General features: G+C 46.3%; 2 protein-coding genes across 5 annotated transcripts; both read right to left on the reverse strand.

The window, feature by feature from the left end:
* Window positions 1-14,669: 14,669 nt before the first annotated feature.
* On the reverse strand, window positions 14,670-17,077 carry LOC149334601 (uncharacterized). The gene is made up of 2 exons (XM_089557960.1): window positions 16,285-17,077; window positions 14,670-15,067 (listed from the first exon to the last, which is right to left on the reverse strand). The coding sequence occupies exons 1-2, from the start codon at window positions 17,075-17,077 to the stop codon at window positions 14,670-14,672; spliced, it is 1,191 nt and encodes a 396-aa protein (XP_089414086.1).
* Window positions 17,078-31,676: 14,599 nt separating this feature from the next.
* Window positions 31,677-59,183, reverse strand: LOC149334602 (uncharacterized). Of its 4 annotated transcripts, XM_089555246.1 has the most exons (10): window positions 58,977-59,182; window positions 57,916-58,164; window positions 55,079-55,115; window positions 53,740-53,787; window positions 53,304-53,348; window positions 49,996-50,274; window positions 48,342-48,399; window positions 41,280-41,321; window positions 41,118-41,159; window positions 31,677-31,824 (listed from the first exon to the last, which is right to left on the reverse strand). In XM_089555246.1, exons 2-9 carry the CDS (start codon window positions 58,160-58,162, stop codon window positions 41,133-41,135), a joined length of 783 nt encoding a protein of 260 aa, XP_089411372.1. In that variant the 5' UTR covers window positions 58,163-58,164; window positions 58,977-59,182; the 3' UTR covers window positions 31,677-31,824; window positions 41,118-41,132. The 4 variants fall into 4 exon arrangements, with proteins under 4 accessions (XP_089411372.1, XP_089411371.1, XP_089411373.1 ...); XM_089555245.1 differs by lacking the exon at window positions 48,342-48,399 and having other exon boundaries at window positions 58,977-59,181; XM_089555247.1 differs by lacking the exons at window positions 41,280-41,321; window positions 48,342-48,399.
* Window positions 59,184-71,724: the final 12,541 nt, after the last annotated feature.

Genomic DNA, 71,724 nt, shown 5'->3' on the forward strand with positions numbered 1-71,724 from the left:
AAGTGGTGTAACCTTACGTTTCGAGGCTGCGATGAATCTTCCACAGCATCTGCAGATCTTTGGAAGTCTTCTTAAACGTCAGAGTGTTGTCGCAGTATACAGTCGATGGCAGTCCCCGGTGCGCCTCAAAGCGTCGTAGAGCCAGTAAAAAACATTCGGTTGTTAAATTCGAGACTAGCTCCAGGTGAATTCCTCTTGTTGTTGCGCAGGTTAATAGGGCAATGTAACTTTTGGAGCTGTCATCCTTCCTTCTTGTGTACAGTGAGCCGGCAAAATCAATTGCCACAACTTCAAAGAGTTGAGTGCCGCTCGCTCGGTCGCTAGGAAGTGGTGCCGGGGATGCTGTTGCCGCCTTAAGTCATTGTCGGTAGCACACAGGGCAGGACGCTATAACCTTCTTTAGTTGTTGCCGGGCGCTATAGAATCCAGAAAGACTCGCCAAGTTCGGTCATAGTTGACAGCACCCCCCCCCCCCCTGTAGGGTGCGGCGGTGCGCTGTATTCATCACAAGGTTTGTGACCGCGTCACCCTTCGGGAGGAGAATAAGGTACTTCCCTTGTTCTGGCAGCGTTGATAATTGCTGTCGACCCGCCCTCCCTCAACCTCCCTCTCAGGATCTAGATAGAGGTGAAGCTGAGAAGCTTTGGAGCTATGTAGCTTTTGTAGGTACGAAATACGCCCAAAAGACACACACAGGAAAAAACACGAAGGAGACTGAAAGAGCTCAAACTATCAACTGGTGTTTATTCGATTCAGTGCCGCTTTATAGGCAGTGCGCACACGTGCCTACAAAGAGGGGAAGGAGAGGATAAGGAGGCAAATCAAACCCTGCGCGACTATCCATCAAAAACGCTCCAAAAATTATTTTCCGCGCTGTACAATGAAACAGAGGTGTCACTCACACAGTTATCACCTCTTGCCTTGATGGGGTATGCCTCTAGAAGTTCACGGGAAACTTTGTCCTTGCTCCTTCCCAGAATTCTGATATTTTTTAGCAGTGGCTCACAACCGGTGCATGCAATGTAATGAGCAGGCAAATTTGCTCCTTCTCTGTTCCTAAATGAACGCTGATGCTCCCCTGCATGTTCATTCACGCAGCGTCCGTTCTGGCCCACATGCACTTGACCACACTTGAGCGGAATCAGATATACCACGCCCGTGGCGCATTTGACAAATTGTGCCGCATGCTTTATCCCGCATGCTCTTCGTCGAGCGCCTTCCGCGCTGATCCTTGGGCACAACCCGGCGAGCTTGCGTGGCGCCGAAAACACCACAGGAACGCCATGCCTATTTGCCACTTTCTTTTATGTTGTGGGCCACCTTGTGTATATACGGGACGACCGCGTAGTCTTTCTTCGCGTTTTCACCGGAACAGCGCGCACTAAGACACGGACAAGAAGGGAGACACGACACACCCGGCATCTCGGGATTCATTGTAGAGACTGTGAAAACAAAACTTGCCACCCTGACTTCACTAGCACACGAATTTTAAGTAAACACAGTGACCAATTAACACGCGAAATAATCGAAGCAGCGCACATCGCCTGGTCTAAAGACGCATGCGTCAGTAGCCCCTCTTTATCGATCAGTTCAAAAGAATTGGCATTTTTAGTGAAGGGAAAATGATAATGTTGTTATCGTTCTTGTTCAGTGTGACATGCTTGATTTGACTATGAATCTATGAATGGATGGTTGTTTTCCTTGTGTTGTTGGAACTGTGTATATATGCCTCGTTCCAAACAATAAACACCAGTTGAAAGTCAGCGCTCGTGTGTGTCGTTGTCCGTGTCTTAGTGCGCGCTGTTCCGGTGAAAATGAGTTACCAACTTGCCCAAGCATCTGTTTTAACGACTTTCTTCGCGGCAATCGCTCCTCGTTGTTCACGCGGTTTCCTTTTTTTACTTTCCGAAGTAGGTTCTAGGCCACAGCTGAGATTACGTCGCAGAGGAAGCCGGCTGAAAGCAACCTGTTTATCTGATTATGAAAGCTGGTGTGCATTGCATACGGGCATGACTTCGTCAGAAAAGATTCCAGGCACGAGCTAACTATGGCCCTCTTAACTATCTTCGAATGTGCAGAATCATAGGGAAGAAGCCCTTTCTTCGCTCATGGTGCGTAGTGCCAGCCGATGTAATGCAAACCAAACTCAAAGTTTAGATCTAAAACTTGCAGCGATTCGTGGGTCGGAAGTTCGCGCGTAAAATTCAAACCCTTCCCATAACGTTTAAAAGAGTTAAAATGCTATCCACTGAATGAGTGGGGGTCAAGGTTTTTTGTTTAGATAAAACAATTAGAAAATAATCAACGTATCTAAATGCCTTAAGTACACCCCGGTTACTAAAACACATGATTCAGGGATCGGTCAATAGCGGCTAAAAATATATTGCAAAGGGTCGGTGCGACGAGGTAGATACCTCGGCTTTCACATTACTTTTAATTTTAAGTGGTCTCTTCACACCGAGAACATAATTAGACTCTAATCGCGATGCTAGGCTACTTACGTCGCAACATTTTTAATGCTCCTTCTAATTTGAAACTGTTTCGACATAAAGCTTTAATACGATCCAAACTCGAGTGTGCAACACCTGCATGGGGCCCTACTCATGACAACTTATTAAACATCTTCAGATGGTGAAAAATAACTCTGTACGTTTCATCATTGCTAACTAGAACCGCACAGCGAGTACAACTACTATGAAGTGTAATCTTTACCTGCCATCGCTGACATCACGTAGAAAAGTGTTCCGTATCGCCTTGTTCCACAAGTTGTATCATCGTCCCACTGTATGTACTCTCCTCATGCCCCAAGCCAATGTGCGTCTCTTGCTGCATTGATCATAATCACAACGTCGGAATTTCGTATTGCAACACGAAATGCTTGTCGGAGTCATTCCTTCAGCAAACCTCACGTGACAGGAACCACCTTCCCACAGAAGTTGCTGGCATTGAAAATGATGAGCAGTTCCGTGTTGCACTAGCTGATATTGTATATTCAGGGGGTGTAGGAAGTAACGACCCCGGAAAAGATGTCCCCAGAACATATACCCTCGGAAAAAAAGGTCTCTGGAAAAAGGGTTCCCATAGGAAGCACCGTCTAGGAAAAAATGTCCCGAAGTGAAGAAATAAATTCCTTCCTGAGCCCACTTTCCAGAAAATTGTCCTCTTTATTAGACTCCTTGGATTTGAGAATAGATGTAAGCCTGAAGTATTTTGTAATGCCAGACCGTGCCATGGTCATGCAGTCCAGGTCATGCAAAGGATAGGCACTTCTGCACGTGACTTCGCAGAAGCGCCGAACAATCCACAGACGCACTTGCTCTGGACCACTTCCCCTTCACCACCATCATTGGTATTCATGGTCGCGCCGTATCTACTCGTTGTTTAGTTGCTTCCGTGCCGACTTCTGTAATCGTTGTAGCTTGCAATGTAATAGCTTGCTCAGAAGAAACGCAGTCCAAGTCTTCATATCACGGTGGAGAAGTGCATCTGGAAGCAAAGAAATGCACCAAAAACCAAGACAACTTGACGCTGGGCTATCTTCATGGTCACGGTGGCTTTTTGTGAGCGCAAGGCGTCAATGTTCTCCCACACGGTTGGGTGGCTGTGCCCCAGAATGCTTCGCAGCCTTCTATTACAAGCTTCTGCATGGTTGTTCGTCCTGTGTCCTCCACCAAGAGTTGCTGCGTGGACACTCAGCATTGAAGGACGATGGGTTGCAGATGTTCGCCGCAAGTTTACGGTGTTGTTAGCTCAGTTTGTCCTCTTGTGCTTACCGGAAACATATATGGTATCAAAGTGGTCTACTATTTCTGGGGCAACTTCAGGCATTTGGCCTTTCAATGCTGTCATTTCCTTTTCTACGTCATTAAGCTGCAAGAAAGGAAGAGCGTCCAGCGTTCCCATGAATGTACCGAATCGTTCGTCTTGCCTGTAAAAGTTTGCCAAACAGAGCTCTTGAATTTTTCGCCAGGTGCTTTGGCACACATCGAAGAAACACGCCTTTATGGTAAGTCCTTCTCCAAACATTGCCTTCACAGCATTCATGGTAACCCTTTCAAAGTGCCGCCGCGGTGGCTCAGTGGCTATGGTGCTCGGCTGCTGGCCCGAAAGACGCGGGTTCAATCCCGGCCGCGGCGGCTGCATTTCTTTGGAGGAGAAATTCGAGGCCCGTGTACTGTGCGATGTCAGTGCACGTTAAAGAACCCCAGGTGGTCGAAATTTCCGGAGCCCTCCACTACGGCGTCTCTCATAGCCTTAGTCGCTTTGGGACGTTAAACCTCATAAACCAAACCAAACCAAACCAAACCTTTCAAAGTCGCACATAACGAGGTCCAGGTACAGAACCAATTCAAGGACTTCGCTCTGGTCACTAAGTGGCCTGAAGAGCACTTCGTAGGCTTCCTGATTTTTCCTTATCATGATGACGTAAGCAACTGATAAAACGGCCTCGGCATGTGGTACAAGAATAAATATAGCTGCAGGAATCTCTTGGCTGCGAGATCGAAGTTCCCATCCATGAACAATGTGCGGCTCTCGGCTAGCAACTTCTAGCAAGTTGTGCTGGCAAATACAAGTAGCCGGTTTTCAGACTCTGTACCATTATCGTAGCAGAGGAAGGGTTCTCGCTTGCTACCGGAAGTCGTAGTCCACGGTGGCTGAACAACAAGGTCCCTGAGGCTGCCAGGATTCGGCGGGTAGATTTTGCTCCTTAGTTTGGGGACATTTTCTCCTACTTCGCAAATCGGGACGTTTTTTCCGGGGACGTATATTCCAGGGATGTTTTTTCCGGGGACGCATCTTCCGGGGACGTTTGTTCTAAGGACATTTCTTCCGGCTCCCATGTTCAGTTACTACTCAACATTCGTGCACCCAACCGTATTTTCTATCTGTTTTTGTGTATCTACCACTTCCCTTCTGTAATACCACTGGCCCAGAGGGGCAATGTAGATAAAAATATGAATAAATAAATACATAAGCATGGATGCCTGAAGGCATTTCTAAGATTCAACTAAGTAGTCTTGCTCAGCAGCATGAGCTGGTTTAATCTGCAAATATGCACTTCAGGGTAAAATTACCTTATGTCGCTCATGTGTGCGCATTTTACAAAGCCACTATAATTTCGTCTATACAAGTATACGCCACTGGAAAATGTGAATGAATCTAAAGAAAAGAGCCGTGAAGGATGGAATATTTAGAAGTATTTAATATGACCCTTTTGATTTATGTTGTTAATATTTTTAATACTTCGGGTGAGTTGATAAATGAACCATGCAACAACGCCTTCAGTCTAAGATAATAAATTGTAATTGTACTTTGGCATGGCTGAGAGAACCATTTGAGGCTTTTTACAGAGCATCCAAATAAAAACACGTTTCTTTCTTATGTATATATGATATATCAGCTGTCTTTGGAACCTTTTTATGAAAGCTGAAGCATTTCCTCTAATTCGGAGCAGCGTTGCGTCGAATCACCAACTTAACGACCATCCTTCAACTGAAAAGCAAATAACGAGGAAGAAGAAATATCTTACGCTCCTTTTCTTGTATGGTCAAATTACATACTAGACCAGAATAAAGCTCTGTAGGTTGCTGCATTATACGCGTTGTTTTTAGTGGTGCATTTTTTGTAGGTAGGCAATAAATTCTGGTGAGGTTCTTGTGAAATTCCCAAAAAGCACAAATAGTTAAATGAGAGGAACATCATTCCACTTATTCAAAATACAGTGAAATCTGCCTGTTATAAGCAAGTGCCTAATGATCTTAAAAAGTGATAGCACATCATGCAACAATGATCAAGCATTGTAACGAAATTTCGATTCAGTTAAAAAGGCGCGCCATCCACACTGCGAACATATTACCACTAAAGTGAACCGCAAACCTCTATTTGCAGCCTCTATATCAGCGAAATGAGCAGTACCAGCCAAGATTTTTTTAAATTGTGCATTTTTGCTGCTGTCTTATACAGCTCCAGCTCAAACGTTGATGCTCTGCTGCCATTGGCTCAGCTAACGTGCCAGCCTCACGACATTACAAAGAAGGCACAGGCGTGATCGAAAAACATAGGCACAACTGATGCCACAGAAATGCGAAACCTTCCTGCAGTCTTATCTTGTTACCGGCGAGTTCGCAAACGCATCGCCGAGTGTTATCATCCGTTCGCAGGTTCCTCGTTGCAATCTTTTAATTACTAGGCTATGTCGGTGGGGTCGTGTCCGCAATGCATGTCATCAAAGCGTGTCGACTCACGGCATTACAATGAAGGTACAGGCGTGATCAAAAAAGATTAGCACAACTGATGCCACAGGAATGCGAAACCTTCCTGCAGTCTTATCTTGTTACCGGCGCGTTCGCAAAAGCAGCGCCGAGTGTTATCATCCGTTCGCAAGTTCCATGTCGCAATCTTGTAATTACTAGGCTACCTCGGTGGGGTCGTGTCCGCAATGCAGGTCATCAAAACATGTCGACTCGCGGCATTACAATGAAGGTACACGTGTGACCAAAAATACTAGTACGACTGATGCCTCAGGTGTGCGAAATCGTCCTACAGTCCTGTTATCTTGTTACCGGCGTGTTCGAAACCACATCACCGAATGTTATCATCCGGTCGCAGGTTCCTCGTTGCAATCTTTTAATTACTAGGCTACATCTGTGGGGTCGTGTCCACAATGCACGTCATCAAAACGAGTCGCCTCGCGGCATTACAATGAAGGTACAGGCGTGATCAAAAAAGATTAGCACGACCGATGCCACCGCAACGCGTAATCGCCCTACAGTCTTGTTATTCAATAAAACTTTTTGCTGGGCGAGTTGGTTCATTTTGCTTGAGGGTATGTTTGTAGCGCGACAAAAACTGACAAGGGACAGAAGACGAACGGGACAAGCTCTACTCTCAACTGGTTTATTGAAGATTCGATCGCACACATTTGTTCATTTCCCTTCTCTTTCAAGGACATGATCACGAGAACACTCATGCGAATGACACGAAAAAAATCCACACGCTTGCATCAGATCAGGCTATCTAAAAAGTTATACTCGTTAGAGTACATCTTCACCGAAGGGCTGCTGACGCAGTCCGGCCCTTTCTTTTTGATATGGAACGCCTCTATCAGTTCTCGCGTTGGCGCGTCTTTGCTTCGGCCAATGACCTCTGTCTTGTTTAAAATTGGTGAGCATTTGCATGATTTGCAGTGAACTACCATATTTGTTCCGCTCCCATTGTCAAGGCATTTTTCATGCTCGCGCAGGCGCTTGTTCAAGCATCGTCCCGACTGGCCATATAGACTTTGCCACATGAAAGTGGAATCTGATAGACAATTCCCACATTGCAGCCAACACATCGGGGTTCATGCCTCGTTTCGCATTCCTTTCTGGCTTTTTCCTCGTTCACCTTTGGACAAAAGCTTTTTAGCTTGCAGGGCGCAGAAAAAAACCACAGGAATTTTCTATTTATTTGCCACTTTTTTCAGGTTGTGGGCCACGCGATGCGAATACGGAATGACCTGTGGCCATATGTTGTTTTCTCTCTCTCTTCTTACCTTCTTAATCTTTTGCAGCAATGTTTCTGCAACCATAACCAACAGAGACAAGGGAAAACCTGCTGATAGCAGCCTAGATACTTGCACATCAAAACATTCCTGGACAGCATGAATACACGACTTTTTGATGGCTTCTTGAATGCATATGGTTGCAACGGCTCTTTTTACTGTCTTGGACTGGGCTGAGTCGAACGGCATTATTTCTTTGTGGGCACGAGGCTTATAGCCCCAGCAAGCATGCTCGTCATACACAGAAATTTGAAGATCTAAAAACTGCAACTTGTTGTCTTCGGCAACCTCAAGAGTAAAGTTCAGCCCCCTTCCACAGTTTCTACAAGTAGCTAAAATTTCCACCACAGTCTCGTGGTAGGTCACAGTTTCTAGTTTTTCTAAAAACACTAAAAAATCGTCAACGTACCTAAAAACTTTAATACTAATCTTCTTGTCTAAGACTTCGTCTAAAACGCGGTCATTGGAAGCGAGAAATATTTTGCACAACACAGGCGCCACACATGACCCAATACATATGCCACTCTTTTGCACAAACGCCCTACCTTCGAAATTAACAACCGTTGTACCCAATTAAAATTCGAGAAGTGACATGAAGCTTTCAACAGTTATGCCAGCTGCATTCTGAAAAGCTATCACGCCGTTCTCTTCAATGCACTTAAGAACAGAGGTAAACAATTCTTCGTGGGGAACAGAATAATAAAGATCTTCAACGTCTATGGAGAACATGCTACCAACTGAACGGTTGCCTTGTAGAAAACTTGCTATGACATGTGAATTCCTGGTCTCAAAAGGATCTTTGACGCAGAGTGGGTTCAAGTTTCTTAGGAGGTACCGGCTCGGCATTTGCTGCCAAGTTTATCGTTCACTCACGATACTCCTGAAAGGTATTCCCGTTTTGTAGGTCTTAGCCGTGAAAAAAATTTTAAGGATAGTCTCATTGCAATCCGCTATGCTTTTTGCAAGCTTATTCAACTCCAATTTGGTAAACAGGGAAACAGCTGCGCTCTTTAGCTTAGCAGGCTTTAATTTCGTGGCAATGAAGTTCTTCTTGACAGCCCGCATGGCTTTCTCGTTGCACATCCGCGCAGTGAAGACAACGAAGCCTCCTTGCTTGTCACTCTGCAGGATTCGAAGGGAATTGTCTTTGAAATAAGCCACCACATCGCGCACCGAGTCCGTACGCCGCATCGCGTTCTTTGAAACAGTTCCCGGGAGGCTGTCCTCTGAGATCATGAATGGTAGCTGACCAATATCCCTTAAGAGAAAAGTATACAACAGCTGTATCCTACCGGTACTCACCTATAGGGCAGAAACGTGGAGGCTAACAAAGAGGGTTCAGCTTAAGTTAAGAACAACGCAGCGAGCTATGGAAAGGAAAATGATAGGTGTAACGTTAAGAGATCGAAAGCGGGTGGAGTGGGTGAGGGAACAAACGCGGGTTAATGACATCTTAGTTGAAATCAAGAGGAAGAAATGGGCTTGGGCAGGGCATGTAATGCGAAGGCAAGATAACCGCTGGTCCTTAAGGGTAACCGAGTGGATTCCAAGAGAAAGCAAACGTAGCAGGGGACGGCAGAAAGTTAGGTGGGCGCATGAGATTAAGAAGTTTGCGGGGATACAGTGGCGGCAACTGACAAAGGGCAGAGTTAATTGGAGAGACATGGGAGAGGCCATTGCCCTGCAGTGGGTGTAGTCAGGCTGATGATGATGATGTCCACACCGTCGAGAAGGCATCGCTCTTTGTCTTCGGATTCTGCTCTGGAAGTTCTCGAAGCTCTGGATGCTCTGAAAGCATCGCGTGGCTCTAAACCTGAAAAAAGTAGCAAATAAATACAAAATTCGTGTGGTTTTTCCTGCGCCCTGCAAGCTAAAAAGCCTTTGTCCAAAGGTGAATGAGGAAAAAGCCAAAAAGGAATGCGAAACGAGGCATGAACCCCGATGTGTTGGCTGCAATGTGGGAATTGTCTATCAGATTCCACTTTCATGTGGCAAAGTCTATATGGCCAGTCGGGACGATGCTTGAACAAGCGCCTGCGCGAGCATGAAAAATGCCTTGACAATGGGAGCGGAACAAATATGGTAGTTCACTGCAAATCATGCAAATGCTCACCAATTTTAAACAAGACAGAGGTCATTGGCCGAAGCAAAGACGCGCCAACGCGAGAACTGATAGAGGCGTTCCATATCAAAAAGAAAGGGCCGGACTGCGTCAGCAGCCCTTCGGTGAAGATGTACTCTAACGAGTATAACTTTTTAGATAGCCTGATCTGATGCAAGCGTGTGGATTTTTTGCGTTTCATTCGCATGAGTGTTCTCCTGATTATGTTCTTGAAGGAGAAGGGAAATGTACAAATGTGTGCAATCGAATCTTGAATAAACCAGTTGAGAGTAGCGCTTGTCCCGTTCGTCTTCTGTCCCTTGTCAGTTTGTGTCGCGCTACAAGCATCCCCTCAAGCAAAATGAACCAACTCGACCAGCAAAAAGTTTCATTGAACTTCATTTTTAGTACAGTGGGCCCTTCTTCTTTCGTGTTTTCCTCTCCATCTCAAGAATCTGTGTTAATCACCCACATCGCTTGGACGACATGCAAGGCAAGACGCCTGGCGTATTGCATAAGGAAAGGGCTGGTGCCGGTTGGCTGCCTGGTTCTGGTTTGGGAGTGTGCTGCCTTCTGTGCGTCATATGAAGCGCCTGTTCAGAATCCTGCGGTCCGAGTTTTGGAGACAGGTGAGGCTGTGCTACGACCTTCTACGCGGTGCCAGTTACTCCAGTTTCCCAGAAAAAATTGCTGAGTCCAAGCTGCGTTCATCTAGGAAGCTTGCCGGCCAGGCGACGGAATTCTGGTGGCGGTGCATTTCGGTCCACCTACCCAAATTCCCAAAGAATCCTGTGCAGAAGGCAGGACTGAAGACACTTGACGGAGTACACCTCACGGACCAGGTGAAAAGTTTCATCGAAAAGGGACCCAAGTACAGTAAGGAACCGAGAACCAGGGCTTGTGTTTGTCTTCCAATGTTATGGGGAAAGCTAGCAGCGCAAGATGTTTGTGTGTTCCCCCGTGTTGCAGTGTTGTACTGTTCGATTGAAAGTGCAGTGCCGAACAGTTTGCAGAGACTGAGATGTGACTGCTTGAAGTGTTGTGTCAGTGCGTGATGGTGTAGACCTTTGTGGAAAAACTGATGAGGTGACGACATGGTGCGCGCGTGTGACTTTGAAGTGCGCGTCTTACATCAGTGTTTGCTCTCCCGCCAAAACGCGTTTGTGCACGTATGATATTTGTGTATTTTGTTGTTGGAATGTTATTAAGAAAAACATTCTTTTCGCGGGGGTTGCGTCAAAAGGTTCGTGCATGCCTTGCGTTTCTTTTTCCTTTGCAGCAGAGGTACGCAAGGCGCCACTGTTTTACGTCGACCCCCCCCCCCGCGCATGCGCAGCTTACCGCTCGGGACGCAGGGTGATCGAGGCTACTCAGCCCCCTCCTAGGATTATCGCCGGGTAGCAAGCGCTTCCACGTTGTGGGAACGGAGGGCTTTCGATTGAATGCCACGGCACCTTTCCGGACCTTCGGAAGTAAGTTAGCCTCGCTCCTATTTAGGACCGTAGCTTTCCCTCGAGTCCCTTCTCAGTTACTTCGTGTTTCTTTTCCCCCTTTTCAACACCTGCAAATCGGTGGCTCACTGGGCCTTGAGGATTCGTCTGGTTTTGTTTTGTTTGTTCGCCACGAGCACACGGCGGCAGCAGAACCACAAGCGTGGAGTTGGCTTGGAGATTTCGGTGCGTGCGGACGTGTGCGAGGTAAGCCAGGGAAGTGGTCGGCAATCGAGCTTATGCGCGTGTCTCACGCGTAGAGCGCAGCGACGCCGGCCCCGAAGACGCGTGGCCCAAGTTCGCCCATATACGCAACACGCCATCAGCCCTGCGTGCCTCCGCAGCCCGACGCTCCGTGCGACTGCACCTCCTCACCCCGCAGCTAAGCCACCGTTTCTCCCCACTCACTTGTACTCGTTTTCTTCGTCGTTTCGCTTTTTCTCATCCCATCTTTTCTACAATATTGCTTTAATAGTGTAACGTTGTTGCATAGTTCTCGCCCTTATGTTTTCTTTATGTAATATTTGTTAGCGTCCCTCATTTTGTGTTTCGTGTCGCGCCTGTGCATTGACGCTGCTTTGTTGGGCTTTGTGTTGCAACTAGGTGGCGCTAGGTGGCGCCGCCCTGGTTAGCTGGCTGCCTACCGCGCTCTCCTTTAACCTGCCCCTGGCCTGGTCCAGGGCCTCGCCCGCCCCTGGATTTACACTCCATCGCTTCAGGAAGGCTCCAGAAGCACGTGGAAACCATCGGCATCACGGCCCGCTGCCGAACTGGCCCTCCAAGCGTCTCCAAAACTGTGAAGCGGCGCGGCGCCTCGCTAAACCTAACGCGCCGCGCCTGCACCGCCGCAATGCAGCGTCTGACCAAGCCCCTGCAGCCCAGACCCACCGATGCCGCCACCGCAGGGCCTGTTCCAACCACGTCGACAGCTGTCTCTCAAACGGGTACGTTCAACGCCGCCCACGCAACCGAGCACATTCCTGCCGCACTGCACGCCTTGAGCCACGCTGGGAGCACCGGATCGACGGCCGCGGCGCAGCCGGCAGCGTTCGTCGTCGGCGCAGCGTCCACAACTAGCCAACTCCAAGCTCTAAGGGACGCCAAGTGCTTCGGGGCCATAGGCGCGTCGCAGCCGGCTGCGTTCGTCGCCGCCGCTGGAGCCGCTGCACCTACTCCAGCCAAAGGTCCCACTGACACCAAGACCTCCAGCCCGGCACCCGCGTCGCACACTGAGACTCCGGCTGAGGACTCAGACATGGACCTTACGACGTCCCCGGCAGACGACACTCCTTCCCAGGAAATCGGCTGGACCACCATCGGTGCCAACCGTAAGCCTGCCACCGCAGCCCGACCCCGCGCCGAGCTCATCACAGTTGCCATCCAGCTTCCCCCTGGAACCCTCACCCCCAAGCTACCTCTCTACGACGTACTCGCCGCAGTCGCCTCCGCTGCACAACTTTCCTCGAAGACCAGTGCCGACATCACCCTTCAGGCCAGGCCAGCCCAAAGCCTTGTGTTTCTAAAGACTCATTCTCCTCTGACCGCCCACCTCCTACTCTCTCTCACGCATCTTCAGCTTCATGGTAAGCCTGTCACCATCAAAACTTACACCCCCCATCCTCCCATCTCATCCCTCGGCGTCATCCATAACGTCGGGGGCCACTTCACTCCTGATGACCTCATGCATGACCTGGAATCTTTAAAAACAGATATTCTCGCTGCTCGCATGATGGGAACCACTCAATCAGTGCTCATAACGTTCGCTGGTACCGTCATCCCCCACTTTGTTTATTTCAAACGCGTTGCCTTCTGGTGCCGTCCTCATAAACCTAAGCCTCCCACCTGCACCCGTTGTTCCGGCCAAGTGCCGTCGCTGTGCTGCTCCTCTACCCGCTGACCCTTCCGTTCATGTGTGTGCCCAGCCGTGGTGCGTTCATTGCCAGGTGAACACCCACCCCTCCCTCGGAGAGGAAGCCAAGGCGACGAACGATTTACTTCTTTGGGCAGCTGGGATGCCAGTGGACGCGACGAGCCGGAGGAGCTTGCTGTCGGTCGGAAATGAATGGGGCTGTCGCAAGTGCAGGCGCCGAAAGGCAAGAGACTGGGGCCTCGATGTACGCTGGCTTGAGTCGTTCGAGGGCCACTGCATCTCGCGTTCCGTTCAAGTCTACCAGGAAAGTGGAAGGACGGCGCTCAAGGACGCGGAAGGGGCCGAGATAATGGGGTTGGAGGGAACCACGCACAGGGCCGTAACGCACCAACACAGTGCGTTGGTGTTCTCGCGTCGGCTGTGGTTGAAGGTGGCGGAGGATATGCCGGAGCCTGTCGACGTATTCACTTGCTGTGGACGGGACGGCGGGTTTTGCGCTTTCCAAGAAATCGGCTGGAAGACGAAGAGAGGTTCCATAAATAAGCTCGGCACAGGCGCACGAAAGGTCCTCTTTGAAGGCAGATCGGATTCCGAGCTGTGTGAGCGGAAGAGCATCGACCCACTTGACCGGGGGGCCGTGCGCAGTGAGTGCTGCTTTGAGGTGCCGATGGAAACGCTCTACGAGTCCGTTTGTTTGTGGATGGTAAGATGCAGTCCGCAGCCGTGCTGCTCCGAGCAGTTTGAGGAGTTCTGTGAAAAGCGATGACTCGAACTGGCGACCGCGGTCCGTGACGATGGTTGTGGGGCAGCCGAAACGGGCTACCCAAGTAGAGACGAAGGCCGCGGCGACAGTGGCTGCTGTGATGTCGGCGATTGGTGTAGCCTCAGGCCATCGAGTGAAGCGATCGACGCATGTCAATAAATACCGGTAGCCTTGACATGGTGGTAGGGGGCCAACGATGTCGATATGGACTACTGCGAAGCGTTGGTCGGGCTGCAGGAAACGCTGGGTTGGGGGCACAGGATACCGGTGTACTTTCGCACGCTGGCAGGGTGCACACGCGCGGACCCAGTCGCGAATGTCGGTGTTCATGCGGAACCAGATAAAGCGGGATTTGATCAGCTTTTGAGTTGCACGAATTCCAGGATGGGAAAGGGTGTGCAAGGATTCGAAAATTTTCTTGCGGGAAACGATGGGCAAAACGGGCCTTGGCGTGCCTGTGGAGGTATCACAAACGATTGGCACGTCTTCAATGAGGACTGTATCGAGCTTCAGGGATGTTTGCGCTGTACGTTGGCGGGAAAGCTCGGGGTCGCTTGCTTGCGCTGCAGACAGTTCATGTATGTCGAAGGGAAAGGAGGACGAAGTCGATGTTTCGGAACGAATGCGCGTGACGGCATCGACGCGACTGAGGGCGTCAGCCGGGGTGTTGTCGGCACCACTGATGTGTCGGATGTCAGTCGAGAACTCAGATATGAAAGAAAGTTGTCTCACTTCCCGTGGCGTATATAGGGATGCCGAACGGCCAATTGAGTAAGTAAGAGGCTTGTGATCCGTGAAAACGGTAAATGCTCTGCCCTCAAGCAAGTGGCGGAAATGACGCACTGCCAGGTATATAGCGAGAAGTTCTCGGCCAAAAATACTGTATCGTGTCTGGGCAGGAGTCATGCGTTTTGAGAAGAAGGCGAGGGTTGCCACACGCCACTGACCTGCTGCTGAAGGACAGCTCCGAGCGCTGTGTTGGAAGCGTCTGTCATGAGTGCCAGCGGATAATCGGGGTTTGGGTGGGCGAGTAGAGTGGCGTCGGCCAGAGCGCGCTTGATGGCATTGAAGGCATCGTCTGCAGTGGTGTCCCAGTGTAGCGTTTTCGCCGAGTGCTTGCCGCGCAGCATGTGGTCAAGTGGTTCAAGCAGGGTGGCGCAGTTTCTGATAAATCGGCGGTAAAAATTTACGAGACCAAGAAACTGGCGGAGCTTCATGCTTGAAGTGGGCTTGGGAAACTCGGTGATTGCTTTCACTTTTTCGGGAAGCGGGCGGATGCCGTTGTTGTCCAGGTGATGGCCTAGAAATTCGAGAGCAGGTTCTCCAAACTCACTCTTTTCGGTGCTGATAACAATGCCGTTAGTCGAAAGACGCTCGAAAAGTTGGCGGAGGTGGTGCAGCTGTTCTTCAATACATGAACTTGCCACGAGAATATCATCCACATAGGCGAACACGAAGGGAAGGCCACGTACGACGGAGTCGATGAAACGCTGGGAAGTCTGCGCAGCGTTGCGAAGTCCGAATGGCATTCTTAAAAATTCAAACAGTCCGAATGGTGTCGTGATCGCAGTTTTGGGGATATCTTCTTCTGTTACAGGGATCTGATGATAAGCCCGAACAAGATCTATTTTTGAAAAGATGGTTGCACCGTGCAGAGAAGACGTGAAATCTTGTATATTGGGCAATGGGTATCGGTCCGGGACGGTCTTGGTGTTAAGAAAACGATAGTCACCGCATGGTCTCCAGTCTCCTGACTTCTTCGGAACAAGATGGAGTGGAGATGCCCAGCTGCTGGATGAAGGTCTAATAATACCAAGTTCCAGCATATGCTCAAATTCTGCACGGGCCACCTTGAGTTTGTCCGGAGCTAGGCGTCGTGGGCGAGAGAAAAGAGGTGGTCCCGATGTTATGATGTGGTGCTGAACGTCGTGGCAGACGGGTTGAGTCCAATCCGGGGGTGACGTTAGCTTGGGAAATTCATTAATCAGGGCTGCAAACGGCTCTTTGGCAACTGTAGCACATGAGGGTGCTACATCGGTAGTTGCACGCGCTGCTATGCCGTGAATAAAGAGTTTCGTTGCGGAGTCAATGAGGCGCTTCCGCTTGACGTCGATGAGGAGCTCGTGCTTGGTTAGAAAGTCGGCACCAATTATGGCAGAACCAACGTCGGCGACTAAAAATAACCACCGGAAGACTCTTCGAAGCCCGAGGTTGAGCGTTACAGAGCGCTGTTTGTAAAGAGGTATGTGCGTTCCGTTCACTGCTTGCAGGTACGAAATTGCAGCGGAAGCACGCTCTGCTTTTGTGGCTGGGAGAACGCTCACCTGGGCCCCGGTGTCAATAAGGAATTTCTGTCCGGTGGTTCTGTCGTAGACGTGGAAAAGGCGACACTCTTCTTGGCACAGACCGCTCGTCGCCGCTAGTGGTCGGCGGAAGGCAGGAGGCAGTGGCGGGCGTTGGCGCCGAAGCAACGATGGTAATAGCAGATGCGTGGGCCTGTGGATGGACTTTGCTCACTCTGTCTGCTCTGTCGAGGCGTTGAGGAGCGGTGACGTTGTCGTCCACGGCGTAGAGGCGGCTCTGAGTGTCTAGTTGCCGCAATCAGTTTTTCGAGCTGCTGACAAAGGCGGTCAACTTCGGAAGGCGTAGCGGTGGTGGATGCAATATGCGACGGCTGAGGAGTGGTGATGGGGACGGCCAACGGCGACGACTGTGTGGGCGTGCTCACGGCAGCGACGGTCAAGTGCGGGGTGGCCACTTCCATCACCTTGTCGACTAGCGCGGCGAGTGATGTTAAGTCCATGGTTGTGGCTGTGGCAAGCACCATTTGGACGTTGGACGGCAGGCGCTGCAGAAAAAGTTCACGCAGCACAGCATTGTCGTTGGTCTGCGCACTGCTACCGAGAAGCTGCGTCATCCGCCGCAAGAGCTGACTTGGTCGCCGGTCACCGAGCTCCTCGGAGGAGAGTAGCTGCTGTATTTTCGTCCTTTCGGACGCGGCCGTTCGTTGCAGTAGGGCTGCCTTGAGGTCATCATATGGATTTGCCGGAAGATTAGTGCTGAAAGAGGTGAGTAAGTCGGACACCTCCTCTGCAGCTGTTGATGGCAGTGCGCCGAGCACGTGGTGAAATTTCTGCTTCTGTGATGAAATTCTCGAAAGCTGGAATTGAGATTCCACTTGCAAGAACCACACGGCTGGGTTGCGTTCCCAGTACGGTGGGAGACGCACTGTGACTGCAGAGACGGCTTCGCCGGGCACATCTGGCGTTGTCTGGTTGAGGTTGGGCGTAAATGGCTGATTTTGTTCCATTTCAGCTGCGTGCGTTGACGTCCTGTCTTCAGCGTGGGGAAAAGCTTGGCTCTACGTTTCTTAGGTTCGTCGAAAACCGGGTCACCAATTGTAGGGCGTAAGCTGCTCGGAGCTCCCCAGAGAAGACGAGACGTCTGTGCTGTTCAACCGTTTATTCTCTGAGTAACGGAGCTGCGGCGGGGAGCGCGGGAGGCGCGCCCCGCCGCTGCGAGAGGGAAAAGGGAGGAGAAGGAAAGAGCGCGCCAGATGCGGGGGGCGCGCGGGGTGCGGTCGGGTTCCTTTGAAGGGACGCCGCAGACTTCGACCGCAGCGGCGTTCACCTCACGTTGCCGGAGGCATAGGGAAGAAGCACGCGTAAGTTGTGCCGGCGAGGGCTGGCGCCATGGCTGGCGCACTACATGACGAAGGGGAGGACGACGTCCCAGTTAGTCTGCCGCCACGTACATTGACACCATGTCACCTAATGTTCGATTGAAACGTTCTGTCAAGCCGTTCGTCTGGGGATGATAGGCAGTAGTGGTGCGGCGAGTAATGTTGCATTGCTGCAGAAGAGATGAAACTACGTCTGACAGAAACACTCGCCCACGGTCACTCAACAGTTCAAAATAAATAAAATTAGCTAAACTAAGATTGCGAGTGCGAACGTTGATCCCCTGCAGCAATCTGGGGCTTCGTTTCTACAAATCCATTATGATAATAGGCAAACTGTTCAACATAGAGACAAATATTTTATGTTGTTTATTTAACTAATTAACATGTTTTGTGGGTGTTTTTGGTTTGTGGCCTACAAGCAGAACACTGTAAGTGCTGAATCATGAGTGCTTGCAGGAAAATTTTCTGTTTAATTGCTGCTGTGAGCATGACGGCCGCTTAGTTATGCCACATTTCAAGAAATATGGCGTTCGTATTCGTTTAAGCTTAACTCTCCATTTATTGGTATTCGCGCAAACCGTTACTTTGCCCATTAAAAATTCTCTGCCAACACTGCCTCAGTGCTCGACTTAAGAGCGTTAGCTGCGGGAGCTTCAAGTGTTTACATCGGTGTGCTTAGCAAATGTGTATAAGACCAAATCCCAAAATCGGGGATTCAGGAGATGTTTCCCTTCAGGAAACATTCCTTCTAAGGAACAAGCAGCGCCATCTACCACATAGATTTTGCACTACTATAGCGCCGATTTACAGCCACCTTCGCTATATCCGGTATAACTCCTCGTTATATAAGTTGATAAATTTTATAAACGAGCACACTACAGCACGGAAAATCGTTTGACACCGCCGCGGTGGTGCAGTGGTTATGGCAGTCGGCTGCTGACCCGAAAGACGCGACTTCGATTTCGGCCTCGGCGGTCGAATTTCGATGGAAGGGATTTCCAGAGGCTGTGTACTGTGCGATGTCCGTGCATGTTAATGAATCCTAGGTGGTCGAAATTTCCGGAGCCCTTCACTACGGCGTCCCTCATAGCCTGATCCATCCAAAAACGGCGCACAGAAGAACACGGAAAACACAGGAGAATGGACAGGACAGGAGCACACTAGCAACTGATGCGTGGTCGAAGGAACACCTCTCACACGGTGAGCATGCGCGAAGGAATTCAGCACGTGTCAACAAGATAAAAATCCAAATAAAAACGTGACGCAGCTGTGTGATAGACATACGGACTAAACTGAGAGGGAAAAAAACATCTATACAAGACAACAATTAAGACCAAAAAAACCTAAACCACTGGGGTGACCGAAGCACATAATTCGCACATTCGAAAGGCGAAAACTGCATGAAAGCGCAATCGTTACCAACTAGCCCAGCTTTCTGTTTTTACTGAACTCATAGCCTGAGTCGCATTCGGGAGTTACACCCCAATAAATTATAAACCACGCGAACTCCCTGGGACATACGGTTCAGCCGTAATGATCGTCTGAAGGTACTCGGAATGAAGTGTTTGGGGTCGCAAAAGTCGTTGGTAATAATCCAACACATATTTTGTGCTTCATCTCAATTAGCTATTTTATCTTCGGGAACATTTTAAGTCATTTGACACAACTTGGAACATTCTGCGTCAAACGAGTGGGCCCCAGACTTTATGCAAATGGTGGTCCTCGGAGGATCAACTTTGATGGCCGCTACACTGACACGTATATAACGGGTCGAAAGTATAGGCATCAATTATGGCGCTACGCGCCCACTGTTGCCGTAGATTTGCTCTTAGACTTGCCATAGATTTGCTGTTACCTTAGATTTGCTCTTTTCTAATCGAAATGATCGAGTACAAAACGTAGTCGCCACACCTGGAATTAGCGATCATGAAGTGGTAACGGCAACAGTCGTATGCAAACGAGTAGAAGTGCTGAAGCAATGTCATAGAAAACTTCATATGTATGAAAAAGGTAACTATGAGGCCATAATTAGGGAACATGATTCTTTTTTTGCAGTTTTCATAAATAGTTCCATTTCCTCTGATGTAGTCGAACTGTGGACAACATTCAAGAATAAGCTGTTGTCTCTCGTTGATCAGTTTATTCCCGGAAGGCTGATGTCACCTAATAAACGAGCGGATAAACAATGGATCAATAAAAGAATGCTTGCATCAGTTAGACAGAAAGCTCAGGTTTATAAAAGGTATTGTAAAACAAAAAACCCATCTGTGTACGCGCGACTCAAAATCCTGACTGCAAACCTTAAGAGCGAATTAAAGGCAGCAAAGCGCTTGTACCTATCCTCATTGGCGGACAAACTAAAAACGAACCCAAAAGAAGTGTGGTGCTTTATCAAATGCAACAAAAAGGATGTTGTTGGTATTCCGGCCATCAGGGATGCCGAAAATTTATTGAAAGACGACATAGCACGAGCAGAGTGTTCCAGTGCATGTTGTCACTCCGTCTTCTCAGGTTGGCGCTCAGACGCAATTACGAAACAGCAGGAACAGCTGCATGCAATGCAAGACATGGTTATAACCGATCAAGGTGTAAAATCATTGCTACAAAACCTAAATGCGCATTCCGCACCAGGTCCTGACGGCATTCCTAACTATATTCTAAAGCACTGTGCAGAACATCTCAGTCCCTTTTTGGTTACATTTTTCAACAAGACACTACAGACCGCGAAACTACCTAACGACTGGAAAATAGCTAATGTTACACCAGTTCACAAAAAAGGGGATCGCAGCCAGGTCTCCAATTATCACCCCATATCTTGGACATCTGTTTGCTGCAAAACCCTGGAGCACATAATCTATTCTGGACTTGTAAAACACCTTCAAGACAACATCACAAAATGAACAAGGGAGGGGAAAACCTCAGGTTGCTTGAGCCAACGTTTCGACAAGGGGACTTGTCTTCGTCTGGGTAAAACGTTCATCATTGGCAGGGATTAAATAGGGCCTTCGCTCCGAGGAGGAAGGCCCCGAGGGTGGGGAAGGAAAGTGGTGTGAGAGAGGATGCGTGTCAGGAAGGGGAGGGAGGTGAACCTTGATTCGTTAAGCTGCAATAGTGGAAAAACTTATATCCGGGGGGTGCGTAATGAACAAAGGCTTTGAAGGGGCTGCGACGGGGGGGGGGGGAGGCGCTGTAGGACCTGAAAAACTCAGATAAGAGGGTTAGTCAGTGTGGTACAGGGAAATGAGAAGAAGGCAAACAACATAGGCTGGCACTGGAAGAAGGGGCATTTCCAAGGAAGGACAAGGCAAGGGGGAGAGGGGGATGGATCGAGTTCAGAGAAAGCCAAAAGGTGGGGCGGAGGGGGTAACAGGAATGTCATGGTTTCCGAGAACGGATAGTAGGGGGTTAGGAGAAAAAAAAGGGTGAACAAAGGGAGAGGGTGAGAAGGCCGGAAATGGGGTGGAAGATATGATGTGGGAAGAGTGCAGAGAGCGATAATATACTTATGCGAGGTTCTAGGAAATGGAAATGGAAAATTATGCTAACCCTGGAATGTACCTGAGAGATTCCAGGTTTCCTCTGGACGTGTTAATCCCTGTTGGTTGCAGTGTTTTAAATTTGTGGATTAGGAATGCTTCTCTGTATTTTCTGTCCCTAGTCGATTTCAAGCCTGACTGAAGAATGAACAATTTGAGTTCGTCGAATTTGTGATGGCGTTGATTAAAATGGATCGACACTGCCTTCTGTTCATTCCGTGTTGTGTCAGTCCGGTGCCCGTTTAATCTGGCACCCATTGTTTGCCCGGTTTCTCCGATATATTGTTTATGGCAGAAGGAGCACTGGAGCATGTAGATAATATTGGACGATGTGGAAGACAACAGTTTTTCATGATGGGTTCGAAAGTGCGACAAGACGGAGACGAAAGCAAATGACACACACGACTTGTTGCGCTTTGGAACCTATCATGAATGTTTGCCAACTTGCCCAACTTTTTGCCCTCCTTCAACACTTTTTTCACATCACTGCAGCATGGCTCTCGATCAGGGCTGTCATGTGCAACGCAGCTGAGTTCATTCACGACATTACATCCGGGATAAACGACTGTTTTCAGATGGACGCTATTTTTGTAGATTTTAAGAAGGCCTTTGATGTTGTGCCGCACCACTTTGTTCTGCAAAAAATATCATGCCTTAGTCTTCCTGACTATCTGTTCGGTTGGCTAAAATATTATTTAAGCGCACGCCAGCAGCAGGTGGTAATCAATGGTGCATCATCCTTTCCTGTGGATGTTTTATCTGGAGTGCCACAGAGTTCGGTGCTCGGGCCATTACTGTTCCTCATATTCATCAGTGATATACCTGTCGGCCTCAGATCCACTGTCACAATGTATGCTGACGATTGCGTTTTGTATTCCCCTGAGACGTGTCTTGATGATCTTTGCGTATTACAGGCTGACCTTGACAGAGTTTGTGAGTGGCGCTTGAAGTGGGACATGGCATTGAATGTATCTAAGTGTTTCCAATGTGCAATTTACAAACAAAAAAAAAAGAAAATTCTTGGATCGTATTTTTTAAACCATGACACTATTCAAACTATTGATAAGGTTAAATATCTTGGTGTTATACTCACAGCATACCTAGACCGAACAGCCCACGTTGACATGATAACTGCCAAAGCTTCTCGTCCTTTGTATTTTTTCCAACGGAATTTCAGAAGCTCTCGCCACGTACTAAAAGAAACATTATATTTAACAAATGTCTGGCCAGTATTAGAATATGCATGTGTAGCATGGGACCCTTTCACGCGTACACTCATTGACAAGTTAGAAAGGGGACACAAACGCGCTGCAAGGTTTGTGACTGGGAATTATAATTTTTATATAAAAAGCTCCGAACTTCGCGACGGTATTGGGTGGAAGACTTTCGCAAGCCAAAAAAAAAATCTGCAGGCTGAAGTTTTTGGACAACTGTTACAATGATTGCACCGGTATTAATAAAAAACAGTTATCTATAGCAGTCATATCAAATTTCGGAGAGACTAGAGAACACGAAAAAAATTAAAAGTTATCAATGCCGCATTAACGATTGAAATATTCGTTTTTTCCTAACACAATCCTGGACTGGAATAAGCTTCCGAATGATGTGGTTTGTGCACCTGATTTCGAAAGTGCTGTTGAACTGATAATCTGATGTATTTCTTCCAGGTCTCATGCGTTTACCAGCGCTGTACCGAAGTGTTATCACTCATACTACTTGTGAACTTATTTAGTCTTCTTTTAGTATGTTGTGTTATCCTTGCTGACATATTTCCCAGTATCTTCTTTGCATGTGTTATTGTATGTAGTATTATCCCCCTTACAATAATGCGACAGAAGCCAACAGCCACAGAAACCAAGGGGCACAGGGGATTTTTTTTAAGTTATTTATTTTGTGGTGTTGATCAATTTAGAATATTACTGTATATGGTATCGTTTAAAGATAACTGATTAGAAAAGCAGAAGAAAAAACAACCACCTGCCGCCGGTGGGATCCGAACCCACGACCTCCGAATTACGCGTCCGGTGCTCTACCTCTGAGCTACGGCGACGGCTGTCAATTCTTCTGCTTTCGGGGGTTTTATGTTTACAAGTAACCTAACCTTGAGAGTGTTCATCAGCGCCACCCACGTTCATAAGCGGCGGACGTAGAACGTCCTGAGTTACCGCAGGTGTGACGTAGAACGTCATCGAACGGAGAGGGTGGAAGCTGCGTGAGAACCCTCTTATGCTTCCTAGGACGTCAAGGCTGCCAGAATCGAGGCCCTCGCTAAGCAATTAAGCAAACAAGGGAAGGGGATGAGGGGCTCGTTAAAAATACGACAGAAGCCAACAGCCACAGAAACCAAGGGGCACAGGGGATTTTTTTTAAGTTATTTATTTTGTGGTGTTGATCAATTTAGAATATTACTGTATATGGTATCGTTTAAAGATAACTGATTAGAAAAGCAGAAGAAAAAACAACCACCTGCCGCCGGTGGGATCCGAACCCACGACCTCCGAATTACGCGTCCGGTGCTCTACCTCTGAGCTACGGCGACGGCTGTCAATTCTTCTGCTTTCGGGGGTTTTATGTTTACAAGTAACCTAACCTTGAGAGTGTTCATCAGCGCCACCCACGTTCATAAGCGGCGGACGTAGAACGTCCTGAGTTACCGCAGGTGTGACGTAGAACGTCATCGAACGGAGAGGGTGGAAGCTGCGTGAGAACCCTCTTATGCTTCCTAGGACGTCAAGGCTGCCAGAATCGAGGCCCTCGCTAAGCAATTAAGCAAACAAGGGAAGGGGATGAGGGGCTCGTTAAAAATACGACAGAAGCCAACAGCCACAGAAACCAAGGGGCACAGGGGATTTTTTTTAAGTTATTTATTTTGTGGTGTTGATCAATTTAGAATATTACTGTATATGGTATCGTTTAAAGATAACTGATTAGAAAAGCAGAAGAAAAAACAACCACCTGCCGCCGGTGGGATCCGAACCCACGACCTCCGAATTACGCGTCCGGTGCTCTACCTCTGAGCTACGGCGACGGCTGTCAATTCTTCTGCTTTCGGGGGTTTTATGTTTACAAGTAACCTAACCTTGAGAGTGTTCATCAGCGCCACCCACGTTCATAAGCGGCGGACGTAGAACGTCCTGAGTTACCGCAGGTGTGACGTAGAACGTCATCGAACGGAGAGGGTGGAAGCTGCGTGAGAACCCTCTTATGCTTCCTAGGACGTCAAGGCTGCCAGAATCGAGGCCCTCGCTAAGCAATTAAGCAAACAAGGGAAGGGGATGAGGGGCTCGTTAAAAATACGACAGAAGCCAACAGCCACAGAAACCAAGGGGCACAGGGGATTTTTTTTAAGTTATTTATTTTGTGGTGTTGATCAATTTAGAATATTACTGTATATGGTATCGTTTAAAGATAACTGATTAGAAAAGCAGAAGAAAAAACAACCACCTGCCGCCGGTGGGATCCGAACCCACGACCTCCGAATTACGCGTCCGGTGCTCTACCTCTGAGCTACGGCGACGGCTGTCAATTCTTCTGCTTTCGGGGGTTTTATGTTTACAAGTAACCTAACCTTGAGAGTGTTCATCAGCGCCACCCACGTTCATAAGCGGCGGACGTAGAACGTCCTGAGTTACCGCAGGTGTGACGTAGAACGTCATCGAACGGAGAGGGTGGAAGCTGCGTGAGAACCCTCTTATGCTTCCTAGGACGTCAAGGCTGCCAGAATCGAGGCCCTCGCTAAGCAATTAAGCAAACAAGGGAAGGGGATGAGGGGCTCGTTAAAAATACGACAGAAGCCAACAGCCACAGAAACCAAGGGGCACAGGGGATTTTTTTTAAGTTATTTATTTTGTGGTGTTGATCAATTTAGAATATTACTGTATATGGTATCGTTTAAAGATAACTGATTAGAAAAGCAGAAGAAAAAACAACCACCTGCCGCCGGTGGGATCCGAACCCACGACCTCCGAATTACGCGTCCGGTGCTCTACCTCTGAGCTACGGCGACGGCTGTCAATTCTTCTGCTTTCGGGGGTTTTATGTTTACAAGTAACCTAACCTTGAGAGTGTTCATCAGCGCCACCCACGTTCATAAGCGGCGGACGTAGAACGTCCTGAGTTACCGCAGGTGTGACGTAGAACGTCATCGAACGGAGAGGGTGGAAGCTGCGTGAGAACCCTCTTATGCTTCCTAGGACGTCAAGGCTGCCAGAATCGAGGCCCTCGCTAAGCAATTAAGCAAACAAGGGAAGGGGATGAGGGGCTCGTTAAAAATACGACAGAAGCCAACAGCCACAGAAACCAAGGGGCACAGGGGATTTTTTTTAAGTTATTTATTTTGTGGTGTTGATCAATTTAGAATATTACTGTATATGGTATCGTTTAAAGATAACTGATTAGAAAAGCAGAAGAAAAAACAACCACCTGCCGCCGGTGGGATCCGAACCCACGACCTCCGAATTACGCGTCCGGTGCTCTACCTCTGAGCTACGGCGACGGCTGTCAATTCTTCTGCTTTCGGGGGTTTTATGTTTACAAGTAACCTAACCTTGAGAGTGTTCATCAGCGCCACCCACGTTCATAAGCGGCGGACGTAGAACGTCCTGAGTTACCGCAGGTGTGACGTAGAACGTCATCGAACGGAGAGGGTGGAAGCTGCGTGAGAACCCTCTTATGCTTCCTAGGACGTCAAGGCTGCCAGAATCGAGGCCCTCGCTAAGCAATTAAGCAAACAAGGGAAGGGGATGAGGGGCTCGTTAAAAATACGACAGAAGCCAACAGCCACAGAAACCAAGGGGCACAGGGGATTTTTTTTAAGTTATTTATTTTGTGGTGTTGATCAATTTAGAATATTACTGTATATGGTATCGTTTAAAGATAACTGATTAGAAAAGCAGAAGAAAAAACAACCACCTGCCGCCGGTGGGATCCGAACCCACGACCTCCGAATTACGCGTCCGGTGCTCTACCTCTGAGCTACGGCGACGGCTGTCAATTCTTCTGCTTTCGGGGGTTTTATGTTTACAAGTAACCTAACCTTGAGAGTGTTCATCAGCGCCACCCACGTTCATAAGCGGCGGACGTAGAACGTCCTGAGTTACCGCAGGTGTGACGTAGAACGTCATCGAACGGAGAGGGTGGAAGCTGCGTGAGAACCCTCTTATGCTTCCTAGGACGTCAAGGCTGCCAGAATCGAGGCCCTCGCTAAGCAATTAAGCAAACAAGGGAAGGGGATGAGGGGCTCGTTAAAAATACGACAGAAGCCAACAGCCACAGAAACCAAGGGGCACAGGGGATTTTTTTTAAGTTATTTATTTTGTGGTGTTGATCAATTTAGAATATTACTGTATATGGTATCGTTTAAAGATAACTGATTAGAAAAGCAGAAGAAAAAACAACCACCTGCCGCCGGTGGGATCCGAACCCACGACCTCCGAATTACGCGTCCGGTGCTCTACCTCTGAGCTACGGCGACGGCTGTCAATTCTTCTGCTTTCGGGGGTTTTATGTTTACAAGTAACCTAACCTTGAGAGTGTTCATCAGCGCCACCCACGTTCATAAGCGGCGGACGTAGAACGTCCTGAGTTACCGCAGGTGTGACGTAGAACGTCATCGAACGGAGAGGGTGGAAGCTGCGTGAGAACCCTCTTATGCTTCCTAGGACGTCAAGGCTGCCAGAATCGAGGCCCTCGCTAAGCAATTAAGCAAACAAGGGAAGGGGATGAGGGGCTCGTTAAAAATACGACAGAAGCCAACAGCCACAGAAACCAAGGGGCACAGGGGATTTTTTTTAAGTTATTTATTTTGTGGTGTTGATCAATTTAGAATATTACTGTATATGGTATCGTTTAAAGATAACTGATTAGAAAAGCAGAAGAAAAAACAACCACCTGCCGCCGGTGGGATCCGAACCCACGACCTCCGAATTACGCGTCCGGTGCTCTACCTCTGAGCTACGGCGACGGCTGTCAATTCTTCTGCTTTCGGGGGTTTTATGTTTACAAGTAACCTAACCTTGAGAGTGTTCATCAGCGCCACCCACGTTCATAAGCGGCGGACGTAGAACGTCCTGAGTTACCGCAGGTGTGACGTAGAACGTCATCGAACGGAGAGGGTGGAAGCTGCGTGAGAACCCTCTTATGCTTCCTAGGACGTCAAGGCTGCCAGAATCGAGGCCCTCGCTAAGCAATTAAGCAAACAAGGGAAGGGGATGAGGGGCTCGTTAAAAATACGACAGAAGCCAACAGCCACAGAAACCAAGGGGCACAGGGGATTTTTTTTAAGTTATTTATTTTGTGGTGTTGATCAATTTAGAATATTACTGTATATGGTATCGTTTAAAGATAACTGATTAGAAAAGCAGAAGAAAAAACAACCACCTGCCGCCGGTGGGATCCGAACCCACGACCTCCGAATTACGCGTCCGGTGCTCTACCTCTGAGCTACGGCGACGGCTGTCAATTCTTCTGCTTTCGGGGGTTTTATGTTTACAAGTAACCTAACCTTGAGAGTGTTCATCAGCGCCACCCACGTTCATAAGCGGCGGACGTAGAACGTCCTGAGTTACCGCAGGTGTGACGTAGAACGTCATCGAACGGAGAGGGTGGAAGCTGCGTGAGAACCCTCTTATGCTTCCTAGGACGTCAAGGCTGCCAGAATCGAGGCCCTCGCTAAGCAATTAAGCAAACAAGGGAAGGGGATGAGGGGCTCGTTAAAAATACGACAGAAGCCAACAGCCACAGAAACCAAGGGGCACAGGGGATTTTTTTTAAGTTATTTATTTTGTGGTGTTGATCAATTTAGAATATTACTGTATATGGTATCGTTTAAAGATAACTGATTAGAAAAGCAGAAGAAAAAACAACCACCTGCCGCCGGTGGGATCCGAACCCACGACCTCCGAATTACGCGTCCGGTGCTCTACCTCTGAGCTACGGCGACGGCTGTCAATTCTTCTGCTTTCGGGGGTTTTATGTTTACAAGTAACCTAACCTTGAGAGTGTTCATCAGCGCCACCCACGTTCATAAGCGGCGGACGTAGAACGTCCTGAGTTACCGCAGGTGTGACGTAGAACGTCATCGAACGGAGAGGGTGGAAGCTGCGTGAGAACCCTCTTATGCTTCCTAGGACGTCAAGGCTGCCAGAATCGAGGCCCTCGCTAAGCAATTAAGCAAACAAGGGAAGGGGATGAGGGGCTCGTTAAAAATACGACAGAAGCCAACAGCCACAGAAACCAAGGGGCACAGGGGATTTTTTTTAAGTTATTTATTTTGTGGTGTTGATCAATTTAGAATATTACTGTATATGGTATCGTTTAAAGATAACTGATTAGAAAAGCAGAAGAAAAAACAACCACCTGCCGCCGGTGGGATCCGAACCCACGACCTCCGAATTACGCGTCCGGTGCTCTACCTCTGAGCTACGGCGACGGCTGTCAATTCTTCTGCTTTCGGGGGTTTTATGTTTACAAGTAACCTAACCTTGAGAGTGTTCATCAGCGCCACCCACGTTCATAAGCGGCGGACGTAGAACGTCCTGAGTTACCGCAGGTGTGACGTAGAACGTCATCGAACGGAGAGGGTGGAAGCTGCGTGAGAACCCTCTTATGCTTCCTAGGACGTCAAGGCTGCCAGAATCGAGGCCCTCGCTAAGCAATTAAGCAAACAAGGGAAGGGGATGAGGGGCTCGTTAAAAATACGACAGAAGCCAACAGCCACAGAAACCAAGGGGCACAGGGGATTTTTTTTAAGTTATTTATTTTGTGGTGTTGATCAATTTAGAATATTACTGTATATGGTATCGTTTAAAGATAACTGATTAGAAAAGCAGAAGAAAAAACAACCACCTGCCGCCGGTGGGATCCGAACCCACGACCTCCGAATTACGCGTCCGGTGCTCTACCTCTGAGCTACGGCGACGGCTGTCAATTCTTCTGCTTTCGGGGGTTTTATGTTTACAAGTAACCTAACCTTGAGAGTGTTCATCAGCGCCACCCACGTTCATAAGCGGCGGACGTAGAACGTCCTGAGTTACCGCAGGTGTGACGTAGAACGTCATCGAACGGAGAGGGTGGAAGCTGCGTGAGAACCCTCTTATGCTTCCTAGGACGTCAAGGCTGCCAGAATCGAGGCCCTCGCTAAGCAATTAAGCAAACAAGGGAAGGGGATGAGGGGCTCGTTAAAAATACGACAGAAGCCAACAGCCACAGAAACCAAGGGGCACAGGGGATTTTTTTTAAGTTATTTATTTTGTGGTGTTGATCAATTTAGAATATTACTGTATATGGTATCGTTTAAAGATAACTGATTAGAAAAGCAGAAGAAAAAACAACCACCTGCCGCCGGTGGGATCCGAACCCACGACCTCCGAATTACGCGTCCGGTGCTCTACCTCTGAGCTACGGCGACGGCTGTCAATTCTTCTGCTTTCGGGGGTTTTATGTTTACAAGTAACCTAACCTTGAGAGTGTTCATCAGCGCCACCCACGTTCATAAGCGGCGGACGTAGAACGTCCTGAGTTACCGCAGGTGTGACGTAGAACGTCATCGAACGGAGAGGGTGGAAGCTGCGTGAGAACCCTCTTATGCTTCCTAGGACGTCAAGGCTGCCAGAATCGAGGCCCTCGCTAAGCAATTAAGCAAACAAGGGAAGGGGATGAGGGGCTCGTTAAAAATACGACAGAAGCCAACAGCCACAGAAACCAAGGGGCACAGGGGATTTTTTTTAAGTTATTTATTTTGTGGCGGCAGGTGGTTGTTTTTTCTTCTGCTTTTCTAATCAGTTATCTTTAAACGATACCATATACAGTAATATTCTAAATTGATCAACACCACAAAATAAATAACTTTAAAAAAAATCCCCTGTGCCCCTTGGTTTCTGTGGCTGTTGGCTTCTGTCGTATTTTTAACGAGCCCCTCATCCCCTTCCCTTGTTTGCTCCCTTACAATAATGCCTCATGGGTGCAGTGAAGTTGCTGTAGTTTGTTTGCCGCATCCGGTCGCGTAGTGGAATGCTCATTATGTGCTTTTCTTGGGCCCTCCGCACAACCGCACAGAAAGGGGTCAGTGAACCCAGCGGGAGAAGGGAGGCGCCGAATGGCGGGGGATTACAGGAGATGTCAAACTCCCCTCATGGACGGAGTCGTTAGGCGGCATCCTGTGTGCACGTGTGTACGGCGAGGCTGACCCGCGTCACAGTGCGTGGCTTTTTGTACCATGTCTGCAGCGGCATGCTTTGACATATTGTCACGCTAGCTGCAGGCATGAGGAGCGACGATGAGAAACAGATGAGTTGAAATGGCTTTCCTGGAACATGGCTCATCCGGACGTTGGGAAAGTGGGAAAGTGAATGTTCGCGAAAGTGTACATATGTGTACGGTGTCGCGAGGGGCTACCTTCTTTCCCCAATCATTCATTGGTTGTATTTTCCTTTCCCCAATAAGTTATTGGGTGGATGTTTGTATAGTACCTGATTGGTTATTCTCCCACCGTGGGCGGGGACATAGGATTTGAAACCCGCTGCTTCGGCAGAACCGAGGGCTGGTTTCGTCACCTAGAACTGCGAGCCAGTCAAGTGTAAATATGTTTTCTCCTTGCTTGTATCCTCCTTTGTGCTTTTAATTGTTATAAAAAGTTAACCTCTCCTAAAGTGTCCTCTTGCAATGTGATTGAGCAATTCGAATCTTCAAGACGTCAAGAATCCTTCAATCATCATCATTAACTAAATTTCCCTCTACGTGATCAAGAGGGAATCCAACTGGTGCTGTAGGTATTTTCAATAGATAATTAAATAAATAAATAAACGTGACATAATATCGTCACTTAGTGACTGTTTAGATCAGTTTGACCTTCATTATAAACGGCCGCGTCCCTGACAAACATGAGTAGCAAGAGCCAACGCTCTTAAACTGCGCCCATTTCATTGTCAAAATTAGAAGCGAACAGTCGCGTATTGCTTAAAATCACGCCCGGAACACCATTTGCTGTGCCCATCGTAGCCCACGTTCCTCCGTCTGATCAAGTGCTTCAGGCTGGGAGCGCAGGGCTTATTCCTCCTTGTGCACCACGTGACGCAAAGAGGGAAGATTGACCCTGAATCATTCGACGGCGCCAGTAAAAGAAACGGAGGAAATGGTTTGGCCCTCACTCTGGGCGAGCGATGCGTCGGTCTTTTTTTTTATATCATACGTATTACTCTGTGACCGATGAGATCCCGCAGAAGGGCGAGACTCTAGAGCATCAGTGAGGCACTTTCAGGGCTGGAGCTTGGCTGACTCAGGAAGTCAATGTGTGCGTCCCGTTACACACGTCCTTTACAGGATATAACATTTTAGACTGTAGAGTTCCTGTGCCCCTTGTTCCTCGTAGCCATCTCTTAAGAAAGGAAATTTTGAATGAAGAACAGAATACACAACAATAGCACCAATATTTGAATTTATTTATAATGTTCGAGATATCCGCAATAATTTGCACTATTTTGCTGAGCGAAAACTACTAAGGAAGTTAGTATATAGATAAGGTTTTTAAGACCTACTTTACACAAAGCGGCTTCTGAGGTGCTAACCATGTCCCACAATCCGCTGCCTTGCCGATATAAATCAGAGAACATTTAGGGAGTTCGCCCTGATGTTAATCAGGGTGCCCTGCATTTGCCTTAGACATAACCTTAGAACTCACTCAGTGCGAACGAAAGTGATATCCAAGTCTAAAGCTTTATTTTTTGTTGAATGTTTTTGATTAGACGACTGGGGCTTCAAAAAACGTCCTTGCTGGCCACACAGCGTCAGTTATCATGCATCCGGCGGTCTTGAGCTTGTGGCTTGCCCTGGCCTGGGATTATCCTGCGCAGAAAGATAAAACATATGGTTGGCATTGGAGCTACTGCGCATCGAGTTCATATAAAAATTAGCATCGATCCAAGAACTCGGTAGAAATGGCCGCAGTCAACACTGGTTGGCTACGAACGAATGGATTGAAATTGTCCCAAAAGAGACAGCACGGCAATAGAACCGTTTAGCAGGAATACTTTGTTTATGAGCGTTTAACGTCCCAAAGCGACTCAGGCTAAGAGGGACGCCGTAGTGAAGGGCTCCGGAAATTTCGACCACCTGGAGTTCTTTGACGTGCACTGACATCGCAGAGTACACGGGCCTCTAGATTCTCGCCTCCATCGAAATTCGAGCGCTGCGGCCAGGATCGAACCCGCGTCTTTCGGGTCAGCAGCTGAGCGCCATAACCACTGAGCCACCGCGGCGGCGAGCAGGAATGCTATCCACCAAACGTAGAAAATTGGACTAGCTGCTTATGAAGTGCGTTACGAAGCATCGTTTCGATGCAGGACAACACGGATCAGCCGTGAGCAGACAACACGAACGCCAGACGTCAAGTTAATTTTATTTGCAAAAAACAAACCTTCATGTAAAACCCAGGGAGGCACCATTGTTCAGATCAAACAATGAAATATAATGCGGAAGCCAGTTGACAATTATCCGAGGAGGCAAAAAAGATAAGCAATCAAATAAAGGCACATGTACATTCTTGCACATCTCTATCGTTTCATGCCTGGCTGCCGCCATAAACACGTTTGCCCTTAGACAGTATAATTCCTTTCTCAGGAAGGCAAGAGAAGGGGCACTGGCGTAGTCGTCTTTATCATTAGAGGTACGGAGGGCTTCACAGATTTGCCGGCTTTTGTGAGTACTGAACCTGCGGAACACAAGTGTTCGTCCCAAAAAAGCCTGGCATTGTTACTCATGCAAGCAACAGCGAGCGTGGTCCGCTAGATGACATTTGCCACCGAGTGAAGCAACTGTCCTGCAATGCTCTATCATGGGTTCAAGGATGATGGATGTCACATTACAGCGCGCTTCCAGTTTGGGCGAATGCGGTACACAATACCAATCCCACAGTCAACGAGGGCTTCAGTGTTCCTAATATTTGTAGGCTGGCCTTTTTTTCATGTCCTTTGCTAGGCAGAACCTGGGGCCCAGCTTTTAATGGGCTGAAAACAAAGCACGTAGTCCCCACTTGCCCCTGACCTTTTAGTGGCGGTATGACACCATTCGCCGGAAGGGCACTACGATTCTAGCAAGCGTGCGTTTCCTAGCAATGCTAGCAATGAACGCTTGCTACAGCAACGCGGGACAGTTGCTTCACACAGTGGCGGAGGTATTTTAGCTGACCACAGTCTCCGTTGCTTGTACGAGCCAGTATGCAAGGCTTTTGAAGCGAAAAGCTTCACTACGCTAGTCAACACCGCGCTTCGTGTGAGCCGGCGTATGTCGGAGCACGAGTGACATCACGCACGGCGCAGTCTACTGCGCATGTGCGCCGCTGCTTCTTCTCCTCGCCACCGTTCGACCTTTCGCCGCAGCCGTGCGCCGTGCGCATTTCAAATGAGTTGTATATAAGGCGCGCTTGCACATAAAACCGGTGCACGCTGCCGCGCGCTGTGCGTTATTGTGCGACGTTCGCCGCAAACGGGTGTTTATCGCGGAGGCCGGCTACATAACGGCTTGCCAGAGAATAGGCGTGTGCGCATTCAACTTGGAAGGAGAAGAGAGTGATATTACCGATACAGAAGTGCTCCGATGGGAGTTGGCTGAAAAGGAGCGAAGGAATGAAAGGCTGAAAGCTCAACCAGCGTCCTAGACACCCGAACAACGAGAAGAACGTCTCGCTAAACGACGCAGCAGAGACAATCGCAATGTTTGCGGCTGATCATCTTGCTGCCGCTACTCATAAATCATAAAGTATAACCAAAAGCTATACCGTAAGCATATCCATCGGCTAAATCATAAAGCCTAACCATAAGCTAAACCGTAAGCATCACAGCACCTTTTGGCTTCGAGATATCCAGGGTTAACCTTAGCTAAGCCCCAGCGAATTTTTTTGCAACAAACGCGGGTACTGCGGAAGTTCAGTACTCATGCAGAAAAGGCGGGAAATCTGTAAAGCCCTCTGTATCTCTAATGATAAAAGATTAATGTCCCAGAGCTCCTTCTCTTGAGCTCAGGAGAAATTAATTGTATTATCTAAGAGCAAATGTGTTTATCGCGTTAGTTTGATAAAAAATAACGGATATGTGCAGGAATGTACGTGAGTGATCGTAAAGGTATGCCTGTATTTTATTGCTTGTTTAATTTTTGCAGCCTTGGATAACTATCACCTGGTTTCCGGATTATGTCCCCAGAGGTGCGTCTCTGGGTAAATAAAGGATGTGTTTTTTTGTGAATACAGTTCCATTATTAGCTGGAGTCTGTGTTGTTTGTTTTCTCCTCGTACGCGTTTTTATGCGCGAAAACAATGTTTTAAAATCCCACACTATTCACCATTTCCTCAAGTGGAGGTGGGAGGGAGAGCAGTAGTCATTTAGTCACCGACACCGTGTGATTTAACGATTCATTTTGTTAGGTCCTGTGCGATTCGGCGCTGCTCTAAGTGACGTAGGCTGAAGGGATTACGTAACTCTGGTGGTTGGAGAAACATGACTACGGCGCCGCACGAACGCACGGGAATGCTAATCTGGTGTCGGTAAATAAACTGTTTAGTGATTGTGCGACGGATCGGCGGAGTGTGATTCGGGTGGCTCAGCCTCAAGAGCTCTATTGGTTTTTTTTGTGTTCTGTAGGCTCGTTCCTTCATTTTTTCTGTAATTCCGAAAGAAGTATAACCGAACAGTTAGAGCTGTTTTATTTTTTGCAGGAGTACATTGTTACCTAATACTTACAGAGCCTTTCCTCTTCATCACCATGAATACAACTACGTGCAAGGCAGGACGGAAGCCTGCTCTACTAGTCGCCAGTTAACCTTCCCTTGTTAATTGGCGACTATTGTAAACTTCTCCACCGCATCTGACCACTTGACCTTGGTGTCTTGTACCACGTTCACCTTCGTTTGGGATACAGTATCTTATCAGAAGCTGCCACGGGTTATCTGCTGTCAACATTATACGTCCTGCTTATGCGCATGTTCTCTACATAACCTTAGCCGGGATGCCGTTACCATAATTTCTCCCCAGATCCAATTCGCTCTCCTCCTCTCTCTTAAGGCTATAACTATGTATATATACTTTGGACAAGCTTTACTCTTCATTTACCTTTACTGAGCTTCATACTAGATCGTACGATGGCGCAGTGCCATACCATACCATTAAGCACTTACTATCTTATTGATGCGTTTTGCGCAATATGACCTGCGCAGAGCGGAAAACCTGCTGCAGCAGCGAAACGATGTGAAAAATGTCGTTCAGAATCGGGTGACAAGCAGTAAATTTTAAAAAAAGGACAGTATTGCTACCTTTTTCATTTCCGGCCATTTTTTTCCGTGCCTTGGTTACGCACAGACGAGGTTAGGGAATGCTTTCCGTACTTGTAATTCTGTCCTCGTATTGGCTTATGGGTAATCTTTCTGTTGCAAAAGCGAACTTCGAGGCAGACTTTTTTGCCCTCAGCCATGAAACACACGTGACTCATTTGAACTATGAGTGCGTTCCTTTCCGGCGAAACGATGCCGCATATCTAACACCTGCGTTCTGGACGCAATTCAACCGAGCACACAACGTCAGGTACGATGAAATCACAATTTGGGAGTCCGTTATAGCTGACCATCTGAAACCGCAATTAAGAACCAAAAAGACATAGACAGAAGTGGGAAGAGCAGCAATAGGCTCACTCGAAAGGGCTGAAAGCTTTCTTCGTTTCTTCCTACTTGAGCCTCATAAAGCGGAAGGAAGGTTCCGCGGAAAATGGTGCCGGAAATTTTCAATATACGGTTCCCATCTTATTTAGCCAACACTCCAAACGTTTAGAAAAGACCTTGTTTGCTCGTTTGTTCAAGGGTCAGTTACGGTTAACTTCAACTAAACGCACATAGCTTTCTAGCTCGGAGAGCCGCTTATGTATGATTCATGGTGGCTGTCTGAACGGAGCGAACATACTAGTTTTACTGTGCGCAGCGTTCACCCTCCGGAGCACAGCGCTGCCAAGGCATCCACCCAATCGCACGCCGCACTTGCCACCCGGTTGCTCTTTATCAACCGGGGAAGGAAAGCCTAAGCGCAGTTTTAAGTAGGTTAAGTACCTCTCGGAAGCCGGCGCCGGCGACCGCAGCGCTGATGCTCGGCAGCGAGCCCGCCACCGACGCCGTCGAGGCTGCGCGCTTACTTCTGGCAAAGGCTGTATCTTCAGCCTATATTTGTTGAGGTGCGCTAAATGAAAAAAAAGGCACTGTACATAAATTCTATTGCTCAAGCGCCTTGTAACCGAAATTATACAGGATGAGGTCATCATCATCATTGTCAGTCTGACTACGTTCAATGGTGGGGAAAGGCCTCTCCATGTATCTCAAACTAACCCTGTTGTTTGCCAGTTGCGGCCACCGTATCCTCGCAAACTTCTTAATCTCGTCCGCCCGCCTAACTTTCTGCCGCCCCCTGCTATGCTTTCCTTCTCTTGGACTGCACTAACCTAACTTTCTACCGCCCTCTGCTACGCTTGCATTCTCTTCAAATTCACTACGTTGCGGTTACCTTGCCTTCACATTACGTGCCCTGCCCAAGCCCATTTCTTCCTCTTGATTTCTACTAGGCTGTCATTAACCCGCGTTTTCACCCTCGTCAACTCCGCCCTCTTCCGATCTCTTAACGTTATACCTATCATTTTTCTTTCCATACCTCGCCGCGTTGTCCTTAACTTAAAGATGCACTAAAGAGGAATCTGAACTCGTCTTTTTACCACGGGAACACGATCTGCACGCTCCGGGCATGCTTGGACACTTCGAATTATTGGCCTGTGCGGCCGATTTCCATAATTTAAATCGGATTAAACGTCCCAGCTCCCGCCATTTTTTAATTCGCCGCAGAGTGTAGGAGGGGTGAACCAAACTTTCATCCAGTCTCGCGGCGGCTTGCGGCTCAGCCATCGGCGGATTGATGCGTAGCGATCGGCGAAAGCAAAGGGCCCACGCGTATTTTTATTTCCGCGTGCCTAATTTGCGGCTACGCAGCCTCAGGCTGGATTTATTTACTCACGGAAAGCTAAAAACTAATTAAAAGTGAAAGCGAAGTGCCACGTGACTGCCTGCAAGGCACTCCACATGTTAGTTGACTCCTCCTACCGTCGGCTGCGAGTTCTTAAAAAGGCGGGAGACAGGACGTTTAATACGATTTAAATTAGTGCAATCGACAACACGGGACGATAATTCGAGGTTTCTAAGAATGCTCAGAACGTGTCGCTCGAGTTCCCGCGGTAAGGAAAGGATATGAACTCGTCGTTTTTTAAAAAGACGAGTTCAGATTCCTCTTCAGTGCGCCTTTAAGTTGAACCCTTTTTGTTGCCTACCCGTTTGTGCCCGCCAGTGAGCACTGGTCATCATCATCATCATCATCAGCAGCCTGACTACACCCACTGCAGGGCAAAGGCCTCTCCCTTGTCTCTCCAATTAACCCTGTCCTTCGCCAGTTGCGACCACTGTATTCCCGCAAACTTCTTAATTGTCATCCGCCCATCTAACCTTCTGCTGCCCCCTGCTACGCTTGCCTTCTCTTGGAATCCACTCCGTTACCCTTAAGGACCAGCGGTTATCTTGCCTTCGCATTACATGCCCTGCCCAAGCTCATTTCTTCCTCTTGATTTCAACTAGGATATCATTAACCCGCGTTTGTTTCCTCACCCACTCCGCCCTCTTCCAATCTCTTAACGTTACACCTATCATTTTTCTTTCCATAGCTCGCTGCGTTGTCTTTAAGCTGAAGCTTTTTTGTTAGCCTATCCGTTTCTGCCCAACAGGGGAGCGCGGGTAAGATACCGCAGTTGAATTCCTCTCTCCTCAGGGATATTAATAAACTGCCATTCGTGATCTGAGAGAACCTGCCATATGCACTCCGCCCCATTCTTATTCGTCTAGTTATTTCCCTCTGATCATCCGGATCTGCGGTCACTACCTGCCCTAAGTAGACATATTCTCTTACTACTTCCACCACCTCGCTACGAACTGTGAACTGCTGTTGCCTTGCTAGGTTGTTGAACATTACTTTGGTTTTCTGCATGTTAATTGCACTGGTAAGATATAGCTTTTGTATACTTTTCTCTTGAGGGATATTAGTAAACTGCCATTCATGCTTTGAGAGATCCTACTATATGCGCTCCACCCATTCTTATCCTTCTAGTTATTTCCCTCTCATGGTTCGGATCAGCCGTCACTACCTGTCCAAAGTCGACGTATTCCCTTACCACTTCAAGCACCTGGCTACCAATTGTGAACTTGTGTTCTCTAGGTTCCCAAACGCGCACTAGGTGAACACGTTGCGCCAGGTGCATCACATATGCTAATGTGGTACTATACCAAAGCGAGGTAATATCAGTAGCCACTTATTTAAAACTACTCTTTAGTCAGGCCTACAGAGTACAAAAGATGCAACACCGAACTTCGAGCGTCAAAAGATGACCAAGAGGACGACTGGAACGAAAACAGCAGTAAGGCGGCAGCTGAGGAAGCCTGAATACCAGCGCACTTTCCACTTTGATAGCGCGATGTCCGCCATGCGAACGTTTTATTGGACACTGCCTCTATTTTTCCTTCAGCAGCTCACATTTTTCTGTTATTTTGTTGCGGTTACAATTATTAAGTTGGTGATTTATTTTACGCTGATCATACGAGAACTGCACACGTAGGAAACCACGTAATCATTGAGGAAGCATTATATGTGCCATTGTCACAAAAGCCGGCATTCATCGCCGTCGATCGAACGAAATTCCTAAGCCACGTCACCACGCTCTCAGACGACGTCAGCGTTTAGCATACGATGGTGACGTCTACAGCAAACAAGAACACAAAATTTCTTCCGAAGGTTCGGGGAATTGAAAGAAGGCGAGAACACCTTCAGAGTGCTAGGCAAGAACGCAAACCTTAGGCCACATAAGAGCTTTCTTTTTGAAAAATATATTATTGCAGTGAACATATGTTATATTTACCTGAAATGCTTACAGAGGTTTTAGGAAATGAAATGAAAAACGCCTGAAACAGGCAGAGCAGCAGAGCACTAGACAGGAGATACGGCTCAGCACGTCACCACGAAAGAGTGCAATTATAGTTCAAAATTGGTTTGTTGATGCACTTTTCCCAGTTGAACAATCATTAGGCAGACATGAAAATTCGGCGAAACAACTGATTGTCACTGCCTGTCAATCATTGTAGTTTTCCATAAGTGGTGTAGTCCAGAAAAAAAAAAACATTTTAAGAGGTTCATCAATATATTGGACTGCTGTGAGATACCGAATTATGTGAGAAGAAAAAAAGAATTCGCTCTTTCAAGGTTCGTTGCAACAGAGCCCAGAACAAAATTACGTGCAAGCTTATAATTCATGAAGCCATGTTCGCTGGGGTGAAAACCATCACATAGGCTTCAGTTCACAGATGACTAGAAAATGCCCTTTTTCTGAAGTCAAGTTTTCATGGGCAATGTTTCCATTTGTAACTTCCAGAAGAAAGTCTCAGTGCAATGTGAAAGCAACATTTCTCCCACCCGCGTAAGGACATCATGTCCAAGCAATCCAAAGTACATAAAGGGGGGATAAAGAGGAAGAGGGAGGCAGGGATGTCAACCAAAAGGGTGCTCACGGTGGCAATTCTGCCCTGCATCGCGCGGCAAGTAAGAGTAGAGGAAAGCATCGGAATCAAGTCTTTGTACAAGCGTTTTGGCGGCACTGAGAATAAGAACTGAAATGAAAAACAGACTGCCAGAGAACGCACAGCAAATTATACCTCATGCATGGACTCTCAAGGACAGGGATGGTCAATTAAGTTTGAGGACACAATGAGTGTCGGCAAAGCATTAAATAATTCTGTTTGCAAAAACGCTCAAATTATTGGATAAGAAGTGTCACGAAAAATATAAAACGAGCAACATTGTGCCTCACTTGAAGATGGAATAAGCATAGCCCACCCGCGCTGCCAGGTCGAAAAAGGTAATCGCGTGGCATAGGTTCCATAAAACAACTCCGAACAAAATTTGCAAAAACTCTGTGAAAGCGACGAATAGAAATACTATCGCAGTGAATAATCCGTACCACGCAATAAATTTTTGTTGCTAGAAAAAAAGTATTTTCAAAAGTTTTCACTGTGCCTGTACGCGCTAATGGTACGTCAAAGTAGTGGACGGTACCCACGTCCATGCCACTTGAACTTGTGTACATCCCCACAATAAAAACCACAGACCACATATCTTGAAATCGTTCATCTGGGAACCCGAAACTCTGCCAAACTGCTTCGTTGAGCGAACAACTTCATTCACGCCAGATTTGTCTACGGAGAAAAACGCCAGATCATCTGCATAAGCGCATACTTTGATCTCACCATCTATGATTTGGAAACCTCAAATACACTCTGTAGATTGCTCATACAAGTGGAAGCAGGTGTGGTGATAATGGACTCCCCTGTTTGACAGACGAAGAGGTGGAGACGGGTTGGGAAAGAAAACCATTCAAAATCGTGAAAGGCAACAAAACGGCGTTTCTTCTTGGCGAATGAAGGTGAACCATGGGTATGCGTTTCCTTACAACTGTATGCTATTTAGTAGGCGAGTCATTAGGAGGGAATCTCTAACGAACCTTGCAACAGAGCTCCGAATTAGACAATGATTTATCATTAAAAGCTTGTGAGCAGTCGCCAGTACCCTCCCTAATTTTTTTTATTCGATATAACATCACTTGCTTCAGCATGCCCTCAAACTCTACACGCTATGCATTTTACAGGATAGAAAACTTCATAGTAAGTTCACCGGCTTTTGAAGCTTTTCTCGAGTAGGAAAAGAATATAATGCGCTATTCGATATTCTTCTAGACAGCCGTTTCCTTGAAGGTTATTGAAGTATTTGTGCTTGGCCTTGCATATTGTATATTACCTTCTATACCACCTGCCACCCCATTACAAGATTTACGGAATTATACAATAAGTATGATTTACGTAGTTGCACATTAAGTATATCGTAGACCTTTTCCCTTTCATTCTCATCTTTTTTTGTGAAATAATGACGAGAAGGCTTATGCCTATTTTGGATTTTTATGTCTGGTAACCATCCCGGGTGCTGATTTTTCGACGTTTATTTTTGTTAAAAAGGAATAAAAAATTTTCTCACCTTGAGCCCGTTGGTTCAGCGTCCCCCAAAACCTGTGCCGCTCTGTTTTGGATTGAGAAAAAAAAATAATAGACATGTTAGCACATAGCTTAAACAAATAAATTAAGAATTCTTCAAAAGTAGTGACCCACCGAACAATGTCAATGTCTTTACGTGGCTCACCTTATGAATCCTGGTGCAAACTTTCGAACAGCCCCCGTCACGCTGTTCCGATTACAAAAAAATAAATGATAACAACATGTTACCACATAATATAAATACATTACAATAAACGACCTGGAAAATACTGGACCATTGCCATCCCGGTAGTCTCTACTGTCGCCTCAACGTGAATATTTTCATAACAGTGTGTTTACGCGAGTGAAACTCTTTTCTACGCAATGAAGAACTGCGCCAGTTCTTCGCACAACGCCAACCGGAGAAAAAGATACCTGAACTCCTGCCGTGAGTAGGCGACTTTGGCCGAAGCGCCGTGGCGACTGAGGCCGACAAGCATCACCCCCCTAAAAAATAATCTCGCTACGCTAACAATGCGGCAGCACAAGCTACGAGACTAAAGCATGGGCTTCGTAAAGCGTCTATCTCGTGTCATCCCCCACGAGCCAATGGTCTTAATAAGAGGCCAGGGGTTCATTCAGACCCCGGTACTCTAACAAACCCCCCCCCCCCCCCTTTTCTGTCGCCTCCTGGTATAAGGGCCCATTTATTCTCCTGCTCTCTTCCTGTCTCCCCCCCCCCCCCCCCCCCCCCCCCTCTCGAAAGACCGTCGCTGCTGTCGCAGATGGTATCCAGCAGACGAAGGCGCACAGTACAGAAAAAGGTCGTTTCAAGTCTATGGGTGTCAGCGCCTTTAAAATTCCCCAATAAGCTGTTCCGAAAAGAAACAAAAGCTCCGTGTGAACTGCGAGACGACGCTAACGTCCTTGTCCACCCTGCTGGCGAAAGCAGATCAGCAGTGGTCAAGGACCGTCGCAACTACGAGTCCAATGCTCTGATAAGCAGTTATCGTATGAACAGCTAGCCAAGAATCTGACCTCGCATACCCAATCGAACTTCTACAAAACCAAAAACTCTAAGCTCTCCATCATCATCATAGGCCTCACTGTGTGCGCTGAAGCACAAATGCCTCTTCCATTTCCCTACAATAAACCTTTACTCTGCGGCCACCTTATCCTGCAGACTTTCTAATCTCATCCTTCTGCCTCACTTTCTGTCGCCTCCTAGTGTGCTTTCCTGATCTTCTAGGTGCCCATTAATTCTCCTGCTCTCTTCCTGTGAAACTTTCTACTATCATTTTGCATTTCAACCTTTTTCCGTTGTCCTCAACTACCACCCACGTTTCTCACTATTGGTGAGTGCCAACAGAATACAGCTGCTATATTATTTCCTCTTAAGCGGTACCGGTAAACTACCATTCATCATCTGAGAGTACCTACCAACTGATCTCTAGCCCATATTCAAGTATTGTTGTAGTTATTTAGCTCTTGTGCTTCTTGAAAGCGGTCACTGCTTTCCTAAATACATGCATTCTCTTACCACTTCAAACGCTTCGCAGCCTATTGTAAACTGCGGTTCTCTTCCAAAACCGTTGAATACTCTTTTATTTTTTATGCATAGTAATTTTTACACCCACAATACAACTTTACTTGTCGAGGTCCACGATCCTGCTTTGCAGTTCGTCCCCTAAATTGGCAAGGCAATGTGACCAGCAAATCGGAGAATATTAAGGTATTTTCCATCTACTTTTATCCCCAAATCTTTCGAGTTATATTTTCTGGATGTCTCCTGCAAACACGCGGTGAATACGACAGGATATATAGTGTATCTGCCGGACACCATTCCTGATTGCAATATAACCACTTTCTTTAATACTGTAGCGGCTGTGCAGCCGATACCGATATCTTGTAGTACCTTTGCATCTGGCTCTTCTAAATCTCTATTCGACAGTGCCTTCAAGCTTCTACAGTGTGCCTAAAATTTTCTAAACGCACATTCCACTGCGTCATCTCGAAATTTCACGGTATCTTCACTCAGCCTTCTTATGCTCTACCCTTGCAGCGTACCGGTTACACTCATCAAAAAAGCTCCTGCGCCTGTGCAATACTGCGGGCATATCACGCAGCCTTTGTTAGGCTTACATCCAGATGCCACGTTAGTCGCAGTTAAGAAGAAATGGGCATGCGCAGGGCATGTAATGCGAAAGCTATATAACCGATGGTCGTTAAGGGTAATGGACCCGATTCCAAGAGAAGGCAGGCGTAGCAGACGCCAGCAGATTACCTTTTCGATAGATGAGGTTGGGAAGATTGCGCCGTTGCGATTGCAGCAGCTGGTAGAGGACGTTGTTTATTGCAGAGGCATATGGGAGGGACCTTTGTCCTGTAGTCGGTGTGGTTAGGCTTATGGTGAAAGTGATATCTCAGAGCTGAACATATAAGATGACGACAGACTGGTCTCTTTTGACGTGGTGTCGTTATTCGCCGGTGTTTCAGTGCCCCTGGCCGTCTCTGTTGCACCCAACGTAACGAAAACGGCCCAAATCGGGACTACCTAACGCTACTAAGCATTGACGAAATATGCCGCCGCCTGGATTTGGGCCGCCACGCGATGCATATTAACGTAATCATCATCATCAGCTGACTACGCTCAGTGCAGGGCAAAGGCCTCTCTCCCCTGTCTCTCCAATTAACCCTGCCCTTCGCCTTTTACGGCCACCGTATTCCCGCAAATTTCGTAATCTCATCCGCCCACCTAACTTTCTGCCGCCCCCTGCTACGCTTGCCTTCTCTTGGAATCCACTCGGTTACGGTTAAGGACCAGCGGTTATCTTGTCTTCGCGTTACATGCGCTGCCCAAGCCCACTTCTTCCTGTTGATTTCAATTGGATGTAATTAACCCGTGTTTGTTCTCTCACCCACTCTGCCCGCTTCCGATCTCTTAAAGTTACTATCATTTTTGACTCCATAACTCGCTGCGTTGTCCTTAACTTAAGCTGAACCGTTTTCGTTAGCCTCCATGTTTCTTCCCCATAGGGGAGTACCTGTAAGATACAGCTGTTGTATACTTTTCTCTTGATGGATATTGGTAAACTGCCATTCATGATCTGAGAGAACCTGCCATATACGCTCCACCCCATTCTTGTTTTTCTAGTTGTTTCCCTCTCATGATCCGGATCAGCTGCCGCTACCTTCCTAAACAGTCATGTTCTCTTACTACTTCCAGCACCGCGCCATCAATTGCGAACTGCTGTTCTCTTGGTAGACTGTTGAGTATTACTTTGGTTTTCTGCACCGTTCAGCTCTGCCTGTCTAATTCATTCGTCATGCTTTGCAGTTCATGTCCTGAGTGATTAGCAAGGCAATGTTGTCAGTTAATTTCGGTCGCAGTTGGTAATATAACTATGGAAGGACATCAAAAGACGGTTGTTTACTACCTTCAGTGAACAGCCAAAGATTTTCTTGCGATAAGTAGATGGTTCATTCTGCGCGATGAAACGCCTGGAGTAAAAAGCCTGCAGTGATACTTAACAACCCAGAACTGGTTACTCTGTTTGCACTTGAACGTGAAGAGCTGGGCAGCTTTCTTTTCCTCGACGTCCTACGCACGAGGCACAAAAGAGACTTGCGGTTGGGATGTGCAAATAATTGCAAATTTCGAATAGCGAACTGATAATTTTCTTATTCTGTTATTCGAACAACTGAAACAGTGTGTATTCAAATTCTTCGAAACAAAAGGAGTATGTCCTCAGCTTCTCGAATACTTTTGGAACAAGTGGAATGAAGTACGAGTCAGGCCCAGAATATTTTTCTTCGAGGAGTGTACCAAAACGGAGTTAACACCAACAACACGTACCATTGTGCCGCAATCAGGATGCTCGGGATAAAGGGTTCAGCGGCGAGACGCGGTCCATTCGTGTGGCGGCGTTCATAATGCTCATACGACCAATACTGGACGACCTGGCAGGGCTCAGGAAAGTGTAGCAAATTCTTCCTTGGTTTTCGACCTCGAAGGCAATTGCTCACACGAAGCTGTTCCCTCTCTCGCGTCCTGATGTGCGCCTTTATGGCTTATTCTCTTCCGTTATCAATACGAAAAGATAATTTTCCTACATGCATCATTTCGCGGTCATAAATGTAATATGCTTTCATGATTTGAACAGCGCGAACTACAAGGGAGAAGAAAAGAAGGGACACAGGACGAGCGCTGACTCGCAACTAAAAGGTTTATTCACTGAAACCTTCTTATATGAAGAAACAATCAAAGGGAAAAAGCAACATAAAAAAACCAAAAACCATGAAACGACACATTCGTCAGGTGCTCCCGAGAAAATTCATCTCCCTATCGCAGAGGAAAACAGATGGCTTGCTGACGCAATTCAGTTGATCCCCTGCGATGTGAAAAGCCTCGACAACTTCTCGTGTCGTCTGATCACTGTGGGTGTATAGTACACGTGTTTGATTGAATAATGCAGTGCATTTTTTCTTTTTCTTTTTCATGACTTTACATTCTAGACAATGTTTGACCAAATGTGAAAGGTCATCACCATTGTTTAAGTTGTTCCTGTGCTCTTGCAGGCGCTTGTTAAGGCAACGCCTTGTCTGACCAATGTAACGCGATCCACAGGAAAGGGGCACACTGTTTTTACTGCAGTTTTTAGACCTGCGGCTGCATTTCGAGCAGAACCATGTTTGCTGGAAGTATAACCCGAGGTCGTCAAAGACACTTCTTAATTCTCACTCCGGTCATTCCAAATTGGTAAAAAATAGCATAATCAGTTCCTGCTTGCGAAGTGCTTTGACCAAATCCTGTCATCACACCATTCAAGATAGCTTCCAGACCCAGTTGTCTAGGGTTAAGTTTGCTGGATATCAAGACCAGATGATAGCAGGGGCGTGTTCTCGGTTAATTCAGTCATTAAAGCGTCAGGCCACTCCGCTTACGACAGACGTCCAGCCTGAAAAGAAGAAATTCGCCGTTTTGCCATATGTTCACCGCGTCTCCCACGGACTAAAGAACGTAGCAAGTAGGTAAAAAGTTGGCGTGTTCCTTTCAGCCCCCGTCAAGCTCAAACAGATATGCCCTGCCATTGAAAGAAAGAAAGAGGCCAAGAAGAAAAAAGAAGGATGTGGCGTTGCGCACAGGGATAAGTTTGTGGCCTGTAAAACATGTGTTGTATACAGGGTGCCCCTTTCCTGTGCATCGCGTTACATTGGTCAGACGGCGTTGCCTTAACAAGCGCCTGCAAGAGCACAGGAACAACTTAAACAATGGTGATGACCTTTCACATTTGGTCAAACATTGTCTAGAATGTAAAGTCATGAAAAATAAAAAGAAAAAATGCACTGCATTATTCAATCAAACACGTGTACTATACACCCACAGTGATCAGACGACACGAGAAGTTGTCGAGGCTTTTCACATCGCAGGGGATCAACTGAATCGCGTCAGCAAACCATCTGTTTTCCTCTGCGATAGGGAGATGAATTTTCTCGGGAGCACCTGACGAATGTGTCGTTTCATGGTTTTTGGTTTTTTTTATGTTGTTTTTTCCCTTTAATTGTTTCTTCATATAAGAAGGTTTCAGTGAATAAACCTTTTAGTTGCGAGTCAGCGCTCGTCCTGTGTCCCTTCTTTTCTTGTCCCTTGTAGTTCGCGCTGTTCAAATCATGAATATCTACCAACTCGCCCAACTGAACGTTTTGCTAAACGTAATATGCTTACTTTGTGTGGCGACACCTTCGTAAAAACGTGTGTTGCGTCTTTTAACAACTATAGCTTTAACTCCACAAGTTACCGCATCTGTCACGAGAACACCAATGCCTGAGGTCACGGCCACACCATCAGGCTAAGCTTCATGAATTGGTTCATTTCTCGAATGCTGATCTGGCGTTCCAAGAGGGCGTGCGTTCCGCCACAAGCCGTCGATACAGAGGCCCGGCCCGCAGAGACGGAGTCCGGTATTCTCAACACGCATAGAATTCCGAGGAGCTGGAAGTAGTGGCGGCGGAGGAAACGAGGCAAGGCAAATTCCTTGGATGATGGTATGGTCGATATTGAAGATTGGGCGAGTTGGTAATGCACTGAGTAATACAGCGTGAATTCAAACAAGGCCGAAGAAGACAGCCGAGGACGAGAGCTCAGCCCTCAACCTAGCATTTCTTCCTTCATCCCTGTTTCGATGTGCGCTGTATAACTCAGGTTTGGTTTATTGGTATTTTACGTTCCAAAGCGACTCAGGCTATAAAAGACGCGCTGTATAACTCAATCGGTGTGGTCGATGCAGGCAGGCTTGAGTCAATCGACTAACATGACTGTCGGTTTGTCGCGGACACCTATTGCGAAGTGCTTCGGCCTGCATTCTAAAACTGGATACGGCCCCGTATATGGCCGCTGTAAAGACCGCCGTGGGGCGTCGGTCCGGAGAAAGGCAGGAGTTGTGAATATGTCGGTGAAGATAAAGGGTGCTTCTGTGGGCTTGAGGCCAGGTTGCACGCGTCCAGCCGCAGTGAGAGAGGGTTGCAGGCGTTGGAAGAATGAGGGTGCCTCCAAGGATTGCTAGCGGAAAAGAGGATGGACAAGCTCTGCCTGAAGGTGCAAGGTTGTGCCTTTGAGAAATCGAGTTTAGACACACTGCAAGTCTTCCTGGAAAGCAGCCCAGAAACTTTAAAAGGAATAGTGGAAAAGAATTCACCAAGTATGCCGAGGCCCCATATGACGTGAGCGCCACCTTGAGCTTCCTGTGGAGACGCTGGACAAGTCCGTTGGCTCGAGGATAAATTGCTATGACGCAGCGTACGCCAAAGCGGGTGGGAAATTTTCAGAGCAGTGCACTCTCGAAGGACCTCCTCTGTCGGCTTTAAAATCGGTTGTAATGCTGAAACGTGACAGCCTGGTAGTGTAACTCGGTCTTGTCGACGATGGGCCTCGAGAGCAGAAGCGCGTGGAGCTTTCTTTTCATTTATTGTGTATTCGCTTTAAGTCAGGCAAAGTTCTGCTGCTCCTAGCTCCCTTTATCTTTCACCTCCGTCTAGTCCAAGCTCACGCCATTGGCAAAAACTCGTGTGCATTCCATATGTAAAAAGCGTCAGCGGAACTTTAGCTCACACTTTCTGAAAAAAAAAAGGATGCGAACGAAGAACAAGCCGACTTGTAGCATCGGACACCATATTTTCTACCGAAGGACCGTAATCCCAAAGAAAAGGCGCAATGCATTGAGTACAATACCGGTGGATTTGAGTGCCTGGCGTCATATGCTGGAGGACGCTTTGCTGAATAGATGAAACTGCGCAAAAATGACGTCACACGAATTAACGGAGAGCGAGGTGCGCAGGCAGAGCACTAAAATTGTTACCACAGAATTGGCGTTGAGGGAAATATTGTGCTGGAGGAAGAAAAAAAACACACAAAGAAGGTTGCTGCTGGAGACGTGGCATATTCCACAGATGCGAGGAAATGTAAATAGCTAATCTTTTTAAACGCGAAGTTTCTGAGAAAGCTGTATAGCATTCTTTTGCAGTCTTTTGGCTGCACTTGGGTGGGTGCCAGTGAGTAATTACTCCCTGATTATTCGAATAAGGATAGATAGATAAATACAGAGAGAGGGGTAAGCCAGGGATGTTAACCAGAAAGGATGCCGGTTGGCTACACTGCACAGGGGAATGGAATGAGGGGATTAAAGATGGAGGAGAGAAGGAACGGGAAACAGTCACAATCTGTCAATCAAGGCAGTGTCTCTCAAAAAACAAAACAGTGCCTAGTAAGCCTTGATGGCTGTCGGCTGTTGTGGCCACGGACCGAGGATCTTGGCCTCTGTGAAAGGTCGAGGATACTACTAGAATAAGGGTTCGCAGCTAACTATCCGGCCTCATACAAATTGCTGATGAACTCATGTTCTGGGCGCTAAAGATAACAGTGGTAAAAATATAAAAAAATGGCTGATGGTCCATCATTGCTGAGCGCGAAATAATGCGCGAAAGCACCGCTTTTAGCAGGCGCACACCCCTGCTACGTACAGTCTTTGTCAAAAGTTTAGAGCCCAGGGGGTTTGCTTCTAAGCCTTGTAGTGGGAATCCTGAAGCATTCGTGGCAGCCCTACCCATTGGAGGAGGCAGGACCAGAAATCATCGTACCTTCAGCAAGTTTGGGGCGCTGGAGATGCATTACGAACCACACAGTGAGGCTCAGAAGCAAACCCCCTGGGCTCCAAACTTTTGACAAAGGCTGTACCTGCAAGCGCGACTGAGGTGTCGAGTAACTCAGAGAGCCAGTTATGCGCGTCCTAAACGTTTTCATCGTCAATGCCAATTACGCAATGTAGGCCACAGGCCTATTCTCGCGTGGCCCAGGGATCTAGTTATGCATGTCTTCGCCATTTTCATCGCCATTGCCAATTTACGCAATGTGTGCTGGCCCCCTATGTTCCAGTGCCGTGTTTCTGCAGAAATGCTGTCAACGTGAACGCGTACTGCTCTTGTGACGTGTTTGTGCCGCAGTGTTGTCGACGCCAACGCATGCAGCTGACATCTCTTTGTCACTACCGCCACATTGCTCTAGTATTGGTTTGTTGGCAGTATTAGTTGAATGCACAGGGGGAAAGAAAGTTACATTTAACATGAGGCGCATTGGGCAATGCACTTCCGTGCAATAAAGAACAAAAAAAGTGCGACGATAGCATAGCGCTCTCGCGCAGTGGCCAGCGAAGCTGAATTGTTTGCGCCTCCGCAGGTTCGAATCCCAGTTTAGGATATTTGTTTGATTGCCTTTTTTTCATTCATTCCACTCGGCACAAACCCACAAACAAAGCCAAAAACATCGCAAGATCTTGCTCGGGGTTTGCCCATCATGCTCTCGCACTAATAAAAGCACAACAAATTCTTACCCTTGCCAGAACGGAGACTGCTGCTCTTCAATTTCTCGCATCCTCCGCTCATGTTCACGGCGTTCCTTCTCACGTTTTTCCTTTCGTTTCCTCTCTTCTTCTTCAATTTGCTCTAGCATCTCTTTGTGGGCACTGGCGAGCGTCTTTTCAGTCCTTTCCATCTGCTCCATTTTGACATCGTGGTCCTCACCCATACGGGACATGTTCTCGTCAATGTCGCGCAGAGTGCCTTCGTGAATAACGTTCCTCTTTTCCTGTTCGCGTTGCAGTGCACTTGGCCTGAAATAAAAGAAATCATTCCAAATTCTGCCAACACTAGGCATCCACAGCATTTCACTGCTTAACAATCCTGCAACCTCCCAGTGCCGTTAAGGAAAGTTTTTGTTGTTGCGTAACTATTCATAGGTAAAGCAAGTCCAGGATCATCACGGAATGTATGTTTACCGCGAGAAGCAGTATGTTTCAGCACGAAAGCTTGCGGTTTAGCTACAGAGGCGATAAAATATGAGCATTCCGTCACCAATTTCGCTGAATTTGGACGCCGTGTTCCCGCTCTCACGGGGCTTAAGGCAGTGGAAAACCTAACGCAGGACGTAGCGTTGGTTCAGAGATGCAACAAGCAAGGAAAGCGTCACATAAGAATGGATTTGGTCTCAGAAGTCGATATTATATTAGCACAAAGTCGATATTTCTCAGCGCAGCATTTCAATTCTGATGGCCAAGTACGGTGACAAAATCCAAGCACCATGACCGCGAAGTCAGCGTATTACGAGAGCCCTGAGGGATTTTTTTGGCGTTTTAATGACTTCTATGGCCATTTTTTATTCAGGCGTGCTAATAAAATTACATTTTAAGCCACTGAGCATTGCCTTTAATAAGCACTTAAGTGTATTTCCTAGACAGCTTACGACACTAGCCCACTGAATTTGTTGGTCCAATTACTAATTGTATCGCCAGGAAGGCACGTTTAGTCTTTTGCAGAGGAATGTTTATCATTTCCTGCGTTAATTGTGATTTACGAAGAGATCTGCAATTATAATATTTGTGGTAAGAGTTATCTCGCTTTTTCAAATTTAGGCTTACCTCAAAATGACTTTAAGAAATGGGTTTAAGCTCAAAATGGCTTTAAGAAATGCGCTGAGCATATACCGCTTCTTGGTTCAGGAGATTACCCTACAACCATTACAGCTGAATTCTAGGTTACGCAGTACAAAACGACCACACGAAATAAACTTGAGGCCGGACGGAAAGCCATCTTACGCAAGCCACTGTTTCGAGAAGTGGACTTTATAAGCCCTTCGCTTGGGGCTCATGAACAATTGAAGACGTGGTAGACATGTTCACCGGTGAAACTTCAATTTTATGCTGGTGCACGTTAGCATCCGCTAGCTTTAGGTCATCCATTTTTGTGAGCTGCCTGTGTTCGAGCGGAGCTTCTTATTACAAATTTTTGAGTAGTTGTCCTTGCTTGCCGCCGCGGCGCAAGGCCTCAATTTTTTTCGAGGGCGGTCAGCTCTGTTGGTGCGCCCAGTGGGACTTTCTAATTTGTGAAGCATCACACTGAGCTCTTCATCAGGATTTTTTTGTTGTTGCTTTCTTATCTGCTATTCAATCCGAATGTGGTTGCCAAAAAAACGCTATGTAAGTATTCATGTGGCGATCGTGGAAGCTTCCGGGAACTTTTGTGAGGTTTAACCTGAGCCCACAGCCGACGGCCGCAGGCACTATGATAATGGCAGCTGCCGGTTCCGAATGACACTGCCTCACTCACGCAGCTTTTTTTTGTGTGTGTGTGTGTGTGTGTGTGTGCGTGCGTGCGTGCGTGCGTGCGTGTGTGTGTGTGTGTGTGTGTGTGTGTGTGTGCATGCGCGCGCGTGCGTGCGCGTGCGTGTGCGTGTGCGTGTGCGTGTGCGTGTGCGCGCGCGCGCGCGCTTTAAAAAATAGCATTTTGCTTTGGAACGCATCTCGCTTCCGGTGTGGTTTTACTCAGTACTGCCGGCTTTCTATGTGATAGTTCATAAACAGCAAAGCAGGTATCTCCACCAGTAAGTTTGCACCTTTGCTACCTGGAGAAAAATGGGATTATTTTGGCTGTGTCTGTTCCGCCAAGGAAAACAGTTATGTTTGGAGGAAACAAGCAATGAGAACGAAATCAATATTCTAGGTCTTTGACCGTACACGTCACCTTTATTATTGCAATGTACAGGTTTACATTAAAATATTGAATATAATGTAACCCCAAAAGACAGCACTAATTAAAGCTAGTCTCAGACGTCATCTGATTTTAGGAGCGCTCAGCCGTGGCAAAACCTTTGTTCGCTTGTGTGTGCACCACCGCAGGTCAGCGCCTGTGTTTCATTCCCTTTGGTTTTGGTTTGACATATGGCTCCAGCTGTAAGTTTTATTTTTGTAACCTGTAATATCCCCGCTCGGGATTGAGAGTATTCTGAAATAAATTAACGTGTAATGTCTCTGCTTATTGCTATAAAATAGTGGCCGCTGCTTGATCGAAAAATTATCAAGACGTGACTCAGTATCACTTTTTTGGGGGAGAATCGAATATCGGACATTGCAGCATTGTTTAAGCGACGATTGCCATAGCCTGAACTATTAAATTTTAAAGCTGATTTAACTTACTTGTTCGAAAATATACAAAACTAGAGGCCCAGTAGTGGTTTATGATAGGAAAGTTTATAAAAACAATTGTAAGATGAGTTTCTGGGGGCTGTTACTAAATCGGAATGTTCCTTGCGCATCGAACTCTTACCTTGACTTAACATCATAGGGAAGTGCTGTTTGTTGTATAGTTTTCAAGGTTAGCTAATTAATTTCTTCCTGTTTAATGTGTAACATGCCATGAGTTTGAAGACGTTGAAGGTTTAATTTATTTGCTATATTTAAAATAATATATCTGGATATCCTTTTGCACTTTGTAAGCGAACATATTTGTATTTTTAGTCTATAGTAGCTGTCATAGTTTGTGCTTTTCAAATTTCACTTCGAGTGTCTGTTGGTATGGGTCATTCCTGTTTCATGAGAGTCTTTACAGTCGCTCAGTGCCGGTTTTCTTCTCTGTTTCTTCAGTTAAAACTGATTTTGCGTTGAATGCCTGCCAGTTGCTGCTGTTTGAGTGCATAGCAGTTATCCAGGCGACCTCCTGTTCGGTCCTTAGCCCCCTCCAGAAAGACAATTACAATTTTCTGAGCTTCTGAGATAAACTCATCTGAAGAAAATCGTATCGACAATATGAATACACTTGTAGCCAAGCTGGAAAAATAAGAATACCTCCAATAACTGTCTGTACTTACAATTCTTGCAGTGCTCTGAAAACTTTGTCGTCCTCTTCAGTGAATCTGCAATGTTCAATGAAATCCGCAAAAAAAGCTACCAATTTAGGAATCCAGGCTGTGAGTTTGATTACAGGCTTTTGTTTCCATTATCAAAGAAACGTACCGAAACATTCCAAGCAACTGTAAAAGGTTACGTAACCTAATAATTATTTAATGAATACATTGAAGCTCGGATTTCGAGTACTGGCATAAATAACACAAACGTGCCTCTCAGAGTTATTGCGATTCACTTTTTGTTGTTAGAAGGTGACGTCATATACTAGTTCAGTCTATGGTTTGCCTGATTGTTCTTAACAGGCATGAGCAATAACTACCAACTAATGTTCTCTCTTTAAATCATGACAATTGCTGGAATGTAAGTCTCTATGACGAAAAATAAGTATGACCATCTCACGTAGTACGGAGCATTGCGTCTCTCTGTCCCTCGATGTCCATCAAGCTCCTTCAAAAGGAAAAAAGAGTCAGAATTGCATTTACGCAATAACCAGATATCACTTTAGTCGTCTATTATTTGTACTTCAATTTGGTTTCCTAGTTTCAGTAGGGCCGTGAGTATATTGGAATATTTGAAAAGCGGCTCTAATATCCTTATATTCGTTCTGCTGGATGAATGAAAAAAATGCACGTTGAAAGTTATTCGAAATGAATCGAATTTCCTCACAAACCTTCCAGTAGTTCACGAATACTTGGCACCAAGCTCGAATAAGCCACGCCGTAGTCTGTTTGGATGACTGTCAGAAAAAAATAGCTGAGGTTCAGCTCTGGTTAAACCGGGCAAGTTGCGTAAGCAGCGTCGAGAGCGCGCGACTAGGCGCGCGGCAGCGGCGGCGGCGCAGCGACGGTCCTGCCACCTGGTGCAGAGCGGCTGAAACGGTTGCTATGCCAGGGGCTCTCGACGCTGCTTACGACGGCAGGACCGTTGCTGCGCCGCCGCCGCTGCCGCGCGCCTAGTGGCGCGCTCTCAATGCTGTTTACGACACTTGCCCGCTTTAAGCAGACTTAAACATCAGCTAATTTTTTATTTATGAGACCCATGCATTCACTAGGTGCGCCTTTATTCATACTGAAGGGTATCAGCATGAATGCCACCCTCTGTTGTCGCCTGCCTCTGTCCCATCTCTTTTTGCAGTTTCTGTTTTTTGATAATGCCCCACCAACTCTCTTGCCAGTATGCCCTCCTAAGTTACAAAAATAGCAAGGTGGTCTTTGTGATCTAGTTAAATATTATTCTGAACACTCCCTGCTGAGTAACCTTACCGGTCCATAGTATAAGCTGTCCTGCTAATACACATATTTATTTCTTAAATTATGCGGTAGGTAAATTGTCACGAAACGTGTTTTGCGGTAGTATATAGATCTGCACGGAACAATTGACAACAATTAGTGTCTATTCCGCACTTCCTCTGCTGTTCTTAGCATCAGAGTGGGCGTCTGAAGTAAGTAGGGAGAACTTCGAATTACAAAAGCGCTCACATGATATCAAGCAAGCAGTATCAGCAAGTGAGGACTTGAATACGTCCATGCTCTTAAGCCACAAGTGTAAAGCTTAGCGCATTTCAAATTTAGGCTATTTTCTGCAAGCTTATTGTTCGCAGAGTAACTCTGCCGACAGGGTCTGCAATTTCAGTTTTTTTCAACGTGCGTATTAATGGCTGGTAATGCATAATTTCTTTATGTCATTAATATCTTTGTCAATTTAGAAAGCACTTGCATCAAAACTCGATGAGCCTTACCTGGCTCCTTCAGAGATGACCACGTCCATCGTCGTGGCTGAAATGCATCGGCAGGAAACGCTGCTGATTAATGTGGCAACGGAAATGTTAGATATTTTCAAGCAGTCTGATTGCATTCTTCACTGGCCAAGGCGGTTAACCAGTCAACCTTGAACAATGTATGTACATTAAATAAGGCCACTCTTTAAGTGCATGAACTTGCACTGTCTTCTGTAAAAGCGGCTGGCAGAGGCTTTATAACCGCTTTATTCCATATGTGGCGCGTGGGAGGAAGAAATATTCATTTTTTGAAGACCAGAGAGCGTGAACATGGCGTTTCATGGCAATTATATAACAGCTTAGCAAATATAGTGAATATACAGCAATGAGCAAAAAGGTACGGCATTCCTATTTTTCGCAATCACCTTTTTTACCGCTCAAAAATTTTGCGCACCACATTGGTGGGACGACAATGTCAGACATTCTACCCAATATAAACCGCTCTTTATTAGAGAGAGAGAGAGAGCTCTTTAATGAAAAACAGGGATTTTAGCCGGCGTGTGCATTCGCTGACATGCTACTCTGCGTAGAGGAGGGGGAATAAAGATGGAAGAAGGGTGGTAGAAAAGAGTGTAGTCATTGAAGAGGATTGCAACACAAAGGTCACCGCATGATGACATGGATGCGTGCAGTCCGTCTCCCGAGTACCACTCACAGTTGTCTGTATATTAGGTCCGTTAGGCTGATACAGATGGCAGCAACGTGCAACGTTATTCTCATTTGCCCATTTATACACCATTAGTGTTTTAGAGAAACCCTAAATTGACGAACACTTCATCACCCTGCTTGACTTCGGTCTCATCCAACCAATGTTTATTATCATATTAAGGGGACAATTTGTTTCCACTGCAAATTTATTGAAGTCCTTTTTCCTCCAATGCGTGAAGGCAACTGCTATTATGACTCTTTTTATTGCAGAATGAGGCAACAATTTGAAGAATGATAAGTTTAGTTTACTGGAGTTTAACGTCCCAAAGAAACTCAGGCTCTGAGGTACAATTTGAAGAATGTCTTTTCTCAATAACGTAGTGCGTCCGTACTTTACAAGGAAACTTTTCCGGCAATGATCGCTTGACTCCGCCGAAGCAATGAGTCCAGGAAGCTGTCCGTGACTCTGCTGTCCATGTTTCTCACTTTCTCAGGAACTTCTAGTTTTTCTGCTTCGCGCTGCTGACTTTTTGATCCCTCGAACGATGCGTGTTGCTTATCCAAATATACTTCATTTTAAGTTATTTGAGTAGGCTGGCTTGGATGCTCCATGAGGTCCATCGTCCAATTTTTAACAAGTTTATAAAAGTATTTAGCGTCGTAATTTTGATGCAACGCATATTTAAACCCTATATATATATTTTACTCGAGATGTTTGTCATTAGGCATAATGTGAAGGGGAGAGAAAGTTAAATTCTATATAATTGCTTCCTCATGGAGGCACAACCTTTTCATGAATGTCCTGGTCGACCTCTCCACTCGTAATCCCTTGAATTTAGTCAAGGAGACAAACTGCAGGAGCGGGGACTCAGCCCCTTGCCATTACGCTCCCGCCTCTGTGGTGCAACGTGGGAAGTTGATGAGATTTATACCAGTTGCATTTGGAGGGACGCGAACAATGAATCCTATCATTTCCAAATGCAAGAGCTTTGATTCGCCTAATGGAATAACTATTTCACTTGGTATCTAGCCGCGCCAGGTGTTATTTTACCTATGTCATCCTGGAAACCCAATTATTTTCAGATTTGAACGGTTTGAACTGGACTTCTGCCGCGTAGCTCAGCACAGTGCACATGGCGTCTGACACTTCATCAAGTTAGTATAGATCCTGATAACAGTGACAAATATTCGGAAATATTGATAACAGTCAGCCTAGAATTTCTTAGGCTCACGAGACAATGTCTTTCTCGACAACATGGTTGGTCATCCAGGTGTGTCTCGTCTGAACCTATATGTATTCAAAAGTTCTGAAGGCATGCACTGCGCTACTCCGAAATTCAGTGAAAGCTGATGGTTTTTCCTCTCATTGTTGTGAGCACGGATAATTCTAATTTGCGCAGTCTTGGGGACTTCTTTTAACCTGCCATTTCGCCCACTGCTAATAAACCTATGCAGTGATACGTGTAACCGCGGAATATGTTCAAAAAATTACAAGTTAATCAATACTTATAGCAGACGGAAAATCAACACAAAGGTAGCCCCCATGAAAAGACGGAAATGAAAAACGAACTGAATGCAGGCAGTTGTGCCCCCAACTACTCCTCACTAAAGAAGATTCATTATTGCGTCATAATATATTCGGAAATAGCAAATACGTGTTTGATATGTGTGGTGTTGTGAATTCATAGAAAAAATGGAAAGTATATCTTTTTGTTGACTACTGTCTTCAAATATTTGCGACACATAAGCAGAAAACTTAGCAAGTGCCGCTAATACTAAATAATATCGTCTTTCAAACAAAGACCATTAGTTGCAGTGCTGACATCCAGTTCATACTTTAATAACTCCACTACTTTTACCCATTTTTACTGCGCTCTTTATATATATATATATATATATATATATATATATATATATATATATATATATATCCCCTGCCACTCCTAAATGCTTGCGCTGTTTGAGGCAGAACAAAATGAGGGTAAGTTAAGAATGCAGTGCCATAATTTCTTTGTAACCTATGCTAAATATATAATGGAAGCCAGTTACTTTCCAGTAGAATAGTGTGTGATTGCAGACTCCAGAGTTCATAAGTAAATCAAAGAATTTTTTGAAAAATCAGGGATCAGAAAGCAGGAAGTATAGCTTACATTTTTCGGTGAAAAAGGCCAGAAGCTTTTTTGCTTCATGAGACGAAACAGCGCCCTCCAGATCACTTTCTTTCACCTTCGACATCTCATGTTCAGAGCGCACGCCAAGCTCATCTAATTTCTTGATGAGCGCATTCAGGCGGAGGCTCGTAACATAAGGAAGGGCTCTTCTCAAAGCGACGGCTAGCTCGTCATTCTGCTTCGCCTGAAGCAAATCAGCGCTTCCGGCCTCTTGGATATGTGACATATCTGGAAAAATGAAAATTGAGGTAAATCTCGAGAATGAAAGACAATCTGCATTAAAACTGTACGAGTTATATAGTACTGTGTGCACAGATTGCCTGAGATGGTCTGCATTCATTATGTTGCATGCTCCAAAATGTACTTGTAGTTTATACTCGACGGTACCTTTGCTGTGACTGCGGCTGTCGTCTTTTTGCGAACACGGAAAAATCATCGCTCGCCTGCTATGATCTTTGATGACGTGAAGCATGTTCTTTTAGAGCCTCTGAACAGGCATTAATTCCTTCGGGAAGCTAAATTACTGTCACTTAAATATGTAAAAGCTGCAAATTATGTTGCATATAAAACTAAATGCACAGCTGCATGAAGCAGCACCACCATATAGAGCCAGGCACACCTCCATAAAATCTTCGTATAGCTCGCCAGACAGTCGAGTTAGTGTGCGGGAACAATAGAAACAATTCAGGCGTATTCTGCCTCCCCCCTCCCCATACCTCCAGCAAGAAGCTTTATCAACGCTGCCAAATAAGTCGCCTTGACCTACAATATACAACACCTATTAAGACCTAAGACCAAACAGCAATCCATCGCATCCTCTTGCCATACCTAGCAGCTTGAAATAAGTGCTCACTGCAGGCCAAACGTTTAACAACAGGTACGCACTTTCATTCCACAGAAAGAGCATGGCACAGAAGGCAGAGCAGGAAATGAAGTCTATCAAAGCTAATTGAAATGAAGTCTATGAAGCTATGAAAGTCTAATGAACGCTAAAATTGCCGGCGTCGAAATGTCATAGAAAAAAAAAGCTAGCCACTCACTTTCTGAGGAAGTAATACCAGGAAGGTGGTTTTCTATTAGTACTCAGGCTTCTCGTAGCACCAAGGCTAACGCTGTACGCCTTGCTTATGAGCAGGTGTTACGCCTTGAGCAGCTGGGCGTCTGGTGGCCACAATTGCCGTGCCTCCAAAGAGAACCGTGATCCGTGCTCGACGGCTGGGCCGGCTGCAGATACTGATTGTTTCTTTTATTGGCGGTTGGCGTCGTGACGTCAAGGGGTGCCTGATCTCGACGCTTCCTCTGCAGAGAACAAACCAGGAAGTTTCTGTTGCCACCATGCATGCAACTGTCCTAGAGTCAACTCAGCGGACTCCCTTATCTGCTGGAACGGCCGTTTATCTCTCTAGTTTCGGAGGACTGAAATCAGAGGAGATATGAGCCACAGCACTTCTGCCGCATTGGCTTTCGGGCCACAGAAAACGCAGAGTACCTGATTACACACGTAAGCGGACGCCTTCAGTAAACGAGTTGTTAATATGTTAGCTCACTCGTGCATTCCTCTGAAGTGCCACAAACCGCAGTGCATAAAGAACGAACAACTCCGACATTTCTTAGAGGTGCCTACGCCTTGAAGCCTTGCTCATTCCTAGCAACTGCATCTACCTGAAATTCTCCAGGAAGTCAGCAGTGCGGATGGCGGTGGAGGTATTGGTGGTAATACTAATAGCACCAGTAGAAAGAGCAGTGTTCGTTTACTGGTATCAGTAGTAGCGGCAGTGGCAGTAGTATTAGCAATGGCAGTAGTAGTAGTAGCAGCAGCACTATTAGCAATAGAGGTATTAGCAGTAGCAGAAGGTTTCCTGTGTGCGCCGAGTTGCGCAGAGCCTGAAATAGGTTGCAGTGAGGGCTCACGTGTCTGTCTTTTCTCAGATTCAAGAAAGCTGAGTGGAGTGAGACCTCTTTCCTCCTTTCTTTTTCCACACCCGCCTTTATCCCTTCCCTTTTGGCGCGGTTCGGGTGTCCACCGAGATATGTGAGACAGTTGCAGCGTCACTTTCTTTCCTCAAAACGAATTATTGAGTGGATTGCGCGCACGTGTCAGACGAAAGAAGCCCCATTGCGGAAAGAGGCATGGCGAACCCTTTGTAAAGTGTACGATTGATGTTGTCTATGAAATGCCACTGACATGTGTAGGTGTCTGTATGGGCCAAAAGGGTCGTTGTGTCAACCATTAAGCATGGGAGCACCATAAATTAGAAGCCACTGCAAGAGTGCAAATGTGAGCCGGTGCAGAATGGTATCAGGACTCTGGGCAGGATACGCGATAAGATGGCTCGAGAAGTAGTTGTGGCCTTTGTGATTGCAAAGAAATGCGACGCATCTGGCAGTGACTGATCTCTTGTCCTGCAAAGGAAGGAAGTTGCTTTCAGGAAGACTTGCTAAAGAATTGCTATGATTAAGCAACAAGATTTTGTCTACCCCGGGGATGGCAAGCACATCAGTTTTTTTCACTGCAACATGCAGTCAGCGAGGAATATGCATGAAGAACTGATAGCCTTTCTATCAGCTTTATCTTTTAGGTTCCACGTCCTGATGATGACAGAAACATGGTATACATCCGAGTGCATTGTGCTAAACCTGCCGGGGTATTCGAGTTTCTTTCTAAACAGGCAGAATAGACGTGGTGGTGGTGTGGCGATGTGTGATTGAAAATTCCCATTCAGCAAGCATATTTCCAGCCTTTAGTATTTCGTGTGTGCACTACGAAGCCTTGTCGGTGCACTGTGGAAATATTTTGTTCGTTGTTCTTTATCGTCCTCCAAATGGCAACGAAGGCAGCTTCTTCCAATTTATGGAAAAACTTGTTATAGGAGGTGATCTGAACATGAATATACTACAGCAAGGCGGCCCATCTGGTTAATTATTATTGTTACTGGAATCAAATAACCTTAGAAATGTCATTACCGAACCTACACGTATTACAACAGACTCTGAGAGTCTCACGGACATGTTCGTTACTCAATGCTACGCAGATACAGAGCGTGGTGTTATAGAGACTTCTCTTAGCGACCATTTCCCGATATACATGTTCAGGAACACAAAGTGCACCAAAAAAACATTGGCCGCTTCAGACACTTTTTTTTATAGAAGATATAACCCCAAACACTCTTGAAAAATTTATGTATCAGCTTTCTATGACAGACTGGGCACCGGTATGCAATTGCAACTGCGTAAATGAAGCTTACAGGAAGTTCATGTCAATTTTGACTGATATACAGGGTCTGTTCTGAAAGTAGTAGGACTGGTTTTTTCCTGGGCAAACGGGCGGAAGAGAGCTGGTCTGCGCGTGCAGAATCGTTGAAGGGGGATATTGGGAATGCTGGGGAAAATCGGCAGTAGGCTCTCCGCCGCTAAAGAGAGGAGGTCGCTTGTATTGTGAACCCCTGTCGAAACGTCTCGTCACGCAGAATAGCCGAGCGTTTGCTCGATCAGCGATACGCGATCAAATTTGGGTAAATCTTAGTAAAACGGGCATAGATGCTCACAACATGATTAAGGAGGCCTACGGTGACGCTTCCATGGGTAGATCAGGTATTTTTTGAGTGGCACAAGCTGTTCCGAGAAGGTAAGGAAAGAGTGGAGGAAGACAACCGCTCCAGACGCCCTTCGACCAGCAAGACCAACGAAAATGTGTAGCGAGTGAAACATTTACTTAACAGTGATCGTAGAATGAGTAGCAGAGAATTGCTGATGACTTCAGCATTCCTCAAACCCAAGTTTTTGAGATCGTTACAGAAAACTTATCCATGGGGAAAGCGTGCGCGAAGTTGGTGCCGGGAGTGTTGTCAGAGGAGGAAAAGGCCAACTGGTAGGATCTTCTTCATCATGTTAATGAGGACCCCGATTTTTGCCCAGCGCAAGGCGGCAACGCTGCCTCAGCCCCCCTACAGCCTCGACTTGGCCCCGCCAGACTTTTTTCTATTCCCGAGAATAAAATCGACGCTCGAGGGGAAACATCACTGATCGGTAGAGGTGGTTCAACAGGCCGTGACGAGGGAGCTAAACAGCATTCCGGTCCAGGCGTTCCTGGAGGCGTACAAAAAATGTAAAACTCATAGGCAGCAGCGTGTAGGTGCGGAAGGGTGCTACCTTGAGAAATGGTAATCGTTTGTAGTATTCTCTTGAATAAATTTTGTTTAAAAAAATCAGTCCTACTACTTTCAGAACAGACCATGTATATTCAGTCTTTTCCACTGAAAAGAATAAAAAAGTGCAAAAAGATACGTAAGCCATGGATTACGCGCGAGTACCTTGAAATGATACGCAAAAAAACCCACATGTACGCCAAATTTATCGAAGCTAGAAAAAAAAAGACCTGGTTCAGTTTTAAAAATTTAGAAATACTGCCACGAACGTTCTCCGAAATGCCAATCGTACGCACTTCAACAATTTGTTCGCAAGAGCTCACACTGCTCACGCTGATGAATTGTGGAGCACGTTAAACCTACTCTTAAATCGAAGTAAATCCCGCAAACCAATTACAGATATACAGTGCGACGTCAATACTCTTACAGGAAAGCCTCTAGCAGATGCTTTAATTTCTATTTCGTTAACCTAGCAGATAGCAAACATAATATGTCCTACCTTCCGTACTTGTGCGCCTGCAACAAAGACAGCGCTTTCTTCTCTCCAACGACAAATAGTGAGCGCAGTGTTTCTCGGATTAAAAAACAATAAAGCTAGAGACATTGATGGTCTCAAAATAAAACCAGTGAAATTCGTTTAAGAACACATTTTGTCGGTTCTTGCCGCTATCTTTAACCTGTCCATGACATCCGGCATATTTCCAGAAGACATGAAGCGTGCAAAGGTCGTAGTGATACACAAATCAGGTGATAAGAACAAGTTTTCAAATTATAGGCCAATTTCCAACCTCACTGCCTTTTCCAAAGGTTTAAAAAAATTAATTGCACTAGAATGAATTCCTTTTTCGAAAAACACAGTTTAGTATCCCCATGCCAGTTTGGTTTTCGAAAAGGAATGTCGAACGAACTTGCGTTATTAACATAAAGGAAACCATAATAAAATCTTTGCTCTTTAGAAGCATTTGCTCTTTAGAACATTTGCTCTTTAGAAGCAAAGGAGCTAATTATTAGTATTTTTGTAGACTTCTCGAAAACATCTTTGAATTAAGAAACACTTTTAGCGAAACTAGAACATTATGGTAATAAATGAGAACTGTTCTACTCCGGAATTCCTGAAAGCCGGTGTTCCACAAGGTAGTGTCTTAGGACCTTTGTTATTCGATTTATATTGTCAGGCGTGGTTCAGTACGTCAGTCTCGGTTGGATACGTCAAAGTAGGTGACTGCAGCGGACGTCGGTAGAAGCCCAAAAGAGGAGCATTTGCTTGCCAGACACTTCGACTTCTTTCTCTCTAAGGCGAGCTCGTGCGCGCATTCCGCGCTGCCGTGGTTCCAGTAGAATAATGACGACGAATGGACAGTGTCAATATATAAATGATTTTGTAAACATCACAGACCGTGCTTCCTTCATTATATATGCAGACTACACAAGCGTATTTATAAGGTCTCACAGCCTTGATAATGTTCATGATTCAGCCAATGCCACTCTTGAGAAGTTACACCAGTGGTGCCAAGCAAACTCACTGTATATTAATACTAAAAAGACTAAGGCAATCTTTTTACTGTGGCCCAGAAACACATAAGTTGCATATTTGACCTCTATATCGCGTCAGGCAAGATTGCACTTATTCCAGAGATTAAGGTGCTAGGTGTCATATTTAATGAACATTTGGTATGAAACTCTCATGTGAACTATGTCCTTGCTAATTTGGTGAAAGTAGTTGGAGTGCTGTGTAACTGCCGTCATGTCTTACCTGCAAGGCTTAAAATAATTGCCTCCTTTCATCCCAAATAGACTACTGTTCTTTAGTGTGGAGTAAAACATCAAAAGTAAATATTAATAGAATCCACATATTACAGAAAAAAGCGCTCCGGCAAGTTGTGGGAGTTTCTTGCGGCGCACCATCAATGTCTATTTTTCAAGTGTACAACGTTTTACCGTTCATTAAATTGTACAGCTACCGATTGATAACGCGATATAAGACATGCCTGAAATTCAATAATAAGGCATATCTATCACTGTTTAATCTGAAGCGGCCTCCTGACGTGCAATATTCTCTTCGGAACCAGGACTAATGGTTGGTTTCGTTTTCTAGGACGAGTCAGGGGTGGAGCAGCATTGAAAATCGTATAAGCAGGCTTCTAAATGAGTTAATCTCAGAAGATGTAAATGTATACAGCATGAAACCGGCTGAACTTAAGGCGTATCTGCTAAATTTTTAATAAATGTGTCTGCAACCGATCACTCCTCAAGGTCAAAACAACTATATCTTTGTAGCAGTTCTTTTGTGTACCTAATATCGTTTTCATTGTGGCAATTATGTCATGTTGTTTCAGTCCTTAGCGGTGCTTTTTTGTTGCACTGTACGCCAACAATTTGTAAGGGCGCAAGGGCCCTGTCAAGCTGTCTCCTGACAAGCTTTTTTGTCCCTGTGCCCTGCATTTCTTTGTATGGAGTGCAAAAATAAACCTTTGATTTGATTTGATAACCACAAGCCTTGATAGAAGACAACCACATTTGGTTCGCAAGAATGAAATTAATTTCTGCTTGATGATGCTAGGTTTGTTGGCGCTGGGTCCGTCCTGAAAATTTGTAAAAAAAAAAGCTGTCTGATGTTCGCATGAGTAATCTGAAAATGATGCGAGCAGTATCACGTTAAATGAGATTTAATTAGATTTTATGAGATCACGTTCATGTTGAATGAGTCATGTGAGTCTATGACCCAGATGTGAATTACTGGAAATCGTACTGTCAATGAGAACAATGAGAATCTCGTACCTCTAGGTGAGAACCATGAGGTTCCCATATTTCTCGTTGGCACTATGATGGTCACTCAGGCACATCTATGCTTTTCTCATACTTCTTATGACACCACTCACCAGACCACTTACAACAATTGTTAGGCACAAGAAAGCAAGAAAAGAATGGAATACGAATGACTTTTTTAAGCGCATAAAACACAAGGATAAGCTGTTCGAGCAGTTTCTGGGACGAGTGGTATTGCAAAGCTACAAGAATTTAAGCGGTTCAGAAACAAACTCAGCTCTGACTTAAAAAAAGCCAAGTGTAGATTTTTATCAACACAAGTTCGAAAACTGCGCAGATAACCTCCGAAAAACATGGAAACAATTCAATGAACTAAACGCTACGCACGTTTCTGGCATACCATTAGAATTAGTTATAAATGAAACCACTTATTCGGAGCAAAACTTAGTTAACCTTATCAATGACCATATTGCTTACGCAGGTGCTGGAAACTTTTCATCCCTTTCATAGCCTGACAGCAGTCCGGAGAGATATATAGGGCAGACGCTGCTTGAAAGTGCATTTTTAACGCCCACTTCTGAGGGTGAGATAAGCCTTATCATAAACTCGCTCGATAATCGATCGGCTGCTGGCCACGACGACATTAAAGCCACCCCTTTAAAAGAAACTGCCCACTTAATCTCAAAACCGCTCGCTCACATATGCAACCGCATACTGGCCTCGGGAATCTTTCCTGCGAAAATCAAGATAGCTCGTGTGTCGTCATTCACAAGGGAGGAACATACAATGGCCTGAACAACTATAGGCCGATTTCAGTTTTGCCTCTTTTTTCGAAAGTGATTGAACGTGTCATTCACAAACGCCTCGACAACTTTTTGTAGTAAAAAACATCATATCAGCAAAGCATTACGGTCTCCAGAAAGGAAGATCAACTGAAATGGCCCTCGTACAAATAAAAAATAAAATAATTAAAAATATTGAGGATAAGATCTACACCATCGGAATATTTCCAGATTTTCTCAAGCTCTTCGATTCCATCAAACATCATATTTTGCTCACAAAACTGGAAATATGTGGAATTAGGGGCACAGCACTTCAACTCATGCGCAGTTACCTTGAGTCGCATTTTCAGTTCGTATGCCTACATGGCTATAAATCAAACCCAAAGACTGTAATATATGGTGTACCGCAAGGATCCATATTAGGCCCTTTGCTCTTCTTGATCTATATAAACGATATAGTTAACATTCATCAAACTGATAATATAGTATTATATGCAGACGATACGAATGTATTCTTCTCTGGAACAAATCTTAATCAAGTTGAATACACTGCTCACATTTGGCTATTAAATGTTAGTGTATGGCTAAACTTGGGTAGTCTTGAACTAAACGAGAAAGAAGCAAAATTTATGCTTTTCTGTGCAAAAAACAAGCCAATAGATTACGATTTTGACCTCCTCTACGGCTCTTGCTACCTTGAACGTGTCAGCTCCCATTCTTTTCTAGCAGTTAAATTCAATCACAACCTAGGCTGGAGCGACCACATAGACCACACCCGCGTCAAGATAGCGAGAGCTATTGGTATGCTTTCTCGGCTTCGATATCTGTTACCTTTCTCGCTAAAAAGGCAGTTGTATTTCTCTCTTATTCATTCTCGCATCATTTATTGTCTTCTTACCTGGGGTGCCTGTAACAAAACTGACTTGGAAAAAATATCAGCCCTGAAGTCGTGTGCAGCTCGGTTGCTTTTACCTGCAGGAAAACCCAAATAGTTGCTCGGCAAGTACACAGTCTCGTATTATCCCTGTGCAAACCATGTATGAACTCAAAATATGTATGCTTATTTTTAACGAAATAAAAACAAATTATATTAATTTCTTTAACACGTACCTAAAAATTCAGGGGGCACTTTGACTGTCTGAAATGCGCAGAGGCGAAAGCATGTTCCGCACCACTTTGCCTATGTGACACTGGTGACGTCACCACTGGATGACGTCACACATAATTGTTGGCGAAGTAATTACAAAGTATAATTAGTGGCTAATCACTGATTAATGACAACGCCAATTAACTGCTAATTAATGACGCTTAACCTTAGCCTTTAGGAGTGGAACGCGACAGCGTGTTGTAGAGCTGCCAGGCAGTCCACGGAACGCCACCACCCGTTCGGCGCGATGCCTTGCCCTTTGAACGCGACGCTTTTTGAGGAAAGGAAATGGCGCAGTAACTCTCTGTCATCTCGGTGGACATCTGAACCGTACCGTACAGGAAGGGAGGAAGTGGGAGTGAAAGAAGAAAGAGGGGCCGTAATGAAGAACCTGAAACTTGTATTTGAGGAAAGGAGATTACGCAGTAACTGTCTCGCATACCTCGGTGGACACCCGTCAAAACGCGGACACATCTGTCGACGTGGCTGTCGACACGGCTGCCGACACGGCTGCTAACGACATCATGAGGCATTAAAGGCTTTCGCCTTAATAGATCTGCATGCTACAGCTTGCGTCAGACTTCTGTTGTGGTAAATAGGCCTCGTACTGACTACGGAACACAATCAATTGAGTACCACATCATATTGTTGTGTAATTCTCATCCGTTTATAATAGATGCTGCTAAAAATAGTTTCATGCCCAGGGGTTTTAAACGCATCTATTCGCCTTTCCTTTTTGTATAACGTTGTGTCCTAGACGACAAAATTCTCACTTCTGGTTCCGTTTGATGTACTGCTATGTTTACGGTTTCGAACCATCATTCTGTATTGCATTTCTGCATCAATTTTTCGTATGATTTAGTGCGTATTATTTTTATTATATGCATATATTTACGAGAACTGTTTATGATGCGTCTATTGTGTAAATTACGGCGAAGATAACCTTTTTTTTCTTTGTTGTATAATGCAATACCGCTCCTGCTGCTGTACCCAGGCGAGAAGCAGTCAGGAGGTTCAGCACCTGCTTTCTTTATGCGAAGCATATTACTAGAGCTACACTACAGCCCGTCAAGCGCGGCGGTGGAGCTACCATTGACCTTTAGCGTGACCACGTGACACCACGTAACAACATGACGTCACAGCAGATGAGAGATGGGCTGCCGGCTCGCGCGGTCGGGCGCTGGCGGTGGAGGCTCCACATCTGAGGCGCGGCGGCTGACCACGTGACGCTACAGCAGCGGTATAAAGCTGAGCTTGCCTCGCTCTCCGGGCACTTGACTTGAGTATCTGTCCTCGCTTCGGCGAGCGCGGCTTCGGCCGCTTATCTGATTTTTATGCGAAGCATACTACTTTAGCTACCACTTCAGCCCTTCACCGTGGTTATGCGCCTCCAAATCACGTGATACATGACGTCACACCACGTGACACGATGACGTCACGACAGTGGAGAAACTGGGGCCCACCTCACGCCGTCGCTGTGGTTGTGCGCCTCCAAATCACGTGACACTATGATGTCACACCACGTGACACGATGACGTCACGGCAGTGGAGAAACGGGGGCCCACCTCGCGCCGTCGCTGTGGCTGTGCACCTCCAAATCACGTGATACATGACGTCACACCACGTGACACGATGACGTCACGACAGTGGAGAAACGGGGGCCCACCTCGCGCCGTCGCTGTGGTTGTGCGCCTCCAAATCACGTGATACATGACGTCACACCACGTGACACGATGACGTCACGACAGTGGAGAAACGGGGGCCCACCTCGCGCCGTCGCTGTGGTTGTGCGCCTCCAAATTACGCGACACGATGATGCTTCGCATTCTCCAGGCTTAACCAAGTTAAGCCTCAGCCACTTTTTTCAGCAGCGTCCGCTCCGGCGGACGCAGTTGTTGCTGCGACGCGCGTCTTTTCTTGCCTTTTTCTCTTTCCTCTGATCTCTTACCTCTCCTCTATCTGCACGTGGCAGCGGTGGTTGCTTGCCAGTAGCAGGCCCGTGCAATTTCCTTTTCATCGTTCTCTCAGTCACAACAACAACACAACAAATCTCCGGGCACTTACGAGGCGGCCAGGTGTTGGGATGCCGCCTAGAAGCAGGGCTGATTTGAACGAGAAGCGAAAGCTTCAGCCTGCCACAGAGACCGATGAAGAGCGGGATGAACGTCAACCAAGGAAAGCCATGTATTACCAAGCCTAGCCATCAATATGCTTCGCATCTGACTAGGCTTAACCTTAGCTAAGCCTCAGCCATTTTTTCTTGCCTCGTGGGCAATGCCTCTATGTTGCCCGGAGGAGAAATATACAAAAAAATAAACAAAAAATCAGGACTCTGATTTGCAGGCAAGTGTTCTTGCCAGTGACAACTCCCCATGTTGTAGAACATATCGCATCTCTACAAAAGATATGCTCCTGAGTCAACTTTTGTGACGGTGCTATAACTGCTCGCTCACCTTAGAAATCTAAGCCAATGTATGCAATTCACTTCAGAGTTGATGAAGGAAGGGACTGAATTAGTTTAACTGTAAGCAGCTTAGCAACAAAAAATAAATGCCCGCCTCATGCATTACTTGATTAGGCGGCATTCGTCATTTATTCACATGTAGCCATTGAGAATACCACAGTGAAAACAGATATGCTAAAATTTTGACAATTTCAACAAGGATATTTACGCTCATGCAAGTAAAAATTTTAAATTAACCACACTACATCTCTTGCACTTTTGCATTCATTGCAGTGATGCACGGGAGAGAGTTCGGGAAATGGACCACTTGAGCATCTTGGTTTCCCTCGCGCAGCCGCCCCTTTTCATTTTGTGCTACTCATGTTTAACGGTAACTAGAGCAGAATGCTGCATTCCAAAGTGTAGCAAGCAACTGGTCAAAGATGCGCCAACTTCAAATAATACCTTCTAATATAATGTTATAATGATGGCTTCCCGAAGGCATTTCCCAGGTTCAAGTGAGCAGTCTTGCAACGAGCTGGTTTTATTTTGTTTTTGGTAAGCATGCAATTCTGGGTCTAATTACCGGATTTAGATCAGGTGTGTGTATTTAACAAAGCTACCATAAAATAGTGTATAAAAGTATTGTTTGTTTGTTTATGGGGGTTTAACGTCCCAAAGCGACTCAGGCTATCAGGGACGCCGTAGTGAACGGCTCCGGAAATTTCGACCACCTGGGGTTCTTTGACGTGCACTGACATCGCACAGAAAACGGGCCTCTAGAATTTCGCCTCCATCAAAATTCGGCCGCCGCGGCCGGGATTGAACCCGCGTCTTTCGGGTCAGCAGCCGAGTGCTGTAACCACTGAGCCACAGCGGCGGGTGTGTCTAAAAGTATATCCCAGTTGAAAATGTGAATCAATGTAAAGACAAGAGATGCTAAGACTTCTATTCCTCGAAGGTATTTGAAATGCGGCTTGCCAGTTATCTTATAAACTTATGTTCAAGAGTGTGTATGATTTGCTAAAAAAAACACAAAACAAGCGCGTCATTCTGAGGTAATAAAATGCGATTATGCTTTAGCATAGCTGAAAAAAATTGTCTTTTTACACATAAGCCAAATAAAAGTACATATTTCTTCAATGCATGTGTAGTAGCTTCTGAATTTAACGATACTACAACTTTGAGCTTTAAACTTTAGGGCTCAAATAATAGCGGATAAATCACACGGGGACAAAAACTGAATAACGATAAGAAAAACATTGCTTGTATTCTGGGAAAATGACACACGTCTTCTTCCGACGACTCCTATTTTCGCACTGGTCCCATCAGTCCGCCTTTTTCAGCCACAATGTCTACAACAAGCTCTTTCTCCCCACTCTGCATGGTTAAGTGGCCACGTCCCCCCCCCCTGCACTGTGACCGGCATCTGCTGTTCGGGAGAGGGACCGCGGGCTTGCACTGCATTGCCGAAGCGCCGTTTGTTGTCGCCCGCCTGGCTCCCCTCTGTGTGTCGCTGCCAATTAAGGGCGCCGTGCTCTCGGTGTCCTCCGGTCCGCCGTCTTTTGGGTGCCGCCGTTGGGATGTCTCCAATATGGCCATGGTTTCTGCTGCCGTCTGTGTGTGATTTATTCCACGTTCCCATGGCTTTGCACTTCTTCCCAGAGAACTGCTGTTCCTGCTTTACATGTATTTACAACGTGCACATTTTATCAAAACAGGTCTTTACAAAATTTCTTTTGAAACACTGCACTTTTCCTCTGCCCCGGTACAAGCATTGAATGAAATTACTGCCATAATCTAACTGAAAAGCGAATAACAAAGGGAAAGGAGAAATATCTTACCATTTATTTCTGTATGGTCACATTAGATACTTTGGTCGAGGAATATTCAGCACGTTGCTGCCATTTACACCTTGTGTCCTGAGTTGTACTTTTATGTAGGCAGACAACTTTCTTTTGAGGTTTTTTTGTGGAACCTCCAAAATATACAGAACTTATTCAAAATAGAGTCAATCCTGTCTCGTACAAGCTGCGGATCTAATGATCTTGTCAAGGTATAGCGACACGTGAAGAAAACAATGATAAAGTGTTGTAAGACCACTCCTGGTTAATTAAAACCGCGCATCTTGTACTATAGCAATAAGGGGGCTCGACAGCTGTATCACCTGACACCGTTCGCATTCTGACACCGTTCACATTTGTCGCACAGGTGACCGCTGCTGACTTTTTGTTATAACCCCGTCAAGCAGCCCACAAATGCGCCGGGATTGCCTACGGAGGTCGTACTGTCCGCTTACATACTGAAAAATTGCACAGAAACACTTGGACAAAGCAGGGACAAGACAAGGACGACCGCTACTCTCAACTGAAGATTTATTTCAAATACATCCATTTATAAAAAGGAAAAAAACAAAACGGACCACACTAAGCTAACATCGAAAATATCACATGTCACCCCCTGTATACCCATGGGATTTGGCCAAAAAGCGGAACTCCCTATCGG

Source organism: Amblyomma mixtum, chromosome 8 (assembly GCF_055824585.1).
Source record: "Amblyomma mixtum isolate Tamu chromosome 8, ASM5582458v1, whole genome shotgun sequence".
In the NCBI taxonomy this organism is placed as follows: Eukaryota; Metazoa; Arthropoda; class Arachnida; order Ixodida; family Ixodidae; genus Amblyomma; species Amblyomma mixtum.

What these genes read in the sequence shown, in the direction of transcription:
- LOC149334601 (XM_089557960.1), bottom strand. Translation starts at nt 17,077, where the DNA reads ATGGAACAAAATCAGCCATTTACGCCCAACCTCAACCAGACAACGCCA. An exon ending in GCCTCGACAGAGCAGACAGA is followed by an intron (nt 15,068 to 16,284) that starts GTGAGCAAAGTC and finishes TCGAATTTCTAG; the next exon opens with GCCATCACCTGGACAACAAC.
- LOC149334602 (XM_089555244.1), bottom strand. Translation starts at nt 58,162, where the DNA reads ATGTCACATATCCAAGAGGCCGGAAGCGCTGATTTGCTTCAGGCGAAG. An exon ending in GGCCTTTTTCACCGAAAAAT is followed by an intron (nt 55,116 to 57,915) that starts GTAAGCTATACT and finishes GATGCATTTCAG; the next exon opens with CCACGACGATGGACGTGGTC. An exon ending in TTCAGAGCACTGCAAGAATT is followed by an intron (nt 50,275 to 53,303) that starts GTAAGTACAGAC and finishes CTTTTATTTCAG; the next exon opens with GCCAAGTGCACTGCAACGCG.